Source organism: Salvelinus fontinalis, chromosome 3, assembly GCF_029448725.1.
Source record: "Salvelinus fontinalis isolate EN_2023a chromosome 3, ASM2944872v1, whole genome shotgun sequence".
Lineage (NCBI taxonomy): Eukaryota > Metazoa > Chordata > Actinopteri > Salmoniformes > Salmonidae > Salvelinus > Salvelinus fontinalis.
The window spans coordinates 28,444,841-28,516,929 of record NC_074667.1 but is presented as its reverse complement, the minus strand read 5'-3'; the positions used below and the strand labels follow the sequence as shown (position 1 = coordinate 28,516,929).

The 72,089-nt window shown below is 44.4% G+C and overlaps 1 protein-coding gene across 1 annotated transcript; it reads left to right on the top strand.

Moving 5' to 3' along the window:
* Window positions 1-31,269: 31,269 nt before the first annotated feature.
* On the top strand, window positions 31,270-36,663 carry elf3 (E74-like factor 3 (ets domain transcription factor, epithelial-specific)). Its single transcript, XM_055911848.1, has 9 exons — window positions 31,270-31,460; window positions 31,846-32,021; window positions 33,248-33,478; window positions 33,660-33,746; window positions 33,851-33,964; window positions 34,144-34,230; window positions 34,355-34,468; window positions 34,874-35,075; window positions 35,265-36,663. Exons 2-9 carry the CDS (start codon window positions 31,853-31,855, stop codon window positions 35,377-35,379), a joined length of 1,119 nt encoding a protein of 372 aa, XP_055767823.1. The 5' UTR covers window positions 31,270-31,460; window positions 31,846-31,852; the 3' UTR covers window positions 35,380-36,663.
* The last annotated feature ends 35,426 nt before the right edge of the window (window positions 36,664-72,089 follow it).

Genomic DNA, 72,089 nt, shown 5'->3' with positions numbered 1-72,089 from the left:
CCTGCACCACACTGCCAGTTCTTTGACCTCCTCCCTACAGGCAGTCTCATCATTGTTGGTGATCAGGTTGTGTCATCAGCAAACTTAATGATGGTGTTGGAGTCGTGTTTGGCCACGGAGCCGTGGGTGAACAGGCAGTACAGGATGGGACTAAGTACACACCCCTTAGAGGCCCCAGTGTTGAGGATCAGCGTGGCAGACATGTTGTTGCCTACCCTTACCACCTGGGGGAGGCCTGTCAGGAAGTCCAGGATCCAGTTGCAGAGGGAGGTGTTTAGTCCCAGGGTCCTTAGCTTAGTGATGAACTTTGAAGGTACTATGGTGTTGAACGCTGAGCTGTTGTCAATGAACAGCATTCTCATACAGGTGTTCTCTTTGTCCAGGTGGGAAAGGGCCGTGTGGAGTGCAATAGAGATTCCGTCATCTGTGAATCTGTTGGGGCGGTATGCGAATTGGAATGGGTCTAGGGTATCCGGGAGGATGCTGTTGATGTGAGCCATGAGCAGCCTTTCAAAGCATGTCATGGCTACCGACGTGAGTGCTACGGGGCGGAAAACCCTTCGCTTCCTTGGGCACAGGGACCATGGTGGACTGCTTGAAACATGTTGGTTTTGCAGATTCAGTCAGGGAGAGGTTGAAAATGTCAGTGAAGACACTTGCCAGTTGGTCCGCGCATGCTTTGAGCACACGTCCTGGTATTCCATCTAGCCCTGCGGCTTTGTGAATGTTGACCTGTTTAAAGGTCTTGCTCACATCGGCTACCGAGAGCGTTATCACAAAGTCATCCAGAACAGCTGGTGCTTTCGTGCATGCTTCAGTGTTGCTTGCCTTGAAGCGAGCATAAAAGGCATTTAGCTCATCTGGTTGGCTTGCGTTACTTAATCTTGTATTGACGCTTTGCTTGTTTGATGGTTCGTCTGAGGGCATAGCGGGCTTTCTTATAAGCGTCCGGATTAATGTCCCGCTGGGGCAGCTCTAGCCTTAAGCTCGATGCAGATGTTGCCTGTAATTCATGGCTTCGGGTTGAGATATGTACGTACGGTCACTGTGGGGACGACGTCGTCGATGCACTTATTGATGAAGCTGATGACTGAGGTGGTATACTCCTTATTGCCATTGGATGAATCCCGGAACATATTCCAGTCTGTGCTAGCAAAACAGTCCTGTAGCGTAGCATCCGCGTCATCTGACCACTTCCGTATTGAGCGAGTTACTGGTACTTCCTGCTTTAGTTTTAGCTTGTAAGCAGGAATCAGGAGGATAGAATTATGGTCAGATGTGCCAAATGGAGGGCGGGGGAGAGCCTTGTATGCATCTCTGTGTGTGGAGTAAAGGTGGTCTAGAGTTTTTTTTTCTCTGGTTGCACATGTGACATGCTGGTAAAAATTTGGTAAAACTGATTTAAGTTTACCTGCGTTAAAGTCCCCGGCCACTAAGATCGCCGCATCTGGATGAGCATCTTCTTGTTTGCGTATGGCCTTATAGAATTGGTTGAGTACTGTCTTAGTGCCAGCATCGTTCTGTGGTGGTAAATAGACAGCTACGAATAATATAGATGAGAACTCTCTTGGTAGATAGTGTGGTCTACAGCGTATTATAAGGTACTCTACCTCAGGTGAGTAATACCTCGAGACTTCTTTAATATTAGACATCGCGCACCAGCTGTTAGTGACAAAAAGACGTAGCTTCTCTGTTCTGCCGGTACATGGAAAATCCCGCCAGCTCTATTACACCTGCCCTTTCCATAACATAGACTGACTAGGTGATTCCAGGTGAAATCTCTGATCCCTTATTGATGTCACTTGTTAAATCCACTTCATTTAGTGTACATGAAGGGGAGGTTACAGGTGAACCTTGAGACAATTGAGACATGGATTGTGTATGTGTGCCATTCAGAGGGGGAAAGGGCAAGACTACATATTTAAGTTCCTTTGAACTGGGTATGCTAGTAGGTGCTAGGCACTGCTGGGTGTTTCATTCTCAACAGTTTCCCGTGTGTATCATGAATGGCCCACCACCCAAAGGACATCCAGGCAACTTGACCCAACGTTGGGAAGCATTGGCGTCAACATGGGCCAGCATCCCTGTGGAACGCTTTCGACACCTTGTAGTCCATGTCCTGACGAATTGAGGCTGTTCTGAGGGCAAAAGGGGATGGTGTTCCTAATGTTTTGTACACAATCCAAGATGGCGTAGCAGTGTAGACGTGTTTTGTTTCGTCCTCTCGTACGTTTGTATTTTTCGTATTTCTTGTATATATAAAAAAATATATATATATATATCTCTTTTCGATTTTTAATTCGATTATACCTTCCGGTAACCTACCTCACCCAATGTGATACGGAATCGCTATTATTTTTTAACTTTGGAACACATTCAAGAACTCCCAGTAGCTAACCAGCTAATCAGCTACAAGCTATTTAGTCATTTTTAGCCGCTGCTAGCAGCTTTTACCTTCTGCACAGACACCAGCCCTGTTATTAGCCTGGATATTACTCACCAATTTCCCAGCATCGGACTGTCTCTCCACAACAACGCCGGATTCCTGCCGTACTCCCTGAGCCACTACTTCTGATCCTCACAGCTAGCTTGCAGCTAGCACCACTGCCACGAAGCTAGCACCAGTTAGCAAACACAATTCTACAATACCTCTTTCGCCATCGCCATCTGGCTTGGATTCTCTGTCAACACGACCACGTCATACCCCATCCGCTGTGCCCTCAACCGGCCTCCGTCTGAGCAGACCCCCTCCGTCTGAGCAGACCCCCTCCGTCTGAGCAGACCACCCCCCGGGCTACTAACTTTAAACGCCACGTGCAAGCGTAGTGGCGGCTTCCCTGCTCCATCTATGGCTGCCCCCTGGACACTATGATCACTTGGCTACATAGCTGATGCCTGCCGGACTGTCCATTAATTCACGGTACTCCATTCTGTTTATTTGTGTTTTATCTGTCGGCTCTGTGCTTTAACTCAGGATCTGTGTGTAGTTAATCCGACCCTCTCTGCCTAGTCGTCGCCATTTTTACATTCTGTTGCTGTGTTAGCTGACTAGCTGCTGTTATCTCACCTGTTGTTTTAGCTAGCTCTCCCAATCAAGACCTGCAATCACTTTATGCCTTATTGTATGTCTCTCTCAAATATCAATATGCCTTGCATACTGTTGTTCAGGCTAGTTATCATTGTTTTGGTTTGCAATGGACCCCGTAGTTCCACTCTCCGTACCTCTGATACCTCCTTTGTCCCACCTCCCACACATGCGGTGACCTCACCCATTGAGACCAGCATGTCCAGAGATACAACCTCTCTTATCATCACCCAGTGCCTGGACTTGCCTCCGCTGTACCCGTGCCCCACCATACTCCTGTCTGCACATTATGCCCAGAATCTATTCTACCACGCCCATAAATCTGCTCCTTTTATTCCTTGTCCCCAACGCTCTAGGCGACCAGTTTTGATAGCCTTTAGCCGCACCCTGATCCTACTACTCCTCTGTTCCTCGGGTGATGTGGAGGTAAACCCAGGCCCTGCATGTCCCCAGGCACCCTCATTTGTTGACTTCTGTGATCAAAAAAGCCTTGGCCTCATGCATGTCAACATCAGAAGCCTCCTCCCTAAGTTTGTCTTACCTACCGCTTTAGCACACTCTGCCAACCCTGATGTCCTTGCCGTGTCTGAATCCTGGCTTAGGAAGGCCACCAAAAATTCTGAGATTTCCATACCCAACTATAACACTTTCTGTCAAGATAGAACTGCCAAAGGGGGAGGAGTTGCAATCTACTGCAGAGATAGCCTGCAAAGTTCTGTCATACTTTCCAGGTCTATGCCCAAACAGTTCGAACTTCTAATTTTAAAAATTAATCCCTACAGAAATAAGTCTCTCACTGTTACCGCCTTCTACCGACCCCCCTCAGCTCCCAGCTGTGCCCTGGACACCATCTGTGAATTGATCGCTCCCCATCTAGCTTCAGAGTTTGTTCTGTTAGGTGACCTAAACTGGGATATGCTTAACACCCCGGCAGTCCTACAATCTAAGATAGATGCCCTCAATCTCACGCAAATCATCAAGGAACCCACCAGGTACAACCCTAAATCCGTAAACATGGGCACCCTAATAGACATTATCCTGACCAACTTGCCCTCCAAATACACCTCTGCTGTCTTCAATCAAGATCTCAGCGATCACTGCCTCATTGCCTGTATCCGCTACGGGTCCGCGGTCAAACGACCACCCCTCATCACTGTCAAACGCTCCCTAAAACACTTCTGCGAGCAGGCCTTTCTAATCGACCTGGCCCGGGTACCCTGGAAGGATATTGACCTCATCCCGTCAGTTGAGGATGCCTGGTCATTCTTTAAAAGTTACTTCCTCACCATATTAGACAAGCATGCTCCGTTCAAAAAATGCAGAACTAAGAACAGATATAGCCCTTGGTTCACTCCAGACCTGACTGCCCTCGACCAGCACAAAAACATCCTGTGGCAAACTGCAATAGCATCGAAGAACCCCTGCAATATGCAACTGTTCAGGGAAGTCAGGAACCAATACACGCAGTCAGTCAGGAAAGCAAAGGACAGCTTTTTCAAGCAGAAATTTGCATCCTGTAGCTCTAACTCCAAAAAGTGCTGGGATACTGTAAAGTCCATGGAGAACAAGAGCACCTCCTCATAGCTGCCCACTGCTCTGAGGATAGGTAACACGGTCACCACCGATAAATCCGTGAAAATCGAAAACTTCAACAAGCATTTCTCAACGGCTGGCCATGCCTTCCTCCTGGCGACTCCAACCTTGGCCAACAGCCCGGCCCCCCCCACTGCTACTCGCCCAAGCCCCCCCCAGCTTCTCCTTTACCCAGATCCAGATAGCAGATGTTCTGAAAGAGCTGCAAAACCTGGAACCATACAAATCAGCTGGGCTTGACAATCTGGACCCCCTATTTCTGAAACTGTCCGCCTCCATTGTCGCACCCCCTATTACCAGCCTGTTCAACCTCTCCTTCGTGTCATCTGAGATCCCCAAGGATTGGAAAGCTGCTGCGGTCATCCCCCTCTTCAAAGGGGGAGACACCCTGGACCCAAATTGTTACAGACCTATATCCATCCTGCCCTGCCTATCTAAGGTCTTCGAAAGCCAAGTCAACAAACAGATCACTGACCATCTCGAATCCCACCGTACCTTCTCCGCTGTGCAATCCGGTTTCCGAGCCGGTCACGTGTGCACCTCAGCCACTTTCAAGGTACTAATCAATATCATAACCGCCATCGATAAAAGACATTACTGTGCAGCCGTCTTCATCGACCTGGCAAAGGCTTTCGACTCTGTCAATCACCATATTCTTATCGGCAGACTCAGTAGCCTCGGTTTTTCTAATGACTGCCTTGCCTGGTTCACCAACTACTTTGCAGACAGAGTTCAGTGTGTCAAATCGGAGGGCATGCTGTCCGGTCCTCTGGCAGTCTCTATGGGGGTACCTCAGGGTTCAATTCCCGGGCCGACTCTTTTCTCTGTATATATCAATGATGTTGCTCTTGCTGCGGGCAATTCCCTGATCCACCTCTACGCAGACGACACCATTCTGTATACTTCTGGCCCTTCCTTGGACATTGTGCTATCTAATCTCCAAACGAGCTTCAATGCCATACAACACTCCTTCCGTGGCCTCCAACTGCTCTTAAACGCTAGTAAAACCAAATGCATGCTTTTCAACCGTTCGCTGCCTGCACCCGCACGCCCGACTAGCATCACCACCCTGGACGGTTCTGACCTAAAATATGTGGACATCTATAAGTACCTAGGTGTCTGGCTAGACTGCAAACTCTCCTTCCAGACTCATATCAAACATCTCCAATCCAAAATCAAATCTAGAGTCGGCTTTCTATTCCGCAACAAAGCCTCCTTCACTCACGCCGCCAAACTTACCCTAGTAAAACTGACTATCCTACCGATCCTCGACTTCGGCGATGTCATCTACAAAATAGCTTCCAATACTCTACTCAGCAAACGGGATGCAGTTTATCACAGTGCCATCCGTTTTGTTACTAAAGCACCTTATACGACCCACCACTGCGACCTGTATGCCCTAGTCAGCTGGCCCTCGCTACATGTTCGTCGTCAGACCCACTGGCTCCAGGTCATCTACAAGGCTATGCTAGGTAAAGTGCCGCCTTATCTCAGTTCACTGGTCACGATGGCTACACCCACCCGTAGCACGCGCTCCAGCAGGTGTATCTCACTGATCATCCCTAAAGCCAAAACCTCATTTGGACGCCTTTCCTTCCAGTTCTCTGCTGCCTGCGACTGGAACGAATTGCAAAAATCTCTGAAGTTGGAGACTTTTATCTCCCTCAACAACTTTAAACATCTGCTATCCGAGCAGCTAACCGAGCAGCTAACCGATCGCTGCAGCTGTACATAGTCCATCGGTATATAGCCAACCCAATTTACCTACCTCACCCCCCATACTGCTTTTATTTATTTACTTTTCTGCTCTTTTGCACACCAGTATCTCTACTTGCACATGATCATCTGATGATTTATCACTCCAGTGTTAATCTGCTAAATTGTAATTATTCGATTTATTGCCTACCTCCTCATGCCTTTTGCACACATTGTATATAGATTCTCTTTTTTTCTACCATGTTATTGTTATTTATTGTTTACTCCATGTGTAACTCTGTGTTGTTGTCTGTTCACACTGCTATGCTTTATCTTGGCCAGGTCCCAGTTGCAAATGAGAACTTGTTCTCAACTAGCCTACCTGGTTAAATAAAGGTGAAATAAAAATAAAATAAAAAACACTCAGTGTATGATGTGTACCATATGGGTTTGGAAGTGAATTTAATAAAATAAACATTAAGCCTGTTTACTTTCAATTGCTTCCACAGCCTTGGCCTTGGCCCTCTGAACATACCATCCACAGCAGTGAACCATTTCCAGTATAGAGAAACAACAGTGTAAAGAAACAGATCAGTGTGTACAGGGTAAATCCATATGAATTCAATAATACAAATGCCCAAGGAAGAAGTGGTCAGAAAGTGACTTTTTGGACCCGAATCCCAAAACATTCAGGAGATAAAGTTGCTCAAAATGGACCTGTTGCATACCTTACCTTACTATGAGACATCCAGCACTGGAGAAGATAAACGACTGAGTTTGATATCATTTAAAAGCTTACAAACAGGGTTGTGAAACAATTTTATACATTTTTGAATAATGCTTTAACTTTTAACGTCAATTATCTAAAAACGCGTAAACTACAATTTCATATTCGCATATGTCGTAGCTTAGGCCCTACTTTACATACTCTGAGGTTTTTGTGGGTTTTGTCTAGAAGGGATACAGCTTTTGTCAAAATGTACTTTTCGTAGCAGGTTTAGGAGAACTTACGCAGCAGGTTAAGAGAACTAACTTGGCAGGTTAGGATAATTAGGTGAAATTATTTTTAAAAAATGCTTTTGAAGTCAAATTTTACAAAAGCTGTATCATGTTTAGAGTTCTTGTGTTTTGCCCGCATTTGGTCGAGACACAACATGCTCTTGAATACAGCATGGGTGTCATTTCAATCATAGAAATACAATTCATAGAATGGATCTATCCCTTCAGACCACTGCAATTAAGCTGGTACACCATTGAAATTAAAATGTAATGTTAACTTCTAATTACTGCCACCAAGACGGCCGCCAGTTCACTCACCTTCGAATGTCAAGTTAAATGGTAATGTCTATTCTATTATCTATATTTCTATGATTTCAATAGGTTTCCTATGGAGGGTTGACATTATAATTTAAAACAAAAGATATTCCCATTCAAGTCAACATTCTCGGATGTGTGGACCTCCAACCATTTAAAAGACAAAAATGTTTGTCCATTTTTCAGGCAAAACATGAAACCCACCCGTATTCAAAAGCTTGTTGAGCATGGCGGACACAACACAAAAACCTCAGATGATGTAAAAAAAAAAAGGTTCTAAGCTCCATGTTTTTAGATAATTGACGTTTAAGATTTTACATAAATAAATAAACAGTTTGACAACCCTGTTTGTAAGCTTTTAAATGATATCAATCTCAACCATGTATCTTTTCCTGTGATGAAGACACCATGTCTCATGGTATGGCGGGGTATGCAAAATAGGTACTTTGAGCACCTTTATCTCATGAATGTTTTGACATTCAGGTCCAAAAAGGCACTTTCTGAGCACTTCTACAATGGGCAAATATGTATGGAAGGTTTTGTTCAAATCAAAAGGGCTGCTGTCAAAAAGTGATTGAATTCAAATGGATTTACCCTACAGTAAATCTGTCTCTGTGTAACTTAATGCTGAAGGGGTTTTTCCCATCTCCAACACCACCTGCCCTGCTCCCAGCTCCCTAAACGGTGCTCTCAAGGTTATATGTGGCGCTGCAAAATGCCAAATGGCGAACAGAATTAGCCAGTCAGTCACCATTGAAACATACAGTCAAATAGTCAACCACTGAATATAGTCTTGAGATCAGCTCTATTTTACACCAATGATGCTATGATGATTAAATGATCTTCATATTAAATTCTGCTTTGATGGGATTTGAAGTTTGGCGTTTGAAGCCATTGCAGTATTACCGGGTAGTTTAAAACTGTCATGCTCCTTCACTCCTGTTCCACTAGGTGGGAGTATGAATGTGTCTGTGTACAGTAGTAACAAGAAGAGGACAGTTCATTGCCTATGATTGAAGGAGCCATTCTCTCCTTCGTTCACTCTTTCTCATTTGCTACCTCTCTCTCTCTCTCTCTCTCTCTCTCTCTCTCTCTCTCTCTCTCTCTCTCTCTCTCTCTCTCTCTCTCTCTCTCTCTCTCTCTCTCTCCTCTCTCTCTCTCTCTCTCTCCTCTCTCTCTCTCTCTCTCTCTCTCTCTCTCTCTCTCTCTCTCTCTCTCTCTCTCTCTCTCTCTCTCTCTCTCTCTCTCTCTCTCTCTCTCTCTCTCTCTCTCTCAATTCAATTCAATTGACTTGACTTTATTGACATGGTAAGTTCGTTATTACTTACATCGTCAAAGTATACATATCGAAAAATAAAAATAAAATATATATGTATATATATACAAAATATATATATATTTATATATAAATCTCTCTCTCTCTCTCTCTCTCTCACACACACACACACGCACACACACACACACACACACACACACACACACACACACACACACACACACACACACACACACACACACACACACACACACACACACACACACACACACACACACACACACACACACACACACACACACACACACTGACCCCAGGCTACAACAGGGAACCAAATAAAGTGTTTGTCATGATTTTACATTTTTATTCAGATCCCTATTAACTGTTGAAGGAGCAGCAGCTATTCTTCCTGGGTTTCAAACAAAACATAGAACATGACAAAATACAGAACACTAATGGGCAGGAAGAGCAACACAAACGTAGTCATATCCATAACTCACCAATCTTGCTTGTTCATACCTGATAGGTGTGGGTTGTTAGCCTCATAGGAACCATCCTGGTCCGTCCAGCTTTCACTCCATTTCGCTACACGGTAACACAATGTAAATTGGCGAGATTAGGATGGTTCGTACGAGGCTAATAACCCACACCTCTCAGGAATGAGCAAACAAGATTGCAAATGGATAGCAGTCTAGATCAGGGTTTTCCAAACTCGGTCCTTGCCCCCCACCCCCCCCCCCCTCTCCCCCCGTGCAAGTGTAGTTTTTTACCCTAGGACTACACAGCTGATTAAAATAATCAAAGCTTGCTGGTCTAAACCATGGTGAGATAAGAGGTCACTAGAAGATGGGGAGGAACGCAGACGTTGATTTTCTATACAATTGAAATTCAATAGAAGCATTATCTAAGAGCCCGTCTGAGAGACCAATGTGATTTGACCTTACAGTTGAGCCTGACTTTTTGAGGCTTCAGGCAAGGTTCAGCCTAAATAATATACATCTCAATTTGATAGAGAAGTACAAAGAAAAGAGAAAGGGAAGTAGGTCATACACACAGACACAGACACACACACACACAGACATTCACAGACAAACACACACAAATCAGATGAGGTCATTTCAAACATTTGTGGTTGTGTTGACCATGCTAATCTGTACCCAGATTCTCAGGCATTACACCACATCACTGTGTGAACATTAACCAGGTAGGCATGGGCAGAGAGCTGTAGCCCCCCTCTCTCCTCTCAGGCTAGGTTCTGTTTTCACTGCCCTTTCTTTCTCTCCTTTTCCTTCTTTCATTCTTAATCTCTTATTCAATTCAAAGGGCTTTATTGGCATGGGAAACATATGTTTCCATTGTCAAAGCAAAAGCAATAGACAATGAACTAAAGGGAAATAAACAAGCAACACATTAGTGAACATTACACTCACAAAACGTTTTAAAAGAACATAGGCATTTCAAATGTTATATCATTGGCTATGTACAGTATCGTAACAATGTGCAAATAGTTGAAGTATGAAAGAGAACATAAATAAACAGATGAATTCAAGGTTGTATTTAAAATGTTGTTTGTGCTCCACTGGATGCCCTTTTGTCATGGCAACGGGTCACAAATCGTGCTGCTGTGAAGGCACACTGATATGGGAGTTTATCAATGTTTGATTTGTTTTCAAATTCTTTGTGGGTTTGTGTGATCTGTGGGAAATATGTGTCCCTAATGTGGTCATTCATTTGGAAGGAGGTTAGGAAGTGTGGCTCAGTTTCCACCTTATTTTTGGGGCAGTGGGCACATAGCCTGTCATCTCTCGAGAGCCGGTTCTGCCTATGGCCGCCTCTCTCAATAGCAAGGCTATGCTCACTGAGTCTGTACATAGTCAAGGATTTTCTTAATTTAGGGTCTGTCACAGTGATTAAGTATTCTGACACTGTAACTCTCAGTTTAGGGCCAGATAGCATTCCAATTTGCGCAGTTTTTTGGTTGGTTCTTTCCAGTGTGTCAAATAATGATCTTTTTGCTTTCTCATAATTTGGTTTGGTGTAAATGTGTTTCTGTCCTGGGGCTCTGTGGCGTCTGTTTGTGTTTGTGAACAGAGCCCCAGAACCAGCTGGCTGAGGAGACTCTTCTCTAGGTTCATCTCTCTCTAGGTGAGGGCTTTGTGGTGGAATGTGTGGCCATTGCTTCCTTTTAGATGGTTGTAGAATTTAACAGCTCTTTTCTGGATTTTGATGACAAGTGGGTATAGTCGTAATTCTGCTCTGCGTACATTGTTTGGGGCTTTGCATTCTACATGAAGTATATTTTTGCAGATTTCTGCATGCAGTCTCAATTGGGTGTTTGTCACATTTTGTGAATTATTTATTGGTGAGTGGACCCCAGACCTCACAACCACAGAGGGCAATGGGTTCGATAACTGATTGAAGTATTTTTAGCCAGATCCTAATTGGGATGTTGAGTTTTATGTTATTTTTGATGGCATAGATGGCCTTTCTTGCCTTGTCTCTTAGTTATCTGAGCTGTTGATGTTTATTCCGAAGTAGGTGTGCTCTAGGGCAACAGTATCTAGATAGAATTTGTATTTGTTGTCTTGGCTACTGGACCTTTTTTGGAACACCATTATTTTTGCCTTACTGAGATTCATTGTCAAAGCCACAGTCCGACAGAATCCGTGCAGCAGATCTAGGTGCTGCTGTAGGCTGGGGACAGAAGCACCAGATCATGTGCAAACAGTAAACATTTAATTTCTGAGTTCAGTAGGGTGAGGCCGGGTGCTGCAGACTTTTCTAGTGCCCTCGCCAATTCCTTTATATACAGTGGGGCAAAAAGGTATTTAGTCAGCCACCAATTGTGCAAGTTCTCCCACTTAAAGATGAGAGAGGCCTGTAATTTTCATCATAGGTACACTTCAACTATGACAGACAAAATGAGAAGAAAAAAAATCCAGAAAATCACATTGTAGTATTTTTAATGAATTTATTTGCAAATTATGGTGGAAAATTAGTATTTGGTCAATAACAAAAGTTTATCTCAATACTTTGTTATATACCCTTTGTTGGCAATGACAGAGGTCAAACGTTTTCTGTCTTCACAAGGTTTTCACACACTGTTGCTGGTATTTTGGCCCATTCCTCCATGCAGATTTCCTCTAGATCAGTGATGTTTTGGGGCTGTTGCTGGGCAACACGGACTTTCAACTCCCTCCAAAGATTTTCTATGGGGTTGAGATCTGGAGACTGGCTAGGCCACTCCAGGACCTTGAAATGCTTCTTACGAAGCCACTCCATCGTTTCCCGGGCGGTGTGATGGGATCATTGTCATGCTGAAAGACCCAGCCACGTTTCATCTTCAATGCCCTTGATGATGGAAGGAGGTTTTCACTCAAAATCTCACGATACATGGCCCCATTCATTCTTTCCTTTACACGGATCAGTCGTCAGTCGTGTTTATAATGTCATGTGCTTTCCCCCCAACACCGCTTCCCATCAATTTGTATAGCAGACCCTCATGCCAAGTTGAGTCGAAAGCTTTTATGAAATCAACAAAGCACGAGAAGACTACTTTTGTTTTGTTTGACAATAAGGGTGTGCAGGGTGTATATGTGGTCTGTCCATTGGTATTTTGGTTTAGAAGCCAATTTGACATTTTTTCAGGTCATTGTTTTCACTGAGGAAATGTTGGAGTCTGCTGTTGATGATACTGCAGAGAATTTTTCAGAGATTGCTGCTGATGCATTTTCCACAGTAATTATTGGGGTCAAATTTGTCTCCACTATTATGGATTCGGGTAATCAGGCCTTGTTTCCAAATATTAGGGGAGATGCCAGGATAATGCTGAGGATAATGTTGAAGAGTTGAAGAATAGCCACTTTGAATTTGTGGTCTGTATTATTAATAATTTCGTATAGTATATCATCAACACCGCAGGCCTTTTGGGGTTTTTTGGGTTTTCCAATGTAATTCGAGAAACCAGTGGGTTCTGGTAGTCTTTAATAGCTGAATCTATGTTTTTGCTGTTCGTTCTTTGTTATATGCACAAAGTTGGAGAAGTGGTTTATCCATACATCTCCATTTTGGATAGATAGCTCTTTGTGTTGTTTTTTTTTTAGTGTGCTCCACTTTTCCCAGAAGTGATTTGATTCTATGGATTCTTCAATCACAACGAGCTGTTTTCTGTCATGCTGTTCCTTCTTTTTTCTTGCTGTACTTCTGTATTATTTTAGTGTTTTACCATGGTGAAGGCATAAGCTAAGGTTTTCTGTTTGTCTCTGTTTCTGATTGGATAGGCTCCTCAATTTCTTTCTCAGGATTTACATTCTTCATCAAACCATTTCTTATTGTCTTAGGTTTTCTGATAGAATTTCAATTTGATTAGCTGATAGGTCAAATATATTGTCCTGGCTTCCTACTGCTAATTTTACACTTTTGCAGGAAAACAATAACATTTTGTCCAGGAAGTTGTCTAGGAGGGATTGGATTTGTTATTGGCCAATTGTGTTTTGGTAGGTTTTTACACTACCTTCGTTCCATCTATAGCATTGCTTAATAGTATGCAGTTTGTTCGGCTTCGATGCCTCATGGTTGATTATTGCTCTGTTCAAGTAGATTGTGATTTGTTGTAATCTGATAGTGGTGTCAGTGGGCTGACTATGAACGCTCTGAGAGACTCTGGGTTGAGGTCGGTGAATGGCGTCGGAGGGGATGGCTGCCGTTTTACGTGCTCCTAACCAACTGTGCTATTTTGTTCGTTTTTTCGTGTTGTTTGTAACTTATTTTTTAACTTATTTTTTACATAATGTTGCTGCTACCATCACTTATGATCGAAAATAACTTCTGTACATCAGAACAGCGATTACTCAAATCTAACTGGACAAAGATTTTTTAATTTAACGAGTCAGAAGCGAAGGATATACTGCTTTCTCGGGAATGGGCCCAAATCCCCATCATTTGTGTGAAGAAAAAACAGAGAAAAAGGGGGCAGAGGTCAGGTTGCCTTCTGAGAATTCGTAGGCGAGTGTGTAAACCCCCTCTACCATCAGTCCTATTAGCCAACATGCAATCATTGGATAACAAAATGGATGCGCTCCGATCAAGGATATCCTACTAACAGGACATTAAACACTGTAATATATCATGTTTCACCGAGTCGTAGCTGAAGGACGACATGGATAATATACAGCTGCCGGGGTTTTCGGTCCATCGGCAAGATAGAACAGCTGCCTCCAGTAAGACAATGGGTGGCAGTCTGTGTCTTTTTGTAAATAATAGCTGGTGCACAAAATCTAATATTAAGGAAGTCTCAAGGTTCTGCTCGCCTGAGGTAGAGTATCTCATGATAAGCTGTAGACCACACTATTTACCAAGAGAGTTTTCATCTATATTTTTCATAGCTGTGTATTTACCAGCACAAACTGATGCTGGCACTAAGACGGCACTCAACGATCTGTATGGGTCCATAAGCAAACAAGAAAATGCTTATCCAGAGGCAACGCTCCTAGTGGCTGGGGACTTTAATGCAACTTATATCCGTTTTACCCTCATTTCTACCATCATGTTAAATGTGCAACCAGAAGGAAAAAAACTAGACCACCTTTACTCCAAACAAAGAAACACTAACAAAGCTCTCCCTCGCCCTCCATTTGGCAAATCTGACCATACCTCTATCCTCCTGATTCCTGCTTAAAAACAAAAACGAAACCAGGAAGTACCAGTGACTTGCTCAATAAGGAAGTGGTCAGAGGACGCATATGCTAAACTACAGTACTTAGTTTTCCCAGCACAGGCTGGAATATGTTCCGGGATTCTTCGAATGGCATTGAGGAGAACAGTACACCAAATCAGTCACTGGCGTCATCAATAAGTGCATCGATGAAGTTGTTCCCACAGCGACCATACGTACATACCCAAACCAGAAGTCATGGATTACAGGCAGCATCCGCACTAAGATAAAGGGTAGAGCTGCCACTTTCATGGAGCAGGACTCTAACCTGGACGCTTATAAGAAATCCCGCTATGCCCTCCGACGAACTTTCAAACAGGCAAAGCGTCACTACAGGACTAAGATTGAATCATACTACACCAGCTCAGACGCTCGTCGAATGTGGCAAGGCTTGCAAACTATTACAGATTATGGAAGCACAACCAAGAGCTGCCCAGTGACACGAGCCTAACAGACGAGCTAAATAACTTCTATTCTCGCTTTGAGGCAAGCAACACAGAAGCATGCATGAGAGCATCAGCTGTTCCGGACGACTGTGTGATCAAACTCTCCGTAACCGGTGTGAGTAAGACCTTTAAACAGATCAACATTCACAAGGCCGCAGACGGATGGATTACCAGGACGTGTACTCCGAGCATGCACTGACCAACTGGCAAGTGTTTTCACTGACATTTTCAACCTGTCAAGTCTGTAATACCAACATGTTTAAAACAGACCACCATTGTCCCTGTGCCCAAGAACACCAAGATAACCTGCCTAAATGACAACCAACCCGTAGCACTCACGTATGTAGCCATGAAGTGCTTTGAAAGGCTGGTCATGGCTCACATCTACTCCATTATCCCAGAAACCCTAGACCCACTCCAATTTGCATACCGCCCCAACAGATCCACAGATGATGCAATCTCTATTGCACTCCACACTGCCCTTTCCCACCTGGACAAAAGGAACACCTATATGAGAATACTATTCATTGACTACAGCTCAGCGTTCAACACCATACTGCCCTCAAAGCTCATCAATAAGCTAAGGAACCTGGGACTAAACACCCTCCCTCTGCAACTGGATCCTGGACTTCCTGACGGGTCACCCCCAGGTGGTAAGGGTAGGTAACAACACATCTGCCACGCTGATCCTCAACACAGGGGCCCCTCGGGGGTGCGTGCTTAGTCCCCTCCTGTATTCCCTGTTCACCAATGACTGCACGGCCAAGCACAACTCCAGCACCATCATTAAGTTTGCAGACGACACAACAGTGGTAGGCCTGATCACAGACAACAATGAGACAGCCTATAGGGAGGAGGTCAGAGACCTCTTGTGGTGTCAGGACAACAACCTCTCCCTCAACGTGATCAAGACAAAGGAGATGATTGTGGACTACAGGAAAAGGAGGACCTATCATGTCCCCAGTTCTCATTGATGGGGCTGTAGTGGAGCAGGTTGAGAGCTTCAAGTTCCTTGGTGTCCACATCACCAACAAACGATCATGTTCCAAACACACCAAACAGTCGTGAAGAGGGCACGACAATGCCTATCCCCCCTCAGGAGACTGAAAGGATTTGGCATGGGTCCTCAGATCCTGAAAAAGTTCTACATCTGCAACATCGAGAGCATCCTGACTGGTTGCATCACCGCCTAGTATGGCAACTGCTCAGCCTCCGACCGCAAAGCACTACAGAGGGTATTACGTACGGCCCAGTACATCACTGGGGCAAAGCTTCCTGCCATCCAGGACCTCTTTACCAGGCGGTGTCAGAGGAAGGCCCAGGTGATTGCCAAGGACTCCAGCCACCCTAATCATAGACTGTTCTGAGGGTAGGTAACAAGGGTAGGTAAGGGTAGGTGGGTGAGGGTAGGTGAGGGTAGGTAACAACATCTCCACCCCGCTGATCCTCAACACTGGGGCCCCACAAGGGTGCGATCTGAGCCCTCTCCTGTACTCCCTGTTCACCCACGACTGCGTGGCCATGCACGCCTCCAACTCAATCATCAAGTTTGCGGACGACACTACAGTGGTAGGCTTGATTACCAACAACGACGAGACGGCCTACAGGGAGGAGGTGAGGGCCCTCGGAGTGTGGTGTCAGGAAAATAACCTCACACTCAACGTCAACAAAACAAAGGAGATGATTGTGGACTTCAGGAAACAGCAGAGGGAGCACCCCCCTATCCACATCGACGGGACAGTAGTGGAGAAGGTGGAAAGTTTTAAGTTCCTCGGTGTACACATCACGGACAAACTGAATTGGTCCACCCACATAGACAGCGTTGTGAAGAAGGCGCAGCAGTGCCTCTTCAACCTCAGGAGGCTGAAGAAATTCGGCTTGTCACCAAAAGCACTCACAAACTTCTACAGATGCACAATCGAGAGCATCCTGTCGGGCTGTATCACCGCCTGGTACGGCAACTGCTCCGCCCACAACCGTAAGGCTCTCCAGAGGGTAGTGAGGTCTGCACAACGCATCACTGGGGGCAAACTACCTGCCCTCCAGGACACCTACACCACCCGATGTCACAGGAAGGCCATAAAGATCATCAAGGACAACAACCACCCGAGCCACTGCCTGTTCACCCCGCTATCATCCAGAAGGCGAGGTCAGTACAGGTGCATCAAAGCAGGGACCGAGAGACTGAAAAACAACTTCTATCTCAAGGCCATCAGACTGTTAAACAGCCACCACTAACATTTAGTGGCCGCTGCCAACATACTGACTCAACTCCAGCCACTTTAATAATGGGAATTGATGGAAATTATGTAAAAATGTATCACTAGCCACTTTAAACAATGCCACTTAATATAATGTTTACATACCCTACATTACTCATCTCATATGTATATGTATATACTGTACTCTATATCATCTACTGCATCTTGCCATCTTTATGTAATACATGTATCACTAGCCACTTTAAACTATGCTACTTTATGTTTACATACCCTACATTACTCATCTCATATGTATAGACTGTACACTATACCATCTACTGCATCTTGCCTATGCCGTTCTGTACCATCACTCATTCATATATCTTTATGTACATATTCTTTATCCCTTTACACTTGTGTGTATAAGGTAGTAGTTGTGGAATTGTTAGGTTAGATTACTTGTTGGTTATTACTGCATTGTCGGAACTAGAAGCACAAGCATTTCGCTACACTCGCATTAACATCTGCTAACCATGTGTATGTGACAAATACAATTTGATTTGATTTGATTTGATTCTCTCTGCTACCGCACGGCAAGCGGTACCGGAGAGCCAAGTCTGGGTCAAAAAAGGCTTCTTAACAGCTTCTACCCCCAAGCCATAAGACTCTTGAACAGTTAATCAAATGGTTACCTGGACTATTTGCATTTTCTCCTCCCCACCCCTCATTTTTACGCTGCTGCTACTCTCTGTTTGTTATCCATACATAGTCACTTTACCTCTACCTACATGTACATATTACCTCAAATACCTCGACTAACCGGTACCACCACACATTGACTCTGTAGCAGATCCCCCTGTATATAGCCTCGCTACTATTGTTTTATTGTTGCTCCTTAGTTATTTGTTATATTTAAAAAAAAAAATCTTAAAACTGCATTGTTGGTTAAGGGCTTGTAAGTAAGCATTTCACTCTAAGGTCTACAACTGTTGTATACGGCGCATGTGACAAATAAGATTTGATTTGATTTGAAAAAGTAGTCTACAGTACTACTGCAAAGAGATGAGCTAAAGGTGTACCTACCATAGGTGTACCTACTGTAGGCGTCCCCACGAAGCCTACTATTGACTATGTAGATTCCCACGATACGCAAGAGCTGTAAGAGTTGTGACCCGTTTTTGTTGGTTATGTTGTCGTAGTTGTGTCTGGGGGGGAATATGGGGGAGGGAATGCTGTCACCTTCAGGTAGGTGCTTGTCCCCATGTGTGCTGAGGGTGTCAGGTTCTTGTCCATTTCTGGCATTTAAGTCACCACAGACTAGTACATGTCCATGTTCCTGGAAATTATTGATCTCCCCCTCTAGGATGGAGGAGCTGTCTTCATTAAAGTATGGGGATTCTAGTGGGGGGATATACATAGCACACAGGAGGACATTTTTCTCTGTTGAGATAATTTCCTTTTGAAGTTCTAGCCAAATGTAAAATGTTCCTGTTTTGATCAATTTAAACAGAGTGAGTTAGGTCTGCTCTATACCAAATTAGCCTTCCCCTTGAGTCTCTTCCCTGTTTCACACCTGGTAGTTTAGTGGATGGGACTACTGTAACCTAGAGGGCAACCAGTGGGTCCATATCCTCTATACCGTACACTGTATTTTGTAGGATGACAATGTCTGCATTTCTAATTTTTCTTTGGTAAAGTCCAGGTTCCTGCTTGTTAGGCCAATGGCAGATCACCTCCGGCCTTGGATATTCCAGGATGAGATAGGGAAGGCTTTGTGTTCCATAAAGTGTCCAATGTTATTAGTTGTGTGGTTTGGCCTCAGAACAGCAAGTGTGAGCAGAGCCTGCTGAGCATCTGATTTATGTCATTGGCTTGGGCTAGTGTAAGAGTGGGGGTTGGGCCTGTTTGCCTGCTCATTGCCTGTGTGTATGTGTGACTTTCATGTGGAGGCTCTTTTTGTGGGAGTTGGGGGGCTGTCTTGTATAGGTGAACCTGGTCGTAAAGGCTGTTCAAGTCAAGGGTGTAGTGGTGGGCCAGGTAAACATTTTGTTTTGAGGCACAGTCACGGGAAATACTTGCATTTACCCACTGTATTGTAGCAGGATGGAAGTATTTTTGTATTAGCAGGGAGGCGATAACCACTTGTACGTTGGGGAATGTAGAAGAAGCTTTTTCAATCACTCCCTTGAGTGCTGTGGCCACCCTTTCCTGCTGTGGTCTCAGGTTGTTTGTGCCTGTGTGTATTATTATGTGGCTGGGTGACCCTAGTTGGTTCTCACTCTCTCACTCTCTCTCTCTCTCTCTCTCTCTCTCTCTCTCTTCCTCTCTCTCTCTCTCCCTCCTCTCTCTCTCTCTCTCACTCTCTCTCTCCTCTTCCTCTCTCTCTCTCTCTCTCCTCTCCTCTCTCTCTCTCTCTCTCTCTCTCTCCTCTCTCTCTCTCTCTCTCTCTCTCCTCTCTCTCTCTCTCTCTCTCTCCTCTCTCTCTCTCTCTCCTCTCTCTCTCTCTCTCTCTCTCTCTCTCTCTCTCTCCTCTCTCTCCTCTCTCTCTCTCTCTCTCTCTCTCTCCTCTCTCTCTCTCTCTCTCTCTCTCTCTCTCTCTCTCTCTCTCTCTCTCTCTCTCTCTCTCTCTCTCTCTCTCTCTCTCTCTCTCTCTCACTCTCTCTCACTCTCTCTCACTCTCTCTCGCTCTCTCTCACTCTCTCTCGCTCTCTCTCGCTCTCTCTCTCTCATCCCTCCAGACCCCCTCAATGCTGAGATTCCTCAGTGACTCATTGGCCTGTGTGCCAGGGTTAGTGAATGTGTAACTGGGGTTTTCTAACGGCCGTTGGCAAACCACCAACAAACCAAAGCTCCCTAACACAGATCTCACAATCACTGTTTAACCTGAATTGAAGTTACATTTTGAAAGGAAATGCTGTTTCAGTAATTATAAGGGGGAAATTATGGTCTCTCTTCATTGGTCTACTACTACTACTACTACTACTACTACTACTACTGCTGCTGCTGCTACTACTACAACTACTACAAATACACACACACACACACTCAAAGATATGACACACACAGGATGTGTCTAAAGCAGCAGCGCACCCCTACATGCATGTGTAGACCTGTCTATCTGCACACTCTTAATTATCTTCCTTTGCACTTATCTTCCTTTCCTTTCTCACTCTTCATCCCTCTTCTAAGGGAAAGCATGGCAACCCAGTCTTTCTAGCAGTGACAGTAGGTGTGAGTAATGTCAAAGGAAAGAAAGGAGAGACTGACAAACAAGTAATGGAATTGTTCCTGTTGACGTCACGCCAGTGTGGCAAAGGGACACAAAAGCCACTGTCTCAACACCAACCAGTCCAACAGCATTCCTGCCTATGTAGAAAAAGGAGGAAGGGAAGTGCTGCTCAGGTACACAATAGTAGATTGTGGTAGACAGAAGGTGCTCTTTGGTAAAAGTGGTAAATTGGTCATCAAAAAGAAAGGAGTACCAAGGCACTCTTCATATAATTCATTAAAATGCCTTTATTTGTATGGCATGTTCAATGGGCATAAAGTTTTAAAACTCTGACGTGTTTCGGCTGCATGGCCTTTGTCAGGCAGCATTCCTGCCTAACCTCTGTTTTCTCTTTTAACATGGAAAGGAAGGGGACAGTTAGCGTTGTGAAATTCGGGGGAAATTATTACCTTCTTTACAGGTAGAGGTAATCAGCAGAGATCACTCAGGAGGTCACAAGTTCAAAGCTGTTATGACATAACGCCTCACCTGCATAACTGTTTACACACATCAGGCAACAACCATATAGAGCGGCCCATTCAATTTGTGCCTGGGGGGGCATTACTATTTCACGTTACAAAAAAACACCAGGTCATTCTTGAAAGTTTAAAACTAGATATAAAGTATGTAGCAATTATAATGGACCTATACATTTTCAAATATCTGCTCTTTTTCTGCCCCTCAAATTGGTTTTGACAAACAAATCGGTCCCCAAAAAAATCTGTGCGGCCCTCTGCTGAATTTTGAAATCTTGATGTGGCCCGCGAGCCGAAATGATTGCCCACCCCTGCTATACATCGACACTATAACCTCTGATAAAACTATTAAAGCCACTGTATACTGACAACATGCCAATACTGTGACGGGAAATGCTATTTATAATGCTACTTATCTGTTTTCTCAGTAAGGCAAGGATAGCCTTTGACCTCTACAGTCAACGCCTTACCTCACTCAAATACAAACTTGAGTACTTTATGAACCCTCTCCCTTTTCCCATGCAAAAGAAATTACGCACAAGAGATTTCATGCATTAACCTGTTACCATTAACCTGTTAACCTACACTGTAAGATAGAAGTAGAACTAAAACCATTATCACCCTTTGAATGATATGAAGATACTCAGGCATCGGTCTTTGCACCGAAGAATCCTACAGTATACGTGTATTGACCTTTATCAGTCACTAAGAGGTGACAGTGAGTCACAACAACCCACTGTCCCCCATCGACTTGACACTAAAAACCGCACACCAAAGCCACACGGCTCCAGGCTCTGCAGCACACAATAGAAGGATTAGGTATATTTGAGGGGTGGTTTATTGTCTAATTGCCCATTCAGTCTACAATCAAACAACTGCCTCTGCTCTGTGTCCAAGTTTCGGTGCAGCTCTCTTTGAGCCAGACGCAGTTTCATCTAATGACACATTGACTAGTTGCCAGCTGGTGCCTCTCACCCTTAGTTCCACGTCTCAGTAGATTCCAGTTAGACTGTTATCAATATGCTGCACCCAACATGTGTATAACCAGAAAAGCGTATAGGATTATAAATAAAATAAAAGCAATATATATATTTTTATAAACAATACACATAATCTAGAAAAATAAAAAAAATTAGAAATATCAGATATAGCAATGTCAGAGAGCGGAATATAAATATATACTGAACAAAAATATAAATGCAACATGTAAAGTGTTGGTCTCGTGTTTCATGAGCTGAAATAAAGGATCCCAGAACTGTTCCATACGCACAAAAAGCTTATTTCTCTCAAATTTTGTGCACAAATTTGTTTACATCCCTGTTAGTGAGCATTTCTCCTTTGCCAAGATAATCCATCCACCTGACAAGTTTGGCATATCAAGATGCTGATTAAACAGCATGATCATTACACAGGTGCACCTTGTGCTGGGGACAATAAAAAGCCACTCTAATATGTGCAGTTTTGTCACACAATAGAATGCAACAGATGTCTCAAGTTTTAAGGGAGCGTGCAATTGGCATGCTGACTGCAGGAATGTGTAAGGATCGATGCTGGTAGAGACGAGAAGCAGGTACAGGAAGTGAATATTTAATTATCAACGGACATGGAACGGAACAGGACAAGACAGCGTCTGGACAAGAACACACAACGACATTAATGCAGACACAAGGAAAACACGGGGAAGCAGACAGTTATAGACAGGAAAATCAACAAAGGGAAGGAGTCCAGGTGAGTCCAATGAGCGTTGCTGCCCGTAATGATGGTGACAGGTGTGACTGTAGAGGTCAAAGGATAAGTAGCATTATAAAACAGATAAGTAGCATTATAAATAGCATTTCCCGTCACAGTATTGGCATGTTGTCAGTATACAGTGGCTTTAATAGTTTTATCAGAGGTTATAGTGTCGATGTATAGCAGGGGTGGGCAATCAATGAAGGGCAGCCTGTCACCCTCGAGCGCCAGAGAGGGAGAGCGGGAGCAAGCGTGACAGTACCCCTGGGTGCCACCCGGCATCCCACCTGGGCGAGCCTGACGGGCCGGCTGAGACATGGGCGTTGGACAAGCCGGCTGGGACATAGAAGCCCAACGAACCGGCAGAGACGTGGGAGCCTGACGATCCGCCTGGGGTGTGAAAGCTCAACGATCCCGCTGAGGCGTGGGAGCCCGACGAACTGGCTGAGGCGCGGGAGTCTGGCAAGCCGGCTGAGGCGTGGGAGCCTGATGGGCCGGTTGAAGCATGACGTGAGGTGGGCGCCTGCCGAGCCCCCCGAGGCAAGACGATCTCTCAAGCCAGCTAAGGAGTAGAAGCCCGACAAGCTAGCTGAGGCACCTCCAGTTCCCTCGGCGGCAGCACCCGGACCCGACGTCAGCAACCAAAACTCCCTAATGCTTATTTTAGTAGTGTCTGCAGTCTGTAAGGATCGACACTGGTAGAGACGAGAAGAAGGTACAGAGAGTGAACATTTAATTATCAACGGACATGGAACGGAACCGGACACGACAGCGTCTGGACAAGAACACACAACGACATCAATGCAGACACAGGGAAAACACGGGGAAGCAGATAGTTATAGACAGAGCAATCAACAAAGGGAAGGAGTCCAGGTGAGTCCAATGAGTGCTGCTGTGCGTAATTATGGTGACAGGAGTGCTTAATGAAGGGCAGCCTGGCGCCCTCGAGCGCCAGAGAGGGAGAGCGGGAGCAGGTGTGACATATTGTCCACCAGAGCTGTTGCCAGAGAATTTAATGTTAATTTCTAGATCATAAGCCACCTCCAAAATCATTTTAGAGAATTTCGCAGTACGTCCAACCGGTCCCACAACCGCAGACCATGTGTATGGCGTCATGAAGGCGAGCGGTTTGCTGATGTCAACGTTGTGAACAGAGTGCCCCATGGTGGTGATGGGGTTATGGTATAGGCAGGCATAAGTTACGGACAATGAACATAATTGCATTTTATCGCTGGCAATTTGAATGCACAGACATACCATGACAAGATCCTGAATCCCATTGTCGTGCCATTCATCCGATGCCATCACTTCATGTTTCAGCATGATAATGCATGGCCCCTGTCGCAAGGATCTGTACACAATTCCAAGGAGCTGAAAATGTCCCAGGTCTTCTATCGCCTGCATACTCACCAGACATGTCATGTCACCCACTGAGCATGTTTGGGATGCTCTGGATTGACGTGTATGACAGCATGTTCCAGTCCCGCCAATATCCAACAACTTCGCACAGCCATTGAAGAGGAGTGGGACAACATTCCACAGGCCACAATCAACACCTTGATCAACTCTATGTGAAGGAGATGTGTCGCACTGCATGAGGCAAATGGTGGTCACACCAGATACTGACTGATTTTATGACCCACGCCTATCTTATTTCTTAGGGTATATGTGACCAAAAGATGGATATCTGTATTCCCAGTCATGTGAAACCCATAGATTAGGGCCTAATTTATTTATTTCAATTGACTGATTTCCTTATATGAACTGTAACTCCGTAAAAACTTTGAAATTGTTGCATGTTGAGTTTATATTTTTGTTTGGTATATATGCATACAGTATATATATATATACTGCTCAAAAAAATAAAGGGAACACTAAAATAACACATCCTAGATCTAAATGAATGAAATATTCTTATTAAATAATTTTTTCTTTACATAGTTGAATGTGCTGACAACAACATCACACAAAAATTATCAATGGAAATCAAATGTATCAACCCCTGGAGGTCTGGATTTGGAGTCACACTCAAAATTAAAGTGGAAAACCACACTACAGGCTGATCCAACTTTGATGTAATGTCCATAAAACAAGTCGTGTGTGAGGCTCAGTCGTGTGTGTGGCCTCCACGTGCCTGTAGGACCTCCCTACAACGCCTGGGCATGCTCCTGATGAGGTGGCGGATGGTCTCCTGAGGGATCTCCTCCCAGACCTGGACTAAAGCATCCGCCAACTCCTGGACAGTCTGTGGTGCAACGTGGCGTTGGTGGATGGAGCGAGACATGATGTCCCAGATGTGTTCAATTGGATTCAGGTCTGGGGAACGGGCGGGCCAGTCCATAGCATCAATGCCTTCCTCTTGCAGGAACTGCTGACACACTCCAGCCACATGAGGTCTAGCATTGTCTTGCATTAGGAGGAACCCAGGGCCAACCGCACCAGCATATGGTCTCACAGGGGGTCTGAGGATCTCATCTCGGTACCTAATGGCAGTCAGGCTACCTCTGGCGAGCACATGGAGGGCTGTGCGGCCCCTAAAAATAAATTCCACCCCACACCATGACTGGCCAACCGCCAAACCGGTCATGCTGGAGGATGTTGCAGGCAGCAGAACGTTCTCCACGGCGTCTCCAGACTCTGTCACGTCTGTCACATGTGCTCAGTGTGAACCTGCTTTCATCTGTGAAGAGCACAGGGTGCCAGTGGCGAATTTGCCAATCTTGGTGTTCACTGGCAAATGCCAAACGTCCTGCACTGTGTTGGGCTGTAAGCACAACCCCCACCTGTGGACGTCGGGCCCTCATGCCACCCTCATGGAGTCGGTCCTGAGGTAGCGGTCCTGCTGCTGGGTTGTTGCCCTCCTACGGCCTCCTCCACGTCTCCTGATGTACTGGCCTGTCTCCTGGTAGCGCCTCCATGCTCTGGACACTACGCTGACAGACACAGCAAACCTTCTTGCCACAGCTCGCATTGATGTGCCATCCTGGATGAGCTGCACTACCTGAGCCACTTGTGTGGGTTGTAGACTCCGTCTCATGCTACCACTGGAGTGAAAGCACCGCCAGCATTCAAAAGTGACCAAAACATCAGCCAGGAAGCATAGGAACTGAGAAGTGGTCTGTGGTCACCACCTGCAGAACCACTCCTTTATTGGGGGTGTCTTGCTAATTGCCTATAATTTCCACCTTTTGTCTATTCCATTTGCACAACAGCATGTTAAATTTAATGTCAATCAGTGTTGCTTCCTAAGTGGACAGTTTGATTTCACAGAAGTGTGATTGACTTGGAGTTACATTGTGTTGTTTAAGTGTTCCCTTTATTTTTTTGAGCAGTGTATATAAACTCAGCAAAAAAAGAAATGTCCCTTTTTCAGGACCCTGTCTTTCAAAGATAATTTGTAAAAATCCAAATAACTTCACAGATCTTCATTGTAAAGGGTTTAAACACTATTTCCCATGCTTGTTCAATGAACCATAAACAATTTATGAACATGCACCTGTGGAATGGTCGTTAAGACACTAACAGCTTACAGACCGTAGGCAATTAAGGTCACAGTTATGAAAACTAAAGAGTCCTTTCTACTGACTCTGAAAAACACCAAAAGAAAGATGCCCAGTGTCCCTGCTCATCTGCATGAACGTGCCTTAGGCATGCTGCAAGGAGGCATGAGGACTGCAGATGTGGCCAGGGCAATAAATTGTAATGTCCATACTGTGAGATGCCTAAGACAACGCTACAGGGAGACGAGAAGGACAGCTGATCGTCCTCGCAGTGGCAGACCACGTGTAACAACACCTGCACAGGATCGGTACATCTGAACATCACACCTGCGGGACAAGTACAGGATGGCAACAACAACTGCCTGAATTATTGTCAGCAATAGGCTGAGAGAGGCTGGACTGAGGGCTTGTAGGCCTGTTGTAAGGCAGGTCCACACCAGACATCACCGGCAACAACATCGCCTATGAGCACAAACCCACCGTCGCTGGACCAGACAGGACCGGCAAAAAGTGCTCTTCACCGACGAGTCGCAGCTTTGTCTCACCAGGGGTGATGGTCGGATTCGCGATATGAGCGATATCCCGAGGCCTGTATTCTGGAGCAGGATCGATTTGGAGGCGGAGGGTCCGTCATGGCCTGGGGCGGTGTGTCACAGCATCATCGGACTGAGCTTGTTGTCATTGCAGGCAATCTCAACGCTGTACATTACAGGGAAGACATCCTCCTTCCTCATGTGGTACCCTTCCTGCAGGCTCATCCTGACATGACCCTCCAGCATGACAATGCCACCAGCCATACTGCTCGTTCTGTGCATGATTTCCTGCAAGACAGGAATGTCAATTTTCTGCCATGGCCAGCGAAGAGCCCGGATCGCAATCCCATTGAGCACATCTGGGACCTGTTGGATCGGAGGGTGAGGGCTAGGATGAGCCATGACTAGAATACAGTATAAACTGTACATAAAGTGTGTAAAACAGTATGTAAACATCATTAAAGTGACCAGTGCTCAATGAGCAGGGCTCTATGTACATAGGGAAGCAGTCTCTAAGGTGCAGGGTAGAGTACCGGGTGGTTGCCAGCTAGAACAGGGACTAAGGCTTGTGGTGACGGTTTAACAGTCTGATGGCCTGGATATAGAAGCTGTTTCTCAGTCTACCGGTTCCAGCTTTGATGCACCTGTACTTTCTCCGCCTTTGAGATGGTAGAGGGGGGAACAGGCCGTCGCTTGGGTGGATGAGGTCCTTGATGAACTTCTTGGCCTTCCTGTGACATCGGGTGCTATAAATGTCCTGGAGTGCATGCAGTGTGCCCACGGGTGATGCGTTAGGCTGACCGCACCATGCTCTCAATATGTGGATGTGGATGGGGGCATGCTCTCTCTGCTGTCACCTGTAGTCCATAATTAGCTCCTTTGTTTTGTTGAGGGAGAGGGTATTTTCCTGGCACCATTCCACCATGGCTCTCACCTCCTCCCTATAGGCTGTCTCATAATTGTTGGTAATCAGGCCTAGCACTGTTGTGTCATCAGCAAACTCGATGATTGAGTTTGAAAAGTGTGTGGCCCCGAAGTCATGGGTGAAGAATACAGGAGGGAGCTGAACAAGCACCCCTGTGGGGCCCGCATGTTGAGGATCAGCGTGGCAGAGGTGTTATTGCCTACCTTCACCACTTGGGGTCGGCCAATCAGGAAGTCCAGGACCCAGTTGCACAGGGAGGGGTTCAGACCCAGGGCCCTGAGCTTGGAGGGCACTATGGTGTACAAGACTGATGAACAGCAGTCTTACATTGGTATTTATCTTGTCTAGGTGGGATAGGGCAGTGTGCAGTGCAATGGCGATTGCATCGTCCTTGGATCTGTTGGAGCGATATGTGAATCGTTGTGGGTCTAGGGTGTTGGTCAAGGTGGAGGTGATATGGTTCTTAACACACTTAAATTACTTACTCACATCTGCCACGAAGAACGAGAGCACACAGTCCTTGTAAGCGATGGGGGCCCACATCGGCGGGCCCTTCGAAGCGGGCAAAGGTGTTTAGCTCTTTATAATCTGTGACTGTCAGAGTCCCTGCTACATACGTCTTGTGTCTGTGCCATTGAAATGAGACTCCACTTTGTCCTTATACTGTAATATTTCCTCTTTCATTCCCTTACAGAGGTCATAGCAGGTCTGTTTGTACACATCCATGTTCCCAGTCACCTTGCCATGGGGTAAATGCGGTGGTTTGTGCTTTCAGTTTTGTGCGACTGCTGCCATCTATGAACAGTTTTTGGTTTTGGATAAGTTCTAATCGTCACAGTGGGAACAATGTCCTCTATGCACTTCCTGACAGTCACCGAGTCAGTGTATACATCTATACTATTCTCAGAAGCAATCAAGAACATTTCCTAGTCCTAGTGTTCAAAACAATCTTGAAGCACAGATTCCTAATGGTCATACCAACATTGAACAGTCCTTACCACCGGAGTTTCCTGATTAAGTTTCTGCCTATAGGTGGGGGGGGGGGGGGGATCTGATTTGCTGAAGGGAGGGTTGGGGAGAGCCTTGTAGCCATCCCGGAAGGGAGAGTAGCAATGATGTTGCATGTGCAGTACAGGAGATGTGTTGATAGAATTTCAGTAACATTTTCCTCAGATTTCCTTTAATAAAGTCCCCAGTTACAATAAATGAGGCCTCCAGATATGCAGTTTCCAGGTTGCACATAGTCCAAGGAAGTTCCTTGAGGGCCGTTGCGGTGTCGGAATGGGGGGGGAATATACAGTCAAAAATGTGGACACACCTACTCATTCAATGATTTTTCTTTATTTGTAAAACATTTTTTAAAGTAATGATGGACTGTAGTTTATCTTTGCTTCTCTTTGAGCTGTTCTTGCCATAATATGGATTTGGTCTTTTACCAAATAGGGCTATCTATTGTATACAACCCATACCTTGTCACAACTCAAATGATTGGCTCAAACGCATTAAGAAGGAAAGAAATTCCTTCAATTTACTTTTAACAAGGTACACCTGTTAATTGAAATGCATTGCAGTTGACTACATCATAAAGCTGGTTGAGAGAATGCCAAGTGTAAGAACCGACGCTGGAGTAGAGAAGCAGGTACGGAGAGTGAACATTAAATTATGAACAGACATGGAACAGGAAAGGAACAGCGTCAGAACAAGGGGAACAAAAACGACATGAGAACAATAATGCTGAAGCGGGGAACAGAGCTGGGGAACAGACAGATATAGGGGAGGTAATGAGAGCAGGTGATTGAGTCCAGGTAAGTTCAATGAATCGCTGATGTGCGTGACGAGGGAAACAGGTGTGCATATTGATGGTGGTAGGAGTGCACAGTGCTGGGCAGCCTGGCGCCCTCGAAAGCGGGAGCAGGCACATAGTAGAAAATAGCAAAAATAAAGAAAAACCTCTTGAATGAGTAGGTGTTTCCAATCTTTTGACTGGTACTGTACATGGCAGTGACGATGACCAAAGACAATTATCTTTGGAGTTAATACAATCAGAATTTGATGGTGAGGTTTTCCAGATCGGAAGAACAAAAGGACTTGATTTCCTGTACGTTACCACAATCACACCATGAGTTATTAATCATGAAACAAACCCAGCCTCCTTTCTTTTTACCAGACAGTTCTTTCTTCCTGTCTACGAGATGGACGGAGAACCCCACTGGCTGAATGGACGGGGACAATATATCCGGAGAGAGCCATGATTCTGTAAAACAGAGTCCCTGATGTCTCTCTGGAAGGAGATCCTCGACCTGAGCTTGTCTACTTTATTGTCCAGGGACTGAACATTAGCGAGTAATATACTCGGAATAGATGGATGGTATGCAAGCCATCTGAGTCTGACTAGGGCCCCGCTCCTTCTACCTCTTCTCTGGCATCAGTCTTTTGTTGCAGCTGACTAGGGAAGTTCAAACAAAGGATCCAGGACGAATTTCTTAAGGCAACATCTCTGCCAACACCTAACAAGTCCCACTATGACTCTGCAAACAAAGCCAATCAGAAAAGTTCATGTTGTGTTTGTTTTAGCAAGCCAGACAATTTCTCTGGAATATCTTATTTAAAATGGCCACTGAACTTGCGTCATGGTAACCATATCAAGTGAATGCCTTGCAGTGTCAGGTCCTTGCGTTGGGTAAACATGTGTGGAGCTGTGGCTGAACCAGTCCACTGAGCTAAGGTCAACAGCAAATGTTGGAACAAATGACTTAATTCCTCAGAAATAAACCTCAGAGGCGGTGATGTGTGTGCATGTGCGTGTGTGCGTGTGTGCGTGTGTGCGAGTGTGTAAGTGAGTGCGTGTGTGGCAGGTATCAATGTCGGGAAAGTAGCTAAATCTGGTGCGACGCATCATTTCTCAATACTCTTGAGACTTCTGTTTTTGTTGTGCATTGTCACTGCCAAATAAAGTGACGGAAAATATGATATGAACTGAATGTATGAAAATATATTAATTTGAATGATGTACCTGTACCCCAGTGGAGGCTGGTGGTAGGAACTATAGGAAGGCGGGCTTATTGGAATGACTGGAATGGCATGAATGGAACAGAGTCAAACATGTGGTTTCGATATGTTTTATGTGTTTGACACCGTCCCATTAATTCCATTCCAGCCTCACTCTCTCTACCCATCAACTATCCCTCCATTCCACCCCTTCCTTCTGTCTTTGTCTTGCCATTCTACACACCCGCCAACGCTCTTGAGCTTCCTCATGGAGAGAAGGAGCGAGGGAGGCGGGAGGCACTACGTGGAGTGTGTGAGTGTGTCGGGGGGTGGCATAGCGGGAGGGCAGGTTTGTTTTGTTTTCACTGTTCTCTGGAAGAGAGGGAGAGGGAGGGGGAGAGAAGAGAGGGGGGTGTGACCCATGCCATGGCTTAATGGTACCATGGAATTCCCCCCCAGTTTACCCTGACCTGGCCCCTCCCACCTGTCTTACTTGGCTATAAAGCCAAACACAGGTAAATCTAGCAACAGGTACATATTTTACTCTATAGAGAGAGAGCTAAAGGGAGAGAGAGAGAGAGAAGAAATAGACTTAAGATTAACCGTGTACTGACAAGCTCTCGGAGTGAATCACAAACACCGGACTCTAAATCAAACTGTGGAGTATTATCATCGCTACCTGTTCATCGCTACCTGTCGGGTCGCCTCAGAATCAGGTACGTGTGGAGATGGAGGTGCTCTTTGGGGAGTAATGGGGTGGGTGTTTTGGTCGGGGGTCACAAGCATCTTGGCAGCATATGTTTTGCGTATATTCATGCACAGCGGAGGAAAGGAAACAAAAACTGGTGTGTATTCATACACAGACAAATATTTCGCATACATGCAAAGTACAACCACAGTGACCCACTTCAAATCAATGAATATAATAAGGCATGTTCCACTAACACATCAATATCCAAATGTTGATCATCCTTGTATACGCACCGAATGGCTCACTCAATTGTCTCCTAGTTAGAGAAGACATGTACATATTTGTTTATGAATCTATGTCCATAAACAGCATTCTAATGTCATACTAACTGGACTGTCTCCTGGTTGTAGATAGCCCATGTCGTCTGCCAGTGAGCTGTGTATGATCCTGACCAACGCTAACATGACCATGTACCAGACTGGGAGCCCAGAGCCGCTGCAGCCCAGCCTCACCACTGTGTCTCTGCCCGCCGTAGGAGACCTGCTGCACCTCTCAGACCTTTCCTCATGCAGTGCCAATATACTGGGTGAGAACAGTAATTAATACTTTTTTTTGTGTGTTTGTTTTTGACATGGACAATGTATAAAAAAAAAAGAAGCATTTCACCAGATTTAGCTAACAACTCATTTTCATCTGCGGTCACCTGGACCTGTCTTATAACAAAGCCTCATCATAATAACTGAGAGCACCCAGAAGATGATGTAACTACGATGTCTATTGAAGGAAGAAACTATATAGACACAAACTGAATAATGACAGAAGAGGAGGATGTGTAACTTTCTCTGCTTCGTTATCAGCATGTGGGATACTTTAGTCCCTGATATGTCATTGTGTGTTGATCACCTGGGAAACCACAGTATGGATGTGTGTAATGTTTTCTTAGAGGATCTTTATTCAGTCATGAGTTTTGGCGGTTGTTTGGTTTTAGTCGTTGTGTCGGCTGGTGAAGTCCGTGGATATTTCCCATTGTCTCACCCTGGATAGAGCTATTGGCTGAGCTTGTTGGCAGACACTCAGTCGAAGCACACATTAAACATACTGCGTATCCTTAAGCGAAACTGTCAGACAGACAGGGGATTGGCTGAACTTTGCAATGACCTCATTTAGAAGGCTGTTAAATCATTAACCCGGGACAATGTTTAACTTGTATTTAATAGAGGAGTGCGGTCTTTTCATCTTCCAGACATCTCAAGCTTTATTTTATTTGCCATAGCCTATAGCTAGTGATAAGTGGTGACTGGACAGAGCGTCAGCAGAGCAGAGATAATAAACTAGGCAGCAGAGATAAACTAGAGCCAGACATTCTGACTTGGCGAAATCACAAAATCAGATTTTCACAGGTCCAGATCAGGATCTGGGTTCTTGGTGGGTTGTCATTTATTTGGAAAACGTGAGTTAGTTATCATCTTGTGGGTGGTTAGATTGACAAAGGTTTTATATTTTAAATGTTCTATAATAGTTATGACTGAAAACATAGTGTGTAATTACTATCTATCCAGATTCAATCTATATCAAATTACTTTATTCTTGCTATGTAACTATAGTTTAAAAAAATAAAGTGCCATGTATGTAAAATGTACATGTAACAACAAAAGAAAAAGCTATATAAAAAAAGATTGTTTAATCTCAAAAGAGGGATGGTGATTTTACAATGACAGAATGTCTCACACACATGAACACAGAAAAACATACACAGACACACACACGGTGCACAAATCTGACTCCCCCCTCCACCTCGGTGTCCTCCTCTAGCTCAGTGGTATGACCTGAACCCTCAGTACTGGAGCAAGCAGAACGTTTTGGAGTGGATCAGTTTTCACGTGGAGCGCAGTAAGTTTGATGCCAGCACACTGAGCATGTCCTACTGCTCCATGGATGGACCTACACTTTGCCAACTGACCAGAGATCAGCTGTTAAACATGTTTGGAATGTCCCTCGGGACTCAGCTCTACCAGAGCCTGGTGGAACTCAAGGCCAAATACGGTAAGGATCTGATGGAAGTGAAATGAATCAACTTTATTGATGATCCTAAAAGGGGGAATCTTAGATTTGGCTCCAGGAACAGACACAGACATTTTAGTAATTTAATTTAGACAATTGATTTGTCAATATAGTAATGATTCAGTCATTAAACGTATTTATGTGTCTGTCATTTCGGTTCCAGATCTGAATGAGACCTGTAAGCTTCTGGACAACTTCCTGGAGGAGTTCCCAGACTTCCCTCTGCTCAGCACAGTAGAAGTGAACGAAGGTAAACACCTCCTCTGGTCTTTTCTTCCCACTTCCTACTACCACGCCAAAGCCTCAGGTGTTAAAAAGGACACATTTGCTGACATTGTGACGTTACTGTTACAGTTGTGAGAGACACCAGCTACACTGACTTCTCACACATCTTCAAGAACTTTGAGAACATGAAGCCGCTTAGCGATAACGGATACGAGTCCGACAGCATGCACAGCTCCTCATCAGGTGAGTGGTGTCCCTCTTTCCTCTTCTTCTCCTTCATCATCATTCCTCTCATCTCCCTTCCCCCAAATGTTCTCACATCACTTCGATCAGTGTGTGATTGGTTTGGCCTGTATCGATCAAGGCAGGACGAAGTAGCGGCCATGTTGAAAGTGTTTTCCTTCCTCTCTCCCTGCCCCCAGGTGGAATGCTGAGCTTCCAGAACCCCAGCTCTCCAGAATCCAGGAGCAGTGAGTCTGACCCAGAGTTCTCCTACCCTCAAATTGCAAGTGAGTGCACCTTTTCATAAGTGGACCTCACATTCTTGATGTTCAGACGGGTGAGCCTTGAAAGTGCATGTCTCTTTGAAAGTCGGTCTGGTGTTCTGAACTCCGGAACCGTTGTGTTTGACAGAAGTGCACATAAAGACAGAAAGGGGAGAGATGAAGAAGAGAGGCAGAGGAAGACCTCCCAAACTCAGCCGAGACCCCAAACACTTCTACCAGGCCTCCACAAAGAGCAAACATGGTGAGTGGCTCTTCTCATTCTAACACACACACACACACACACACACACACACACACACACACACACACACACACACACACACAAATGTCAACAACTGTTTTCAATGGTGCTCTGTAGAAGCACGGTTTTATCAGTCACATGATTTGCATACATTTTTGCATCTGGTACTGAAAACAGCCACAGTCAAAACATCACAGGTGCTTTTCGGTCATAGACCAATAACCACACATGCACACTCGCACGGACACACACACAAACACACCCACGCATGCGCACACACACACACACACACACACACAAACACAAGCACACCTGCTCTACCTCCCCCTTGCTTGCTTAAGCACACACACACACCTGCGCTGTCTTACACACACCTAACGCTAGCTCTCCCTTCTCCCCCTATAGCGCCCCGTGGGACCCACCTGTGGGAGTTCATTAGGGATATCCTGATCCACCCAGAGCAGAACCAGAACCAGGCTCTGATGAAGTGGGAGGACCGCCGTGAGGGTGTCTTCAAGTTCCTCAAGTCTGAGGCTGTGGCCCAGCTGTGGGGGCAGAAGAAGAAGAACAGCAGCATGACCTATGAGAAACTCAGCCGCGCCATGAGGTAGGAAACCATGGTGATATAGTAGCACCATCATGGCAACTAGCCATGGAAACCCAAATCCTAGCAACCAAGCTAAACAGAGCTAACCAGTTGAGGATGAAGTTAGATTTGTTTTTGTGTCGACAATGATAAACCATTGCCTGGTCATAAGAATAACCTGTGGCTCTCTTGCCTCCCTCCCTCCTATAGATACTACTATAAGAGAGAGATCCTGGATAGAGTGGACGGTAGACGGCTGGTCTATAAGTTTGGGAAGAATTCCACCGGCTGGAAGGTGGAAGAGACCGAGCTGCATGGCATGTGAGATACAAGGCAGGAGACAGGACAGGTAGAGACCAATGGCCAAGAGTGGCGGGGGTATAAACTGGACAGACCAGTTCCCCTGGGTCCTATTGTAGATAGGATGGCCCAGTCTCTGGATGACAGCTCTACTGTACCTGAAAGAATATAAAGACACTTACTTCTCTTCTTCCAGGGGAGGTGTTGCAGAAAATTTAAGCCAGTGTTTTTGGCTCCAGTAGGTTTTATGAACCGATATAGTTATTGTACAGTAATTATGTGTATTTTTTTATTTTGAATCAGGCATTGTTGTGGACATCGCTCTGGGCCTACCAGTGGTAGGTAGGATGGTGTGTCTGTTTATTTGTTTTCAGTTATATTCTCTCTGGGATAGATAATAGTGGTCCTGTATGTCTGTATGGTCCTGGATATCTCAGTTGGTAGAGAATGGTGCTTGCAATGCCAGGAACGTGGGTTCAATTCCCGGGATCACCCCTATGTGAAATGTATGCATGCATGACTGTAAGTCGCTTTGGATAAAAGCGTCTGCTAAATATAACAATAAAGGCTTTTAGGTAAGCGCCTTACATTGTGCGGGAATAACTCACCGTGTGTGTCACTATGACAACCACCTGGGCATTATGATTTTTACTCTGGCAATGTAAGCACTGGCTATTATATGAATCTGTTTGTATTGTTTTTTGTTTCTATTCATATTTAACAAGTGACAGTCTATCCCTGTGCAGCCTATCATTTTTATATGTCTATTTGGAAGACGGCTAGTTGCAAAACTTTTGACTTCTAAATTGAGCCAATGGTTAGAAGAGCCTCATGTTGTGTTTTACTCTTCTGGGAGTTATGGGTATATAAGGTCTTGTGTTAAATTGTAAACCTGATATGAAGGAGGGAGGAGACAAAATGGAGGACAAACAAAAGATAGAGAAGAGGGAGAGGGAACAAAATGAAGGGCCACTCATTCTAAACTATTGGTGATACGACGTTGTGTACGTCACTGTGAATGTTGTCTATGAAGTATGTGTCCTTTATAGCCATATGAATATTTTTCCATCTCACCAGACGAGACCTACATCAGATTAAAACAATTCAGCGACTCAACTCCTGCTCTTTAGGATTATTAGTTCTGTTATTCCGCTGGTCTGTTCCCTTCTAGATCGCTCAATGACACGAGTATGAGAATTCAATCTCAGATTGTATCGTTTGTGATATTTTCACACGCATGTATGTACAGCACATTGTCTTATTTTGTACAGTTAAGAGCCTTTTTACGGAAATAAACTGTTTTAAATAATGTAAGTGTCCTTGTGTATTTGGTACAAAATTGACTATTATGTTTGAAAGAAAATCACATAGTACCGCAACTGAACATAAACTTCAATTAAAAGCACTCCTAATTCAAATGGTGTAATAGCATCAGGTAAATTCAAATATATTAAAGTTATATTCTCTCCCTTGACATGTCTTTTCCACGTCTCAACCACCTGTTTAACCTCAGTATAACATCTCATCTGGAGGACGAGTCAGTTGGCAGTCTGACTCCTGCCATCCATCGTCAGACAAGACAACAAACACAGTTGTGCCGTTCTGGCTCAGTCAAGGCCTATTTACTTACAGAACAAGACATTTAGCACAGAGGTCATCCTGGGTGTGTAATCAAAATGTAATCGACTGCCGTTTTCAGATCCATGTCAAGTTTCTACTTCACATGAAGCAGTGCTTTGCACCTGTCTCTCAGTTGCAATTGTTTCTGGTTGGCGCAGGAGTAAGCTTCTACTCCTCCTAGAGCTACCATCACCCTGGCGACAGTAATGACTGATTGTCAGTGTTTGCTTTTTAACATCAACTACCCTTCGGATTTGCTACAGGACAACAGTAAGCTTGCTGTTCAAACATGATCCATCAGTACATGTACAGGCTCAATTCAAATGTATTTACTGAGAGGACATATTGTAGAGTAGTGTGGCAGATGGGACAATTCCCAGCCTACGGACCATAACTGATGGCTGCTCCTTACAAACACATACAGTGTACAGTATGCATGTATGTATATATACACACACACACCCACAAACACACAGCATTCTGGATTGATTGGAGATAGCTTGACTGGAGTGTGTTGGTTTAAGGGCTCTATTCAGTACATATGGCGGAGATTCAGCGCTACAGCGTGATTGAAATTTAAAGGCAATGTTCCTGTGTTAGCGGAGGCTACTTTCACGGTAAACGCTGCATATGTCGGATTCCATAGGAAATGACCTTTACATTTCTACCGCGTTATAACCGCGTTGTGTTAAATGGAACTAAATGGAGCTGAATGGAACTTGCAGCTCTTGTTGTCATGTTGTTAGAAACGCCATGCAACCGTGACAGACTGTCTGTCTTATGGCAGGGCCGTTCCACCAATTCTGTGCCTTTGAGAAGTATAACTTGGTCCAAAAAAACGTTGGATTTCACCTCATTTTCACATTCTGTCATAAAGAGCACAGGTTCAACTTCATAAAAACATGTTCTCCCATCTCAAGAGGTTAAATAAAAAAGTGCCAAATAAAGTAACAGGGTTGACCGTAACAGGTTTGATGACTTCATCATAAATCAGCCACGAATCCCGATGTGACAGGGGAAATGGAAGCTTGTTGTGTGCAACAGGGAGTGGCAATCAGATGCAAGGTTCACAAAAACATTCAGTAGTGAAACATTTGTAGCCTGACGTGATATCCTCGACCCACTCAGTTTTCCACCACAAAACACCAGAAAATCGCAAAAAGAGTAGAGCCAGCTCACCCGTTTTCCACTATGATTTGACTATTAGATGTTCAATGTTTCTTTTGAAAAAAAATAAAAAGGACGTAAAAAGGAATAATTTCACCACATTAAATTAAGAGTTCAGTTCACCTAAGAAGGTTGACCTTAAATGTGGGACTGATGTAAATGAATCACTAATCACAGTAAATAATGAATGACTTGGTCAAAGCAATAAAATAACTAAGGCTTCACAATAATGTGGGTTGGCAGGTAGCCTAGTGGTTAGAGCATTGGGCTATGAACCAAAAGGGTGATAGATTGAATCCCCAAGCTGACAAGGTAAAACAAATCTATTGTTCTGCCCCTGAACAAGGCAGTTAACCAACTGTTCCTAGGCTATCATTGTAAATAAGAATTTGTTCTTAATTAACTGAGTTTTTTTTTTTTTTTACATTTTGGGGTTAAGTGGGTTAAAATCTTCCAGAAGCCATAGAGGGTGCATGGAGGGACATGTCAAAATACATGATTTTGCCACTTTTTCATATTAAAAAAATCTGATTTATTGAAGTATCCATCAGAGATTGGAACCGGTTCAGGGTACAGAACTGGAAAATAAAAATTTTCAATGAACAGAATCAGAACCGGGAACGAAAGTGATGTATTCTGTTCTGGAACATAATCGTTATTTTAAATGCATGGGAACCGGTTAATAACCTTCTTTTACGTTCCTGGATTTTTTTCATAATTCCACAAAAAACGCAACAACAAAAAAGCTCTATGCAAAGCCCTCACTCTGTCACTCAGAAACATATTCTAGTGTCAGCCTGCCAGCTGAAAATGTATAGGCTACCTGCGTGTGCAAGCTACCTGCCCCTGTGAAACATAGGCTACCGTAGCCTACAGACGTTACAAGTTTGATTCAGAAACAAGGGGGAGATTTTAAATTAGAGAAGAATGAATTAGCTTTTTTAATGCTAGTTAAGGATACTATAGTTATCACTTTTCACATTGGATTTATTAACTACAAAAAGGTAAGACATGTTTTAATTCCGGTGCCAACTTTTAAAATGCAATATTGGTGCACAATTTCTACTTAAAATATCAAAGTTCAAAGTATCAAAGTTCAAAGGCACACTTTTCATTGAATGGCGCATGTTTAAGGACACGTGATGCATGTGGATGAGAGTGTGTTTGGGCCCATTTGAGCCCATCTATGCGTGTATGTGTTGTGTGACGTTTCAGAGAACAGACTATAGATGTGTTACTTTTTACAAGGGTTCCACTGTTGCCAGGAGAGAGTTGAGGTTGAGTTGGGGTTTACTGCTGCGACATGGTTTACACCTCAGTCTGATGCTCACTCCCACACACACACAAACGCACGCATGCATGCATGTTCATGTACACACACACACACTTAAGGAAGACACACCTCCACACTCTGGCAGGGAGTTTCTGAGCATTCCATTCCATGCCAGACTCTTCATTGGGTGAGCTGGGTCATAGGTTCTTGTACAAATCAAGATAGTGCCTCATTTAGGCCTGGAAGAATTCGCATCCATTACCAAAACAATAAAACACTGAAACATCCAGGATTAATGAGAGCAACAAAATCATCTTGTGATTGACCACCGAGCACACACTGGTTGAATCAACGTTGTTTCCACGTCCTTTCAATGAAATGACGTTGAACCAAAGTGGAATAGACGTTGAATTGATGTCTGTGCCCAGTGCGGGTGGTAATGTGTAACGTGTTGAAAGCACCGTTGAAAACATGCATAAATCAAAGCGCTGTGGTTTTCCAAGTGCAGAACACAAGACTAAAAGGCTTTTCACCTTTAACAAACACTATAGGGATTTCAAAGCTCATTCCCTCTTCACACTCTCTCACACACACACACACACACACGCACGCACGCACACACACACGCACGCACGCACACACACACACACGCACACACACACACACACACGCACCTTAGTGAGGTGACAAAGGGTATCTGCACCTCCCCGCTAGATCAACATACCTGTCTAACAGGTGAATTTGGCGGGCTGCCAGAATGTGACTCCAGCACGTAACTTACTGGAAGCCTTCTGTCTCCTGCCAGGAAAAATATAGCGAGGGTGGGGTTGTAGCTTTAATTGCCACTCTCTCTCTCTCTCTCTCTCTCTCTCTCTATGTGTGTGTGTACAGAGAGACAGTGACCATGGCCTTTCAATAGTCACTCATTAAACCCCTAGAGACTAAAAGAAAGATCAGGAAATGATTTACATATTTTTTGGGACACCTAACTACTTCCATATATACCTCCATAAAAAATGTAACTGGCTATCTTTAGAACATTTATGTGGAGAGAACATTTATGCGTTTTAGAGTTAATTTTGCTTCAATCCTACACATTTTGCCATGGGGTGGAGAGGAGAATTAGCACTTTTACAGCTAATTTCCTGCAATTCTACACATTTTGCCATAGGGTGGAGAGAAATATTTGAAGTTTTTAATATATGATATCTGAGTGAGACTGACAAACAAAATCAATGGGGGCCCCCCGGGCTCGAATTGTACCTTGATTACTACAAATAGAGATAGCTGGCCACTAGACTATTTATCAATCTAAAACATGTTAGCTGACATGGGCTAATTGAGTGACTATCAGAGACTGACATAAGAGAAAAACTGTTGATGGAGAACCAAATTTCGAAATTGCACCTTACGTATTCTACTACTCGCAACAGTAAGTTGAGACCACGACTGATTGTTACTATTTTTTATTGATCAGAGGGCCTTCTGACTAGACTGCAAACTCTCCTTCCGGACTCACATTAAGCATCTCCAATCCAAAGTTAAATCTAGAATCGGCTTCCTATTTCGCGACAAAGCCTCCTTCACTCATGCTGCCAAACATACCCTCGTAAAACTGACTGTCCTACCGATCCTTCACTTTGGCGATGTCATTTACAAAATAGCCTCCAACACTCTACTCAGCAAATTGGATGCAGTCTATCACAGTGCCATCCGTTTTGTCACCAAAGCCCCATATACTACCCAACACTGCGACCTGTATGCTCTCGTTGGCTGGTCCTCGCTACATATTCGGCGCCAAACCCACTAGCTCCAGGTCATCTATAAGTCTTTGCTAGGTAAAACTCCACCTTATGTCAGCTCACTCGTCACCATAGCAACACCCACCCGTAGCACACGCTCCAGCAGGTGTATTTCACTGGTCATCCCCAAAGTCAACACCCCCTTTGGCCACCTTTCCTTCCAGTTCTCTGCTGCTAATGACTGGAACGAATTGCAAAAATCACTGAAGTTGGAGACTTATATCTCCCTCACTAACTTTATGCATCAGCTGTCAGAGCAGCTTACCGATCGCTGCATCTGTACACAGCTCATCTGTAAATAGCCCATCCAACCAACTACCTACCTCATCCCCATATTTGTTTTTGTTTTTCTGCTCTTTTGCACACCAGTATTTCTACTTGCACATCCTCATCTGCACATATATCACTCCAGTGTAGAGTGCTAAATTGTAATTATTTCACCACTATTGGCCTATTTATTGCCTTACCTCCTTCCTTCATTTGCACACACTGTATACAGATTTTTCTATTGTGTTATTGACTGTACGTTTGTTCATCCCATGTGTAACTCTCTGTTGTTGTTTGTGACGCACTGCTTTGCTTTATCTTGGCCAGGTCGCAGTTGTAAATGAGAACTTGTTCTCAACTGGCCTACCTGGTTAAATAAAGGTGAAATTTAAAATGTAAAATAAATTAAAAAGGGGCCCGTGAGCCCACGGGTCTTTAGTTGCCCATCCCTGCTTTAGCTTAAACAGACAGGCGCGGACATCGACTAATTCATTTTTGGGGAAATCAATGCATTTTTTTCCATAGGATACACCGACACACACAGTACACGCACGCTAGTGATGCACGGCTTGACTCATAACCAGGGCAGATGAGTTTAAGGTCATGAAAAATTGTATGGATGAAGGGCGGGCGGGTCGAATAAAGACAAAACAATACATACAAAAATTAACAAATGTATCATTCTTGTGCAATTTATTTCTATAGGCTACATTTAAGTTTTTCTATCATTATTTTTAGGCTATCTGGCATTAGTGCATAAGCTTAAGCTTTAGAGCATTTCTAGGGCAACATGTAGGCTAACGACAGAAGAGAAGCTGCATGTATCTAATTATAGACAAGTTGACTAACAAATAGCCTACCAAAATGTTGGAAATCCTGCATCAACTGTCAAGAAATCGTTCCACCGTCTCTGACTGTAGCCTACAGTGCATTTTCTATATTTGCGGGTTAGGTTCAGGTGCAGGCCTCAAAATGTTCACGTTGTCACATGTAGTCGGGCGGTTGCAGATGGGTTAATAGCAATTGCAGGCGGGTGCAGGTCAACAAACAGCTGACCCCAGTTGTGTACCGCAGTTTCGCGGGGCCCGTAAGGTCTGAGCAAGGGCCACAAACACTACATACAATTGAATGTCAATGGCTTTTGATAAGTATATCTGCTAAATGGCCTTTTTCATGATCACATCTTATTGCTCCACAATCACTATACCTCTGGTAAACGTGTCAAAGGTTTATTACACCATCAGCAAACTTTACCGTAAACCTACAGTATCTTGACATAACCCTTACCTCTCTTAAAGATAATGGTTTCTGCTATGACAAACCCCCTGGTTTGGAAGGCCACACCTCTCCATGATGGAGTTGTTGACACTGGGAGAAGGTATAAGTTGCTCCTTACAACTGTTGCAGGGTCAGATTGTTTTCCCTAAGGGTTAATCTATTGGATTGGGGGTCGGGTTATCTGATCATAGGTAATCTTTTGTGCTTAAAGCTATTACTGTGAGACTGATAGCTCAAAGCTCTGATCAGATTGATTCCATCAATGGCTATACGCTGCACTCCATAACATGCACAGTCAGAATGGTTTGCTGACTATGTGGACACCATCTACAACTGACATTTGTATAACCCTGCAATCACCCACAATTGGCCCACTTCAACAACGCAAGCTCCAGAAACACAGCCCAGACACAGATCCACTGTGTGAACCTGTATATATAATTCAGATATGGTTGGAATGAGGTTTGTCAGCATTGCGCAGAGTACAGTATAACCTCTACCTCTGTAGATGTGGTCTACAGTACAAACTCTCTTTTATAAGACAAATAACCCTTAAAAATAGTCAGAGACTTCATCATGGCCCAGCCCAGTGGTTTTGTGAGTGTTTTGTTTACCATAAGCTTGGTTAATCGAAGCTGGGGTTTTATGGCCTAACAACTCTCCCTTTGGCAACACACAGCCCTGGTCTGAAGAAGGGACAGAGATGACACCATTGCAGCATTGAAAGATCAACCCTTTGCATTGTGGACATTTCTTGTGCTATTTTTTTATTTATAGTATTCATGGGTGGTTGCATGTTTCCTCACAATATTGCTTTAAATGTTCATTTTGGACTGATGCCCGAGCATTCTACACAATGCATCGTCAATGAGCACTGATGAAGATTTAATCAAAAGTGCATTGCAAAGACATTCAAGAGGCAAATAATTAGTAGGAAAACCTTTTGTCATCATTTTGCTAGCTATTTTTGACAAACTTTGCTAACTAATGACAACATTACCATCTGTCTAAAGTAAATTGGATGACATGATAATGCTGGCAAAGTTGATTCCTACAAAATATTTGACTACTTTAGCAATGTCATCGTATTTCCAGGCACTATTGTGTAATTTAGACCTAATAGTAGTTAGCCTCCGTCCAGAATGACTGGGCTTATCACGACTTTAGGGCACCACTATGGCATCGATTGTTCATAACAATGGTATGATGCGTGTGACGGAGGTGCAGCCTATGAATTCTATTCTAGAAATGAAAGATTCCTTTGTGATGTCATATATACAGTAAATGATATTGTTCATCAGCCTTTTGTGTTGTCCTCAATTTGAATCAGTTAGAACGTTCAACAGACCTTTGTGATGTCATTGAGTAGAATAAGAATTTTCAACAGCCCTTTGTGATGCCATCATTTACAATCAGAATGTTCATCAGCCTTTTGTGATTTCATTGCACAATTAGAATCAGTGTTTTTTTGTAATATCATCTCCAGGCCCACAGGGACAGACAGACAGATTTATTTTACCATTTAAAACACAGTACAATGATTGGGGATGACACAAAAAAGTTTGAATTGTGGTCCTCTAAATAAAAGGTAAAAAAAAAAGTAAACAAACATAAACATAGTAGTCCTAAACTACGCAGTAGACCTAGCCTACGAGGCATACTTGGGTTACACATATAACACAAAACAAAACAAAGGACAGGACGACATTGTCATAGCCTAGAGCATTCCATACAGACATTAACCAATTTTTTCAATTTTGCTCGATCATTAGCCAGCTTTTGGCATTCTTTTTAAATTAAGTTATGGTCGGCATGGCTTTGAGTTGCTGTGGTAGTTTGTTCCACTCGACAGCGCCGGTATATAAAAAGGTCACATTCTGTCCCGCCTTTCATCTTTTATTATGTCCACTGTGTGTTTACCTAATGTCTGTTTGTTCTCCTCCGGTCATAATGAATGAGCTGCAGGAACACCCGGACAGTATTCCCTCACAGAAGTCCCTCACCGAACTCCCTCACCGAACTCCCTCACCGAACTCCCTCTTCTCCCCCCAGCGGTGCAACACACTCAGGGCCTTATGCTCATCCAGCTCATGTAGATTTCCGTGCATCGGCAGGACAGAACAGCTACGTCTGGTGAGACGAGGGGTGGTGGTGTGTGTCTATTTGTCAATAACAGCCGGTGCGCAATGTCTAATATTAAGGAGGTCTCGAGGTATTGCTTGCCTGAGGTAGAGTACCTCATGATAAGCTGTAGACTACACTATCTACCAAGAGAGTTTTCATCTATATTTTTCGTAGCTGTCTATTTACCACCACAAACCGATGCTGGCATTAAGACCGCACTCAATGAGCTATATAAGGCCAAAGCAAACAAGAAAATGCTCATCCAGAAGTGGAACTCCTAGTGGCCGGGGACATTAATGCAGGCACACTTAAATCCATTTTACCTCATTTCTACCAGCATGTCACATTTATTTTATTTTATTTAACCCTTATTTTTCCAAGTAATTTGACTGAAACGCATTCTCATTTACAGCATTGACCTGGGGAATAGTTACAGGGGTGAGGAGGGGGGATGAATGAGCCAATTGTAAGCTGGGGATGATTAGGTGACCGTGATGACATGAGGGCCAGATTACGAATTTAGCCAGAACACAGAACACCCCTACTCTTATGATAAGTTCCATCTTTAGTGACCACAGAGAGTCAGGACACACGTTTAACGTCCCATCCGAAAGACGGCACCCTACAGAAGCGCAACTAGTAGACTACCTTTACTCCACACACAGAGCTCTCCCTCGCCCTCCATTTGGCAAATCTGACCATTATTATATCCTCCTGATTCATGCTTACAAGCAAAAACTAAACCATGTAGGACCAGTGACTCGCTCAATACGGAAGTGGTCAGATGACGCGGATGCTACGCCACAGGACTGTTTTGCTAGCACAGTCTGGAAAATGTTCCAGGATTTATCCAATGGCACTGAGGATTATAAACTGGGTGGTTCGAGGCCTGAATGCTGAATGGCTGACAGCCGTGGTATATCAAACAGTATACCATGGGCATGACAAAACATTTATTTTTACTGCTTTAATTACGTTGGTAACCAGTTTATAATAGCAATAAGGCACCTCAGGGGTTTGTGGTATATTGCCAATGTGCCTAAGAACAGCCCTTAGCTGTGGTATATTGGCCATATACCACACCCCCTCGTGCCTTATTGCTTAAGTATACCACCTCAGTCACCGGCTTCATCAATAAGTGCATCGACGACGTCGTCCCCACAGTGACCGAACGCACATACCCCAACCAGAACCCATGGATTACAGGCAACATCCACACCGAGATAAAGGCTAGAGCTGCCGCTTTCAAGGAGTGGGACACTAATCTGGATGCTTATAAGAAATCCTGCTATGCCTTCAGACAAACCATCAAACAGGCAAAGCGTCAATACAGGACTAAGATTGAATCCTACTACACCGAATCTGACGCTCGTCGGGTGTGGCAGAGCTGACAAACTATTACGGACTACAAAGGGAAACCCAGCCATGAGCTGCTCAGTGACGCTAGCCTTCCAGATGAGCTAAATGCCTTTTATGCTCGCTTTGAGGCAAGCAACACTGAAGCATGCAGGAGAGCACCAGTTGTTCCAGACGACTGTGTGATCACGCTCTCCGTAGCCGATGTGAGCAAGACCTTTAAACAGGTCAACATTCACAAGGCCGCGGGGCTAGATGGATTACCAGGATGTGTGCTCAGAGCATGCACTGTGCAACTGGCAAGTGTCTTCACCGACATTTTCAACCTCCCCCTGACCGAGTCTGTAATACCTATATGTTTCAAGCAGACCACCATAGTCCCTGTGCCCAAGAACACTAAGGTAACCTGCCTAAATGACTAACTGCTAAATGTCAGTAGCCATGAAGTGCTTTGAAAGGCTGGCCATGGCTCACATCAAAACCATCATCCAGGAAACCCTAGACCCACTCCAATTTGCATAATTCCCCAACAAATCCACAGATGACGCAATCTCAATTGCACTCCACACTACCCATTCCCACCTGGACAAAAGGAACACCTACAGGAGAATGTTGTTCATTGACTACAGCTCAGCGTTCAACACCATAGTGCCGACAAAGCTCATCACTAAGCTAAGGACCCTGGGACTAAACACCTCCCTCTGCAACTGGATCTTGGACTTCCTGACAGGCCGCCCTAGGTGGTAAGGGTAGGCAACACTACATCTACGACGCTGATCCTCAACATAGGGGCCCCTCAGGGGTGCATGCTTAGTCCCCTCCTGTACTCCCTGTTCACCCACGACTGCGTGGCCAAGCACGACTCCAGCACCATCATTAAGTCTGCTGACGACACAACAGTGGTAGGCCAGATCACTGACAACGATGAGACAGCCTATAGGGAGGAGACCTGGCAGTGTGGTGCCAGGACAACAACCTCTCCCTCAGCGTTAGCAAAAATACAAATATAGGACAAAACACACATCACGAAAAGAGAGACACCACAACACTACATAAAGAGAGACCTAAGACAACAACAACAAATGACAACACACTATGGTAGCAACACCACATGACAACAACATGGTAGCAACACAACATGGCAGCTGCACAACATGGTAGCAGCACAAAACATTGTACAAACATTATTTGGCACAGACAACAGCACAAAGGCAAGAAGGTACAGACAACAATAAATCATGTGAAGCAGACACAACTGTCAGTAAGAGTGTCCATGATTGAGTCTTTCAATGAAGTGATGGAGATAAAACTGTATAGTTTGAGTGTTTTTTATGCAGCTCATCTATGAGCACATGATTGTTATTTGTTTAAATCCTTTATGGGTTGTTCCACGTGAAAGTGGAATAAAAAAGATTGACCGTGTTCGAATACCTGTCCTTGTGTTCTAAATAGTAAGTTTCAAGTTTCACATTTTATTTGTCACTTGCATAAGTACAGTGAAATGTTTTACTTGCAAGCCCTTCCCAACAATTCAATATCAAAATAATAGTACTTTTTTTTTAAACACAAGAAATAATAAAGGAGAGAAAAACAGGAGAGTAAGCTATATACAGGGTCAGTGCCTGTACCAAATTTACAGTGTGCAGGGATACTGGAGTATTTGATGGAGAGATGTACATGTAGGCAGGGATTAGGAGAAAGTGACTGGTAGCATGAGAAATAAATAATAATAATAATAATAGTAAACAAGCAGTGTAAACTGGGCTGAAAAGTGACTGGTAGCAGTAATATATAAATAATATGATGATATACTAAAGGTAATCATGTAAACAGGAGTAATAGTGACCAGTAGCAGGATAAATAGACAGATACTAATGGCAATAGTCAATGAATAGCAGCGTAATGGTAGTAATACATTGAATCAACAATAATTTTAGCAACAGCGTAGGTGTAAGAGGGTGTGTGGGTGTAAGAGGTGGCGTGTGGGTGTAAGAGGGGTGTGTGGGTGTAGGTGTGTGGTGTCATTAATAGGTATGTTAGTGAGGGTGTGTGTGTCTGAGTGGGTAGAGACCTGTGGATGGTCATAGAGTGGGAAAGAGTGGGAAAGGGCAGTGTGGAGTGGTAGGTAGGGAGGTATGTGGGATGGTAGATAGGGAGGTATGTGAGTATGTTTAGTAGGCAATTTTGGGTATGTGAAAATTGAACTTTTTATATTAAGTGAAATTTCTCAAATTGAGTATGCTTTAAATGCCAGGATGTCATACTCATTTTGGATTTTCATCTAATAGAATTCGCTGCACACTATTGAGGAAGAGAATCTTTCGAGACCCACATGTTTGACAACAGCTGATAATCAGCTGAGGGGACGCGCTGTTGGATGGTTGTCATTAGTAACATGGCTACTCAAATATACCAAGGTTTCTCCTAAAGCTTCATTGAACCCTGACCCCTAACCCTAAATCCAACCCATATGGCACTTAGCTAAGAGTTATTTTCCCAACCTCAAATTTATTTGCTGTAAAATTGGCATTCAGATAATAACATCAGGACCAATACATTAATTAGGTCACGGCTCAATGCCGCCCATCAGTCATGATGTCTGGAATATAATCCAGTTACTGGCAGAAGCCATAAACTCATGTCAATAAATGCTTGTTAGAGAGGGAGCAGTCCCCTTTGATATTACACCTGATCCACCGCTATCAGGATCTATTCGAGGGGGAGGGGCGGAGGGGGAGGACGAGTTAGGGAGGTCCAGACACTCTTACAGAGAAGTTAAGCAGTTAAAACATGACGATATTTCTCCTCTGTATCTCTGCTGCCTTGTGAAATAGTTCTGTGGAAAAGCTCAATACGTGTGTCATCCTGTCACTGCTTTGGGGGCTTGGATGTTTATTCATATAAACTTTTCAGTTAAATAAATCACAAACAGGGCTAATGAATAAGAATATGACAATGGAGTCATGATCATCCAATGATTGACACGTTTCACCATTTTGTGACAATGCTACACTTGTTTCTGCAGAAGAAGGGGGATTTCTTTGAATTGCCATTTGAGCAGTTGGAGCTATGATGCTTGCAACAACAGGCATATGTGGATGCGCCCCATATCAATTAAAGTCAAGTCAAGTTCATTTTACACATATCTTACACATTTTACAGTAAGATATTTACACATGCGCCGGGGAGGGGAGATATGGACAAAAAAGTGTTGAATTGTGCGATAACTTTGTGCAATAATAACAGTATAAATATAAATCATGGTGTGTGTTTGTGTGTGCGTTCGAGCGTGCGTGTGAGTGCGAGAGTGGGTGAGTGAGTGTGTGAAAGTGTGTGTGTGAATGTGTGAGTGAATGTGTGAGAGTGAATGTGTGAGAGTGAATGTGTGAGAGTGAATGTGTGAGCGTGAGTGACTGAATGTGTGAGAACGTGTGACTGAATGTGTGAGAGTGTGTGTTGTGCTAAGGTGTGAAGGGTCAGTGCAAAGAGACTGTTCGTGTGGTACTAAATATTCTAATACACTACATATACTAAATACAGGTGCTAACTGAAACTCGTTTTGGATAAAAGTTGGTTCAATGTAATTTCATTGCAATTGTGTGGAAACAACGTTGATTCAACCCATTGGGTTGCCATTGACACACAAACTATATGGGCACAAGGAACAGCAGGCCTCACCCAGTGGAGTTGCTCAATTCTGGAAAAGATAGAAAAGAGTTACCAGAAAGACCTGCTACACTTAAAGACACATAGACAAAGACAAACGAGTTAGTTACCATGAGGTAATCCAAGACATAATAGGAAATAGACTACAAAAGGCTGACAAGTTTCCACCATGAGGCAACATTGAGGATAATAGATGTTTTTAAAAGGTTCTGTGATTGACCTGCTAACAAACGGCTGCTTTAAACAGCCCCTGGAGCCGTCAGACAATGACAGGATGATTAACAGCTGGTGCCTATGGTGTAGGATGGAAGGAGCATGACATGATAGAGCGTTTCTGTTTTGTTTTGTTGTTTAGGACAATTGTGAGTGGCGGAAAAGGAAGCAAGACACTCAACTCTTGCTCAATGAGTAGACCAGACCCAGCAACCAAACCCATCCGAAACTGACAAATCCCCCCAAAAATGTTTTGCCCTTTTTCTCCCCCGTTGGTAGTTACAGTCTTATGCCATCGCTGCAACTCCCATACGGACTGGGAAGAGGCGAAGGTCGAGAGCCATGCATCCACCGAAACACGACCCTGCCAAGCCACATTGCTTCTTGACACACTGCTCCCTTAACCCGGATGCCAGCCGCACCAATGTGTCGGAGTAAACACTGTACGACTGGCGACCGCAGTCTGCGTGCATGCGCCCGGTCCGCCACAAGGAATTGATAGAGCGCGATGGGACAAGGTCATCCCGGCCGGCCAAACCATCCCCTAACCCGGACGACACAGCCTGTTGCGACACAGCCTGCAATCGAAGACGCCTCTAGCACCTCGATTCAGTGCCTTAGACCACCGTGCCACTCGGGAGGCCAACAATTATTTGTCAATGGTAAATGGCCTGAGTGAACTATCTTCCTTTTCCCACCATCTTTAGTTACACATGGACACACTGATTTGGGTGGAATTATGAGTTGCGTTTTTGATTAACAATCCCAGTAAGCATAATGATGTTGAAAATATGTATTTTAGACATTAGGTGCATTTTAGGTGCTGAATGAAAGATGAATATACGTTGAACAGATGCATTTTTCGGTCATTGATTCTATATCCATCCTTAGTATAGTAAAGAGGAACTAAGACTGCAAGAGAATATTTATTATTGCACCCATAAAGCTTTCAAAAGCTTTAAAACTGGCAGCAATGATGTTCAAAGTAGTCCATTACACACTGATGAAGCCAGTATGTCTGTCAAAACTTTGTTATTAGATTATTGCATCTGAGCTCCTAGAGTGAGCGGAGTTCCTTTTCTTTTTAAAGTGTTCAACTCCAATAGCCAGCACCTCACCTCACCAGGTGTGCATTTCTTTGACTTCCAGATTTTTAACTACTTTACTTTTTTACTTTTTAGCTACTTAGCATGTTAGCTAAACCGTCCACTAACCATGACCTTAACCATTTTAGCTAACCTTTCACCTAATCCTAACCTTAACCCTTTTAACTAACCCTTCCCTTAACCCTTTAATAACCTGGCTCACCTTTTAGCTAACCCTTGCCTTAAACTTAATCCTAGTCTTAACCCTTTAAACTAACTCCTAAACCCTAGCCTGGATAACGTTAGTGAGCTAGGCTACAAATTCATAAATTCATTGTAAGTTTTGTTAATTCATAACATATTGTACGTTTTGCAAATTGTAATATATAATATGAATTGTAATTAATTCATACCACACGTATGAACGTATGAACATAACATGTCATAGAAATGCAGCATCTGGGATGTGCATGTTTGTAACAAATCAAGGCCAGTCTGGACTGGACCAAATCTTAATCAATTATAGATGTCTATGTTTGGGCCAAATATAGGCAAGTCCGGACTGGACCAAATCTGAACAAAACATAGACATCTATGATTGGTTCAGATTTTAAATATAGACATCCTTGGATGTTGAAATCAAGGCCGGTCCGGACTGCACCAAAAAAGACTAAAAAAAGATTTCAGGTCAGGACAGGGCCAAAAGAAGAGGTCCAAAAGACGTCACCGTCGGTAAATGCTTTGTGGAATGTTACGCACACTGATATGGTACACTGGATTTCCATCCAACTCTGATCTTTGTGTTGATAATTGTTGTAATGCACAGATGGCTATTCATGACTAATGTAGCGTTAAGAGGAAGTCAGATAGAGATATGTTGCATGGAATAGATATGTTTCTCTACTTTTCATTCAGCATGCCAAATGAACTTTAGCCGACTGAGCGTATCAACCATTCCCCATTATTTTCCATCTATTACATTTCTACATTTAACTCTCTGAGAGTTTGTCTTTAACACATTGTTCCTCAGTCCTGGTGCTGGAAACTCGCATGGTTTGCAGGCTTTTGTTCCAGCCCAGTACTAACTCACCTGATTCAACAAATTAACTATTGATCAAGCCCTTGATTAGTTGCATCAGGTTTGTTAGTATTGGGTATTAGGTGTCAAGAACCAACACTGCTCTTATGAATATACCCTTGGTCTCTAACGAAAGCAACAGATTCTTATCTCTACACAGTGACTGTGGGATTATGTTTGACTGTGTAATTTAATCCTTATACTGCCCTGCTTGGCATGCAGTTAATGCACCGTGCGACCGTTGAGCCCAAAGGCTAAAAAGTTGTCATGAGACAATCAATGGCATAATAGATAGACTACAAAGACAAAACAAGATACCACCATGAGGCAACACAGAGCATAATAGATGTTTTAAAATGGTTCTGTGAGTGACATGCTAACAGCCGCTGGAGCTTTAAGACAATGAGTGGATGAGACAGCATTTCTGTTTTGCTTTGTTGTTGTTAGGGCCGTCCCTCCCATTAGGCAAGATTCAGCCGCCGCCTATGGCGGCACTTGAATTTGGGGTGGCATTTTCACAATTGGCTGCCTCCCTCCGGGCGCCCCTGATCGGCTACTACACCGCCCGCGGCACCCCAGCCACCAGCTTATAGCGATGCTGCAGTTCTCACCCCCACCCCATTCCCGCATCTCCCGAAGTTCAGTCCCACTATCCTTGGTAGCTATGGTGACGTGTGTGTTTATATGGGATTATCCAATTGGGAAACATTAATGAATGAATCTGCCAATTAAATGATTGCATTTTTTTTATGTTTGTGTGTGACGAAGACGATCAGTGATTAAGGCAGTAGTCTAACCTAGCCTTTTAATGTTAGCTAACTACTACTAGTGGATATCATTTTTGCTAAAAGTAATCTATAGAGATTTGAAACCATTTGCTACCATATGTAAGAGACAAAAACTATCAGGAAGCAAATATTTTTTTATAAACAATGAGAAATGAGGCACAATCTCTAAACCAAAGAAATTCACTGGTGAAATGTATCAGCGTGCAGCAATGTCCATCAGCCAGTGTGGAGAATGACAAGCCTACGAGGACGGGTCATTCATTCACCAAGAACGACGAGCCCCCGTTCGCTGATTCTAGCGAAGAGGGCAAACCGGAGGAATCCGTGCCATGCACTTCCACCGATGATGACAGCTCTCTGGCTGGGCAAGAACAGGTGGTCGCGCCAGGCCTAGCCACACCTCCAAACAATGCCGGAAAATACCCTACTTGGACCCAGACTAAGATTTGTCGCTCTCTGTCCCCGATGACAGTGGTGGTGCTGCTGCTAAATCCAACTCCCAAACAAAAAACATAAGATCCCGATGAGTGGCCAAAATATACGAATGGATCTTTACGGGATATGTTAGTGCAGGCTGGGCCACATCAGGATAAGGAGGGGAATTTCCCAAGAGATGAGGGGCAACGAAAGTGTTCGGTGGCCCACTACAATAGGAGGTTGGAGAACGGGGAGAGAGCGGAGAGACCATGGCTTGTCTATTCCAAGCAAAACCATACAACCTTCTGTTTTTGCTGCAAACATTTTTCAAACGAGTGCAAATCTGCGCTGGTCAGGGATGGAACCAGGGACTGGAAGAATCTGTGCCACCTCCTCAGCTCGCATGAGAAGTCGCATGACCATCTAGATAGTTTACGGAGGTGGAAGGAGCTGGAGATCAGGCTGGTGTCCAAGCAAACGCAGATGATTTGATTTCAGGACTATGGACAGCTACCGAGAGAAAACATCGCTGTCTGCAATGCAGGACCCCAGCAAAGGAAAGAGACCACTCTAGGTGGAGACTAAATAAATACAGTAAATGCTGAAATTGATGTTGGACAATCAACTTCGATATGTAAATTAACAAAATTCGTTAAGGCTGGGTCATTGACTTTAAGCTTATTTTACACTGCTCCAGCGAAACGATGCCCACCATGCATTTATGAAAGCAGTTGTTTCCAAAGTTCAAATGATCTTACTCTGTTTTACAGTTCTACAAGAATATTAATATATATGTTAAATATGTTATATAAAAGTGTTCTTTTTATTGTAATTGTAACAATTATGGGGTCGTGCCATTGTGATAACAGGTGGGATGTTATTAATAAGAAACTTGTTTTCCTACGATAGGTAGTAGGTTTCATAGTGATAGCAACAATGTAACTCTCTGATGCAGGGGTTACAGTAAAATTCCCTTCTGCCTGGTAAGGGACCATACGTGCACGTGTGCACCAAAATGTTTTATGGGCATAATCATAGAATTACATATATAATTGGAGCTATTTCTTCAAATGCTCCAATACTGTCGCATGCACTGATGAAATACCTCTGTGTCTGGGAAGGGTTTGGTGTGTTTGACTAAAACCAGGGCTCGAATTGAGTGAGGGTATCACATACCTGTCACACCCTGATCTGTTTCACCTGTCCCTGTGCTTGTCTCCACCCCCCTCCAGGTGTCGCCCATCTTCCCCATTATCCCCTGGGTACTTATACCTGTGTTCTCTGTTTGTCTGTTGCCAGTTTGTCTTGTTTGTCAAGTCAACCAGCGTTTTGTCTCAGCTCCTGCTTTTCCCCAGTCTCTCTTTTTCTCACTCTTCTGGTTTTGATCTCTGCCTGCCCCTGACCCTGTCTGCCGTCCTGTGCCTTTGCCACTACTCTGGATTATCGACCCCTGTCTGCCTTGACCTGTCGTTTCCCTGCCCCTGTTGCTGTAATAAACATTGTTACTTCAACACAGTCTGCATTTGGGTCTTACCTGAAACTTAATAATACCCTTTGTTAAAGAAAAGGGCAAAAAGGATATCTATTGTTTGCTTTATATTTTGAAATAAATACATAAAACATATCCAGATTATATTAAGTGTTCTGTAATAATGCTTAACTCGGTGATGCCTTATGGTAGAAACAAGCTCGATGTCACGTTCTGACCTTAGTTCCTTTTTTATGTCTTTATTTTGGTTTGGTCAGGGCGTGAGTTGGGGTGGGCATTCTATGTTGTTTTCTGTTTTGTGCGTATTCCTTACAGAACTGTTTCGTTTTTGTTCTCACTCTTTATTATTTTTGTCAATTCAGTGTTCAGTTTATTTTGTTTATTAAAATGAACACTTACCACGCTGCACCTTGGTCCTCTTCTCCTTCACCAGACGAAATCCGTTACAGAATCACCCACCAAGAAAGGACCAAGCAGCGTGGTATAGAAAGGCAGCGATCTCTGGACTCATGGACATGGGAGGAGATTTTGGACGGCAAGGGACCCTGGGCACAGGCTGGGGAATATCGCCGCCCCAAGGAAGAACCGGAGGTATGAGGAGTTAGCACGGCAGCGAGACAGGCACGAGAGGCAGACCCCAAAAAATGTTTAGGGGGGCATACAGGGAGTGTGGCGGAGTCAGGTTGGAGACCTGAACCCACTCCTCGTGCTTACCGGAAGAAGCGCAGTACTGGTCAGGCACTGTGTTATGGTCAGGCACCGGTCAAGCGCATGGTGTCGCCAGTACGCGCTCATAGCCCGGAGCGCTATAGGCCAGCCCCCCGCAAGTGCCATGCGAGTGTGGGCATCCAGCCAGGGCGTATTGTGCCGGCCCAGGGTATCCTGCGCCGGCTCTGCGTGCTGTGTCTCCGGGGGGCTGGGAGGGTGAAGTGTGTCCTATGCCTGTGCTCCGCCCGTGCCGGACGAATGTGGGAATTGAGCCTAAGGGAGAGGTGCGAGTGGTATGCACCAGATCTCCAGGGCTCCTCCACAGCCCGGTTCAACCTATGCCTGCACTCTGGATGGTCCGGGCTAAAGTGGTCATCCCGCCTGGAGGAATGGTGCCAAGGCTACGCACCAGAGCTCCAGTGCTCCCCCACAACCCGGTCCATCCGGTGCCTCCTCCACACACCAGGCCTCCTGTGGGTCTTCCCAGCCTGGTGGGTCCTGTGGCAGCCCCACGCACCAGGCTGTCTCTCCGTCTCCTCCCTCCAGGGCCGCCTGTCTGTCCTGAGCTGCCAGAGCCACCCGTCTCTCCTGAGCTGCAAGAGCCGCCCCTGTCCAGAGCTGCCAGAGCCGCCCGTCAGTCAGGAGCTGCCGGAGCCGCCCGTCAGTCAGGAGCTGCCGGAGCTGCCCGTCAGTCAGGAGCTGCCGGAGTCGCCCTTCACTCCGGCTCTGCCGGAGTTGCCTTTCACTCCGGTGCTGCCGGAGTCTCCTGCCTGTCCGGCGCTGCCGGAGTCTCCCGTCTATTCGGGGCCCGCTGTAAGGGTCCCCAGTCCGAGAACGGCGGCGAGGGTCGGCGCTCCAAAGGCGCCACCTAAGTGGGCCAAGACTATGGTGGAGTGGGGTCTACGTCCCGCAACCGCGGTGAAATGCCCACCCAGACCCTCCCCTATAGGTTCAGGTTTTGCGGCCGGAGTCCGCACCTTTGGGGGGGGGGGGGGGTACTGTCACGGGGGTACTGGGGGTACTGCCACTCGAAATGCCTGCGAAAGACGTGACTCCAATGCATATGGGTATATATTGATTCCTCTCTATGACAAACTGAAGCTGAACTGCAGCCTATAATATTCTAGGGGATAAAAAATGTGTCCTTTGCTATTCTGTCCCTATTAATTGAGCTTTTCTCTTTCTGAAGAGAGAATATGTTTGTTTCAATCCAGGCAGCTTTTAGGGAAGCACTTCTGTTGTTGGGTTATACAACGGACAAGTAGCCAGCAGTTGAAGCTTACAGTTTCCTGTGTCAGTAAAGCCTCTGTCTGGTTAGATTCATGAGGATGTCTAAGATGTAATTATTTTTGTCTCACCTAGGGTGGCAGAACGTCCAGGGCATTGGTGATTTTATCAATGTAATAGATTGAAAATATTAGGCTGTGTTATTGACATTGAACTGATTATATAGCCTACTAACCTGATGTGTTAAAAATTGTGTTTAATTTAACTGGGCTGTTATTATGTTCTGTTCCTCCGACTTTTAGCTGAGAAAAAAATTGGCTCGAGGCCAAACCTACTGTGGGGGCAGCAGATTTTTTTTCTTGCCTAGTGTGGCAGAACGTCCAGGACCGGCTATGGTTGTTGTTGTTGTTTTAGGACAATCATGAGTGGTGTTCACTTGAATGTTACACGCTGATTTCGGGTGGAATCGCGAGTTGCGTTCAGATGAACATGTTCCAACAATTGATGATATGGAACACTGAATTTCCTTCCACCTCTAATCTTTGTGTTGTTAATTGCTGTCCTAATCCACAAAAATAAATCATGATTGAGGCAGCATTAAAGGTCCAAGGCAGCTGTTTTTATCTCAATATCAAATCATTTCTGGGTAACAGTTAAGTACCTAAAGCCGTCCACATACATCGGTTGGGCTGGTGCCTAGCTGAACTCGGCTAGGTGAACCGAACGAGTGTGCTAGCATACTCCTTTAAAATATCTTCACTTGAAAAAGTTTGTCCCTCTTGGAAAGCCGTAGCCAGTACACTTCCTCAAAATAGTCAGAATTGAGTACGCTTGGTGGAGTATTTCTCAAGTGGAAAAAATGTGCATGAAAACTAGTCATCTGTCATTGAATGACAACAAACACTTAATTGAAGAATTCGTACTGTTGACCAATCACCGACGAAGGGGCGTAGGGTTCGAATACCGAACTTCGGCTTGCCTCAAGAAGAAAATGTGTGTACATAAACAGCTGGGGGAAAAAATGCCAAAGACCAAAACTAACAAATACGTTAAAACTAAATGTCATAATATATACACAAACTGTTTTGAACTGTTTCGGATGGGAAGCATGCGGATGCCTTTACTGTGATTGTTGTCAAATAAAATGGTAAAAAATAAACAAAAATAGCTTCTTAGAAAGCCCAGAGTTTCTGGGATGATGGTGTTGATGTGAGCCAAGATCAGCCTTTCAAAGCATTTCATGGCTACAGGTGTGAGCGCTATAGGGCGGTAGTCATTTAGGAAGGTTACCTTGGCGGTCTTGGGCACATAGACTATGGTGGGCTGCTTGAAGCATGTAGGTATTACAGACTCGGTCAGGGAGAGGTTGAAAATGTCAGTGAATACACTTGCCAGCTGGTCAGCGCAGGCTCTGAGTACGTGTCCTGGTAATCCGTCAAGAACTGTGTTGTTCTGAATTTGAATCTGTTGAAAGGTCTTGCTCACATTGGCTACGGATGTGAGTAAGACCCTTCTCCCACTCTAACATCTATACCACAGTGCATAAAGGGATTTGAAATGGCACTCCAGATACAGAAACAACCCTAAACTCTGAACCCAGCCTCCAGGATGCTCACACACGGATGCTCAGACCCACATGCACTCCACACCCACAAAAACAAACACACTACCTCAATTACCCTTTGTTATCCCTCTGTCTGGTTTTGCGTAACAGAATGCCGACACTGTAAACCAAGACCACCCCTCTTCTTCTGTAGAAACAGCCACAACAATAGCTGTCGTAACGCTATTGTTGTCCCCCTCATTGTAGTCAGCCTATTCTACCCGTCTGTCAGGATTAGAGCAGAGTTTTAGGAAAAGGGTTCCTCTTTCATGTTTGTACCATGTTTTGTGCCGCTACCATGTTGTGTTGCTACCAAGGTGTTGTCATGTTGTGTTGCTACCATGCTGTGTTGTCATGTGTTGCTGCCTTGCTATGTTGTTGTCTTTATGTAGTGTTGTGTTGTCTCTCTTGTCGTGATGTGTGTTTTGTCCTATAATTATATTTTATCTTGAATCCAAGCCTGTGTCACCGCAGGAGGCCTTTTGCCTTTTGGTAGGCCGTAATTGTAAATAAGAATTTGTTCTTAACTGGCTTGCCCAGTTAAATAAAGATTAAATTAAATTAAAATTAAAATATCCCTCGGTTCCCACCGGCCTCAGAACCGGGTGAGATTACAAAAGTGACAGAATTTTTTGAATATTTCTGTGAAACCCTACGAGGTGTGGAAGGAATGGGTTACTCTAGAAGACTGGGTGGTGAACTCTGGCAACAGTGAGAGAGACCTGAGAAAGAGAAAACAGAGACGAACAATATATTATTCCTTGATTTGATATGTTCGTCTTTGTTATTATATGACAGGGTGTTTCTTTTTTATTAATTAAGATGATAGGGTATCGGTACACCATAGTGTAGTGAATAATGAGGTGTTAGATTAGCATTTACAGTAACACACAACGAACTGGGCACAGACATAATTTTAATGTCTAGTTTTGATTTACATTTGGTTGAGTTGTGAATTCAAAGTGAATCCCCCAAAAACTACCATGCCATTGGATTTAGGTTAAAAGTTGAATGAACAAAAAAATACGAAATTCCCTTACGTTGACTACTTTTCGCAAATCCATCAGTTTTCCATGTTGATTCAACGTCATCACATTGAATTATTTTTGTTGAAATGACGTGGAAACAATGTTGATTCAACCTGTTTTTTTGCCCAGTGGGAACACTGTTGATCTGACTCCCGTCATTTGACAAGCAGGCCAAAAACTATTTGGGGCATTTACACTGAAATGACCGACACAATAGGACAATAGTCAAACTTAACAATTTACAGAATGGAACTTACTGATTTCAATAACTTCAATTTAGTTCCCGAAAATAAAAAGTGATCTGGACCAACATTTACACTAATGGGGGTGCCCACGGTAATACTTTCAACACTTAACATTTCGGACAAAAGGAGAAGCCTGTATTTAAACAGAGTAAGTAATCATGACAGTAATTCTGAATGTCATCCACTATGAATATCTGTGTCTTACCTAATCTATCCATTGACTGTTTTGCAACAACAATACAGAGCAACAAAGTCACCACATGTACCATTTCCTCCAAAAACATTGGGTTTTCATCGCAACCCTGTACTCAACAGAAGATGCGTTTTTGAACATCATAACTGATGCATGTCTCTACTGTATGGCACCAGGTGTCATGACGAAATATTGTGGTCTGTATTGAAACTGGTGTTGAAACCGTTTCAGAGATTGTTTGAAATAGACATGTAGCCTCTCATTGTCCGAACCTGTATTCTGAAAGGAGACAGAAACCGATACTCTTGGTGTGCTTCTGAATACATGACATGGCGAATGGGTCTCTAACACGAGGCGTTGATGAATCTAATGTACGAGAGGTGTTTGGAAACGCTGGCGACAACATAGTCACATTGTTTTCCATGTATAAATCCATTGTTGTTTGGAGAGGTGGGTTCAAAAGTGTTAGTGGCTTACGTATGTGTTATGTGTACTTTAGTCAAGTTTAACCAGAACAGGCAGATCAATTAACATTTTTGTGTGGTGAAAACACTGCCTCTGTTTGTTTCTGAGTTTCCTGGGAATATGGGGTAGGTCAGGGAAAATCCCTTCCCTTGTGGATATGCAAAATCAGACCCTGCATTGTGACTCAGTACTTTGCCTGGGATGAACATTAACTTTACTTTAACCCTTTATCAAACCTACAGTGTAACAGTAAATGGCCTCACGATTAGACACTTAGGTTGACTTGTCCACAAACTTAACAATAATGAAGTCACTTTTAGAATCGAGTGACTTGAGTGTGTAACGGGTGTCGTCGTCTGAAGAAGGATCGGACCAAAGCGCAGCGTCGTAAGTGTTCATGACTTTTTTTGAACTGAACACTAGAACAAAATAACAAAGAGAATAAACGAAACCCAAAACAGTTCTGTCAGGTGCAGAAAACACTAAACAGAAAATAACTACCCACAAAGCATCGGTGGGGAAAAGCTACCTAAATATGGTTCCCAATCAGAGACAACGATAGTCAGCTGTTCCTGATTGAGAACCATACCCGGCCAAAACAAAGAAATACAAAACATAGAATGCCCACCAAAATCACGTGACAGTGACAGTACCCAGTACCTCCTCCAAAGGTGCGGACTCCGGCCGCAAAACCTGAACCTATAGGGGAGGGTCTAGACGGGCATTTCTCCGCGGTGGCAGCTCTGGTGAGGGACGTAGACCCCGCTCCACCCCTGGCTTGGCCCACTTAGGTGGCACCTCTAGAGCGGGGACCCTCGCCGCCGACCCAGGACTGGGGACCCTCGTAGCGGGCCCCGGACTGGGAGCCCTCGTTGTGGACCCCAGACTGGGAGCCCTTGTAGCGGGCCCCGGACTGGGCACCCTCGTTGGAGGCTCCGGACTGGAGGGCGTCGCTGGAGGCTCCGGACTGGAGGGTGACTCTGGAGTCTCCGGACTGGAGGGCAACTCAGAAGGCTCCGGACTGGAGGTCGACTCGGAAGGCTCCGGACTGGAGGGCGTCGCTGGAGGCTCCGGACTGGAGGGCGACTCTGGAGGCTCCGGACTGGAGGGCGTTGCTGGAGGGTCAGGACTGGAGGGCGACTCTGGAGGCTCTGGACTGGAGGGCGACTCGGAAGGCTCCGGACTGGAGGGCGTCGCTGGAGGCTCCGGACTGGAGGGCGACTCTGGAGGCTCCGGACTGGAGGGTGACTCTGGAGGCTCCGGCCTGGAGGGCTTCGCTGGAGGGTCCGGACTGGAGGGCGACTCTGGACGGAGGAGACCCAGAGACAGCCTGGTGCGTGGGGCTGCCATAGGGCCCACCAGGCTGGGGAGACCTACAGGAGGCCTGGTGCGTAGAGGAGGCACCGGATGAACCGGCCTGTGAGGGAGCACTGGAGCTCTTGTGCGCAGCCTTGGCACCACTCCTCCAGTCTGAATGCCCACTTTAACTCGGCCCCTCCAGAGTGCAGGCACAGGTCGAACTGGGCTGTGGGGGAGCACTGGAGATCTGGTGCTTACCACTCGCACCTCTCCACTTGGCTCAATGCCCACTTTAGCCCGGCACAGGCGGAGCGCAGGCATAGAACGAACTGAGCAGTCCCAGCGCCCCGGAGACACAGCACGCAGAGCAGGCGCAGGATACACTGGGCCGAAACGGCGCACCGGAGACCAAGCGCACTGAGCTGCCACAGTCCGCCCTGACTGGATGCCCACTCTCGCATGGCACTTGCGGGGGGCTGGCATATAGCAATCCGGGCTATGAGCGCGCACTGGAGACACCGTGCGCTTTACCGCATAACACGGTGCCTGACCAGTACCACACTGCTTCCGGTAAGCACGGGGAGTTGGCACAGGTTTATCGCCTGACTCCGCCAATCTCCCCGTGTTCCCCCAGCTGCGCTGCCTTGCCTCACATCGCCGCCTCTCAGCTTTAGGTGCCTCCAGCTCCTTTTTCAGGCGGCGATATGCTCCAGCCTGTCTCCAGGGTCCCTTTCCGTCCAATATCTCCTCCCATGTCCAGGAGTCCTGAACCCTCTGCTCCTCCATACCACGCTGCTTGGTCCGTTGGTGGTGGGTAGTTCTGTCACGAGTGTCGTCGTCTGAAGAAGGATCGTACCAAAGCGCAGCGTGGTAAGTGTTCATTACTTTTATTGAACTGAACACTGGAACAAAATAACAAAGAGAATAAACGAAACCCAAAACAGTCCTGTCAGGTGCAGAAAACACTAAACAGAAAATAACTACCCACAAAGCATCGGTGGGGAAAAGCTACCTAAGTATGGTTCCCAATCAGAGACAACGATAGTCAGCTGTCACTGATTGAGAACCATACCCGGCCAAAACAAAGAAATACAAAACGTAGAAAAAAGAACATAGAATGCCCACCAAAATCAAACCCTGACCAAACCAAAATAGAGACATAAAAAGCTCTCAAAGGTCAGGGCGTGACAGAGTGACTCTGTGCAATGCTTTTTTCCCCCAGCTGCTCAATTCTACGTGGGTGTACGTTTCGAAACCTTTTTGTTTGTTTAACTAAATTCAAGATCAACTAGCTGACAAGAAACATTCCTTAGAAACATAAACTAATGACAAGAAACATAACAATATTGATCACTAACCATCAAATATCAGACCTATTTTTTGGTAAGTTAGATAACTTATTACTGAAACACTTCACTGTAGTGTTTCATGGTGAGAATTTGTACTTCCTGTACATTGTACACTTGTGACTGACCCCATGGTACAACAGCAAACGAAATAAAGTGTTACAGCCAGTACATGTCATAACTCACAACCCACACCGCTCAGGTATGAACAAACAAGATTGTAAATGCATAATAATCTAGACTCCATGGTGAGATAAGAGTTCACTGGAAGAGGGGGAGGATGGCGGATAACAGTTTAAGTTCAACAGAAGCATTATCTAAGGGTGTTTTCATATAGTCCTCTTTAAAATAACCGATCTCAGTCCAAAATAGTTCCGTTCTCTTTGTATTCACACTGCCCTTGCCTTTGAATCAGGGCTCAACTCTTTTGCCAGTTCACTTGACCTATTTTGTTGTCCGAGTACTCTTTACATTCATATTGCTATGTACCGAAAGAAACCAATTTCAAGTCAATGCACTCTGAGTTTTTACAAAGTGCACGACAAGCCACTACATCAGAATGTGTTATCGGACAGCTAGATACTGTATGCCTACTTATATTTTGGAAACTAATAGACTGCATTTAGTTAAAAGATGAAACATAATAATTGTTATCAGAAAATACTATTAACACGTCAATATAATTGGTAACAGAATAAATAGCAGAAGAATAACTTTCAGATGAAGTACTGCAATTGAAAATTGTAAACCCAATGTCACGTTCCTGACCTGTTTTCTTTTCTTTTGTCTTGTATTTATTTAGTTGGTAAGGGCGTGAGTTGGGTGGGTTTGTCTATGTGTGATTTTCTATGTTGGGATTTTGTGTTCGGCCTGGTATGATTCTCAATCAGAGGCAGCTGTCAATCGTTGTCCCTGATTGAGAATCATACTAAGGCAGCCGGGGTTTCACGTGTGTTTTGTGGGTGTTTGTTTCCGTGTTTGTATTCGTGCCACACGGGACTGTTGTCGGTTGTATTCATTTTGTTATTTTGTTTCATGTTAGTGTTCAGTTTCGATCTAATAAATTATCATGAGCACTACCCACTCTGCGTGTTGGTCCGATCCATGCTCCTCCTCGTCTGAGGAGGAGAACGACTATGCCGACCGTTACACCCAATGTAGGCTACTGCCCCTTTAAGAGCGAGAATTGATTTTGTGCCCTGTGTTGTGAAGCTCTCTTAGTCTATAGATCAAAATCAAATCAAACTTTATCTGTCACATGCACCGAATAGGACTTTACCGTGAAATGTAAATTGTCCGGAGGCGATTATATAAATTGTTCAGCAGTCTTATGGCTTGGGGGTAGAATCTGTTAAGGAGCCTGTTTTGGTCCTAGACTTGGCGCTCCGGGAACTGGTTGCCGTGCGGTAGCAGAGAAAACAGTCTATAACTTTGGTGACTGGAGTCTCTGACAATTTTTATGGGCTTTCCTCTGACACCGGCTATTATATAGGTCCTGGATGGCAGGAAGCTTGGCCCCACTACATACTGGGCCGATCGCACTACCCTTTGTAGTGCCTTACGGTCAGATGCCGAGCAGTTGCCATACCAGGCGGTGATGCAACCGGTCAGGATGCTCTGACCTGACTGGTCAGGATGCTCTACATCAGTTGTAGAACCTTTTGAGGATCTGGGGACCCATGACAAATCTTTTTAGTCTCCTGAGGCAGAAAAGGTTTTGTCGTGCCCTCTTCATGACTGTCTTGGTATGTTTGGACCATGATAGTTCATTGGTGATGTGGACACCAAGGAACTTGAAACTCTCGACCAGCTCCGCTACAGCCGCGTCGATGTTAATGGGGGCCTATTCGGCCCGCCTTTTCCTGTAGTCCACAATCAGCTCCTTTGTCTTGCTCACATTGAGGGAGAGGTTGTTGTCCTGGCACCACACTGCCAGTTTTCTGACCTCCTCCCTATAGGCTGTCTCATTGCTGTCAGTGATCAGGCCTACCATAACGATGGTGTTGGAGTCGTGTTTGGCCACGCAGTCGTGGGTGGACAGGGAGTACAGGAGGGGACTAAGTACACACCCCTGAGGGGCCCCAGTGTTAAGGATCCGCGTCGCAGACGTGTTGTTGCCTACTCTTACCACCTGGGGGGGCCCGTCAGGAAGTCCAGGATCCAGTTGCAGAAGGAGGTGTTGAGTCCCAGAGTCCTTAGCTTAGCGATGAGCTTCGTGGGCACTATGGTGTTGAACGCTGAGCTGTAGTCAATGAACAGCATTTTTCACATAGGTTTTTTTTGTCCAGGTGAGAAAGGGCAGTGTGGAGTGCGATTGAGATTGCGTCATCTGTGGATCTGTTGGGGCAGTATGCGAATTGGAGTGGGTCTAGGGTGTCTGGGAGCATGCTGTTGATGTGAGCCATGACCAGCCTTTCAAAGCACTTCATGTCTACCGATGTGAGTGCCACAGGGCAGTAATCGTTTAGGCAGGTTACCTTCGCTTCCATGGGAACAGGGACTATGGTGGTCTGCTTGAAATATGTAGGTATAACAGACTCGGTCAGGGAGAGGTTGAAAATGTCAGTGAAGACACTTGACAGTTGGTCAGTGCATGCCTTGAGTACACATCCTTGTAATCCATCTGGCCCAGCAGCTTTGTGAATGTTGACCTGTTTAAAGGTTTTGTTCACATCGGCTACCGAGAGCGTTATCACACAGTCATCCAGAACAGCTGGTGCTCTCGTGCATGCTTTAGTGTTGCTTGCCTTGAAACGAGCATAAAAGGCATTTAGCTCATCTGGTAGGTTCGCATCACTGGGCAGCTCGCATCTGGGTTTCCCTTTGTAGTCCGTAATAATTTTCAAGCCCTGCCACATCTGACGAGCGTCAGAGCCGGATTCAATCTTAATCCTGTATTGACGTTTTGCTTGTTTGATGGTTTGTCTGAGGACATAGCGGGATTTCTTATAAGTGTCCGGATTAGTCTCCCGCTCCTTGAAAGTGTCAGCTCTAGCCTTTTAGCTCAATGCGGATCTTGCCTGTAATCCATGGCTTCTGGTTGGGATATGTACGTACAGTCACTGTGGGGACGACGTCGTCGATACACTTATTGATGAAGCCGATGATGGTGTACTCCTCAATGCCATTAGATGAATTCCAGTCTGTGCTAGCAAAACAGTCCTGTAGCGTTGCATCCGCGTCATCTGACCACTTCTGTATTGAGCGAGTCACTGGTACTTCCTGCTTTAGTTTTTGCTTGTAAGCAGGAATCAGGAGGATAGAAGTATGGTCAGATTTACCAAATGGAGGGCGGGGGAGAGCTTTGTATGCATCTCTGTGTCACGACTTCCGTCGAAGTCGGTCCCTTTCCTTGTTCGGGTGGCGTTCGGTGGTCGACGTCACCGGCCTTCTAGCCATCGCTGATCCACTTTTCATTTTCAATTTGTTTTGTCTTTGTCTTACACACCTGGTTTCAATCCCCCAATTACATATTCATTATTTAACCCTCTGTTCCCCCATGTTTGTTTGTGAGTGATTGTTTCTATGTAGGAAGGTCTGTTATTGTGGGCTCTGTTTTTGTATTGCATTTATTATATGTTGAGTAAAATATGTTTATTTACTCATATCTGCTGTCCTGCGCCTGACTCCTATACACCAGCTACACACAGACTTCCTTACACTCTGTGTGTGGAGTAAAGGTGGTCTAGGATATTTTGTTCTGGTTGCACATGCTGGTAAAAATTTGGTAAAACTGATTTAAGTTTGCCTGCATTAAAGTCCCCGGCCACTAGGAGCGCCGCTTCTGGGTGAGTATTTTCTTCTTTGCTTATGATCTTATAGAGTTGGTTGAGAGCGGTCTGAGTGTCAGCTTTGTTCTGTGGTGGTAAATAAATGGCTGCAAATAATATAGATGAGAACTATATTGGTAGATAGTGTGGTCTACAGTTTATCATAAGGTACTCTACCTCAGGCGTGAAATACCTCAAGACTTCTTTAATATTAGTTATCACGCACCAGCTGTTATTGACAAATAGACACACATCCCCACCCCTCATCTTACCAGAGGTAGCATCTCTGTTCTGCCGGTGCATGGAAAATCCCGCTAGCTCTATATTGTCCGTCTCGTCGTTCAGCCACGTCTTGGTGAAACATAAGATGTTACAGTTTTTAATGTCCCGTTGGTAGGATAATCTTAATCGTAGGTCATCAATTTTATTTTCCAATGATTGCACATTAGCAAGAAGAACAGATGGCAGTGAGAGTTTACTCGCTTGCCTGGGCCTGTTCCAGTGAAAACAGGATATCCTTCTCGTCGGACTCGTTAAAGGAAAAAGTTTCTTCCAGTCCACGGTGAGTAATCGCTGTTCTGATGTCCAGAAGTTATTTTCATTCATAAGCGATGGTAGCAGCAACATTATGTACACAATAATTTAAAAAATAAGTTACACAAAACGCAAAAAAATGAACGAAATAGCACAATTGGTTGGGAGGATGTAAAACGTCAGCCATGTTCTTCGGCGCCAGTTATTGCAAACAAATAATCTGAACTAAGAACTTCACACATATTTTGGAATTTCGGTGCATCCTTGACAATCGCTAATCAATAGGCCTATACAAAAAATTATGACTAGTGAACCTGGGGAGCTTTGTGTTCACATTTCCCTAAAAAATAGAACCGGATCGTGCAATTAAAGCGAACGGAACTCAAGTGATGTCACGTTCCTGACCTATTTCTGTTAGTTTATGTGTGTTAGTTGGTCAGGACGTGAGGTTGGGTGGGCATTCTATGTTTTCTGTTTCTGTGTTGGTTTTTGGGTTGCCTGGTATGGCTCTTAATTAGAGGCAGGTGTTTGGCGTTCCTCTAATTAAGAGTCATATTTAGGTAGGCGTTGTCACAGTGTTCGTTGTGGGTGATTGTCTTCCATGTCTGTGTAATTGTTTGCACCATATGGGACTGTTTACGGTTTGTTCGGTTTGTGTAGCCTATGTTTCCTATTCGTGCGTTTTTCTTGTTTTATGTAAGTACGTCGTCTAGGTCTGTCTACACCGTTTGTTGTTTTTGTTAGTTTAGTCAAGTTCGTGTTTTGTTCAATAAATATGTCATTTCACTACGCTGCGCCTTGGTTCCCTCAATACTCCTCCTCTTCCGAAGATGAAGAGGAGGAGGACTGCCGTTACAAGTGACCTCTAAAGATGATGTAAGTTCGGTATGTTTCGGGGACTGTTTTGAGAGGTCTGAGTTCCTTTGGAGAGTTCACACTGCACAAAAAAATTAAGTGAACCGCACTGAGTTCACAAAAATTGTCTGAAAGGGAGTTAGTGTGAAAACAATAAGAGCCCATCTGAAAGACCAGTGATTAGATGGTTGGTATTTTCACTAATGTGATTTTACCTTGCAGCGGTTGAGCCTGACTTTTTCAGGCTTCAGGCAAGGTTTAGCTTAACAAATATCTGTCTCTATTTGCTAGAGAAGTACATAGGAAAGAGAAGGGGTAGTAGGTCACAAACACACACAAAACTGATTTTGTGCCACCTGTCACAGGCACTCCTAAAGGTCTGTGGGTAAACTAGTAAACATTCAATGATTAAATACATTGAAAAAACATGCATTTTCAGGGCACATGTTTGATGGACATTTTCTGCAGTGCCATTTCACCACATTTCTGGTTTGATTAAATAAAGCCCTGTCAAGAAGCCCATTTCTGGTGATTTAAGAAAATACCAGGACTGTAAATATGATTATTTTATCATGCAGAGACACAGAGGAGCACATTATGATGTTAATAATCTCCCTTTGTACTAAGATCACTGTATAATGGCAGTATTGTTCAAGTGGATGGCCAATAAAAAGGCCTGATAATGGCAGTATTGTGGAAGTGGGTGGCCAATAAAAAGGCCTGATGATGGCAATGTTGTGGAAGTGGATGGCCAATAAAAAGGCCTGATAATGGCAGTATTGTGGAAGTGGATGGCCAATAAAAAGGCCTGATGATTGGCAGTATTGTGGAAGTGGATAGCCAATAAAAAGGCCTGATGATTGGAAGTATTATGGAAGTGGATAGCCAATAAAAAGGCCTGATGATGGCAGTATTGTGGAAGTGGATAGCCAATAAAAAGGCCTGATGATTGGCAGTATTGTGGAAGTGGATAGCCAATAAAAAGGCCTGATGATTGGCAGTATTGTGGAAGTGGATAACCAATAAAAAGGCCTGATGATTGGCAGTATTGTGGAAGTGGATAGCCAATAAAAAGGCCTGATGATGGCAGTATTGTGGAAGTGGATGGCCAATAAAAAGGCCTGAGTTGGCCATTATGATTTGCCTTTCACTGACAAAGTAGATTTTGTTCAGATGTCAAATAAGTAAGTTGATCAACTTATTCCTGTGATAAAAGTCTACAAAATATTTTAGGTTTATCATATGACTCATAACATCCTCTTTTTTTCTTTGTCTTTTTTATTTTGAATGATTTATAGGCAATACATCAAAAGGTGATTCTAAAATTGAAGTAGAGTCCTTGGCTGACATTCTATCTATACCTGTCGCAAAACTATTTCCTCAACATTTACACAGTGATTGACATTGGCTTGCTGAATGGTTTCGAAAACCTTTAGACAATGTTTGTCCCCAAATCCTGTGTACATTCTGCGAGGGCTCATTTCTCACCTGGTTCTACAACACAACCTGTCGGTAGCTCACACAGAGTAGTTGACCTGGATTCTCCAAATGGCAGCCAGCGAGGAACATTAAGGTTCCAGAGGTGTGGCTTCTTTTACTTCATCTCTGTAGAGAGCAACACGCTGACACCATCGTTGTAATAAACGTGAAAAAAAGCCCAAGCTGTCTGCAGTTTACTGGCTCACACACACATGCACTCACATGCACAGTACACACACGTACGTGCACAGAAGCACACACACATTTCACTCTGAGTGACATGACAGTACCTTTTTTTATGTGTCTGTGATTATTCATTTACAGAGAGAGAGAGAGTGTGTGTGTGTGTTTCAATAAGCTCCTATTTGCATTAACATTCAAATAATTCAGACAACATCTGCTTGTGTCCTCTAAAGAACAGCCATTTTTCAGTGAGTATTTGGATAGCAAATACATTTTCTATTTTAACAGGCACATGTTGTAAAAGGTAGTTCTGCATGTGATGCTTTTTTAGCGCCAAGGCATGGCGGGACAATATGCCTAATTATTCAGCCATAGGAATGAAAGCAATATCTCAGAAGGTATTTTTATGGGGTGTAGATAATCGCCTGATAGGACCTCCTTTTGTCACGTTCCTGACCTATTTCTGTTAGTTTGTTGTATGTGTTAGTTGGTCAGGACGTGAGTTTGGGTGGGCATTCTTTGTTTTCTGTTTCTATGTTGGTTTAGGGTTGCCTGGTATGGCTCTTAATTAGAGGCAGGTGTCTGGCGTTCCTCTAATTGAGAGTCATATTTAGGTAGGTTGTTTCACAGTGTTCGTTGTGGGTGGTTGTCTCCTGTGTCAGTGTTTGTCGCACCATACGGGACTGTTCGGTTTGTTTTGTACATCGTCATTTTGTGTAGTCTATTTTTCCCTGTTCGTGCGTTCTTCGTGTTTATGTGAGTTCGTCGTCCAGGTCTGTCTACACCGTTTGTTGTTTTGTTAGTTTATAGTCAAGTTCGTGTTTTCGTGTTTTCTTTAAATAAATTATGTGTTCACAACCCGCTGCGCCTTGGTTCCATCACTACTCCTCCTTTTCGGTTGAAGAGGAGGAGGACCACCGTTACACCTTTACCAGAAGTCACACACACAATTTTACCATAAGACCAATCATATTGAAGATCTTTCAAGTATGTATCCTCCTACATACCCAGTCAAAGGGTAAGCAATATGTCAGGAACAGGTGTAACGGCAGCCTTCCTCTTCTTCACGAGAAGAGGAGGTGTAGCAGGGATTGGACCAACACGCAGCGTAGCCAGTGCTCAACATGTTTAATTAAACGATAAACAGTGAACACTTACAAATACAAAATGTGGCAAACTGATACAGCCCTATCTGGTGCAGAGCAAACACAAAGACAGGAAACAACCACCCACAAACCCCAACACAAAACAAGCCACCTATATATGATTCCCAATCAGAGACAACACAAAACACCTGCCTCTGATTGAGAACCATATTAGGCCAAACATAGAAACAGACAAACTAGACACACAACATAGAATGCCCACCCAGCTCACGTCTTGACCAACACTAAAACAAGCAAAACACACAAGAACTATGGTCAGAACGTGACAACAGGGCCCTAAGCAGGGTTTGAGTTTTAGTGAGGTCCACAGGAAAGAAATTGAAAGTTGAAGTTTATTTACTGTTTTACAATAATAATAAAAACATTAAAATGTTATTTGAAGATTGCGTTGTCATTTTTTTGTCAACGATCTACACAAAGTACTCTGTAATGTCAAAGTGGAAGACAATACTCTACAATTTGTAAAAATAAACAAAAAACTATAATATAATATATGTGGACACCTGCTCGTCAAATATCTCATTACAAAATCATGGAGTTGGTCCCCCCTTTGCTGCTATAACAGCCTCTACTCTTCTGGGAAGGCTTTCCACTAGATGTTGGAATATTACTGCGGAGACTTGCTTACATTCAGCCACGAGAATTAGTGAGGTCGGGCACTGATGTTGGGCAATTAGGCCTGGCTCCCAGTCGGCCTTCATCCCAAAGGTGTTCAATGGGGTTGATGTCAGGGCTCTGTGCAGGCCAGTCAAGCTCTTCACACCAATCGACAAACCATTTTTGTACGGACCTAACTTTGTGCATGTGTAACGGATGTGAAATGGCTAGCTAGTTAGCGGGTACGCGCTAATAGCGTTTCAATCAGTTACGTCACTTGCTCTGAAACCTAGAAGTAGTGTTGCCCCTTGCTCTGCAAGGGCCGCGGCCTTTGTGGAGCGATGGGTAACGATGCTTTGTGGGCGACCGTTGTTGATGTGTGCAGAGTGTCCCTGGTTCGCACCTGAGGTCGGG

Bases quoted from the DNA above. Each gene is read 5' to 3' on its own strand.
- elf3 (XM_055911848.1), top strand. From the start codon at position 31,853: ATGTCGTCTGCCAGTGAGCTGTGTATGATCCTGACCAACGCTAACATG. The intron at 33,965-34,143 runs GTGAGTGGTGTC...CCCTGCCCCCAG, and splicing joins CATGCACAGCTCCTCATCAG to GTGGAATGCTGAGCTTCCAG. The intron at 35,076-35,264 runs GTAGGAAACCAT...TCCCTCCTATAG, and splicing joins AAACTCAGCCGCGCCATGAG to ATACTACTATAAGAGAGAGA.